We start from the raw sequence: 72,089 nt of genomic DNA, 5'->3' as shown, positions 1-72,089 counted from the left end.
ATAAGTGAGAAAATGACCTGAAAACTGAACTTCTGGAGAATCCGTGCAATTTTACCTAATAGGAAGGTGAAATGGAAAAATGATTAATGTTATTTCAAAAAGTGGAATGTCTGCTTTGATGATAAGAAGAAACTTTTTTAAAGGCTTTATCAATAACAATGGATGAAAATCCTCTGACGATGGCAACCAACTTCAAATAATTGAATTCATTAGAAAACAAAGATTCTGAGAAGCAAACTTTGACGACGAGAAATACATAACAGTAAAAAGAACCTATTTTTTGCTTAGCTTGTAGAGTCATTAGGTTAATTGGAAGCAGAATAAATGAAAAATATGCAACCGCCTTCGCCGGGAATCGAACCACGGACCTCTGGAATACCGGCCCAGCGTGCTACCGTTACACCACGAAGGCACGCTAGGGGAGTGGGAGAAATACCTTATAAGCTGAGTGACATGATTTACCATAAGGAGTCAAAAAAACAGAAATGTTAGAATGAATGTTAGAAAAAAGGAAACACAGAAGGCTTCTGTTGCTCAGCATTGTTGGTTCGAAAATCAAACTTTCAATTTTTCTACAGGCAAAATTATTCAAACAACATCTTCCATTTGTGAACTGGATTTTCTAGAGGCCTTTCACATTCAAAAAAAACTTTCTGTTCTAGTTAAAGGCCCTAATTCCAATCCATCTTTGCCTTCAGCCTTTAAAGAAATTATGTTTTAGTTTTGGTTTCATCAAAAGATGGCGTTAGTAGCTTAATTCCTGTCCAGTCTTACTTATCCTATCTTATCTAATCACTATATCTTATCTCGTTCATTTTCCCTTTTGTAGCTGATGATGATCCTTCGGTAAAACCATCGAAACTAGCCATGTGAAAATTTAAAAATAGAACGCTGATTTTTGTTGTTTGATATCTGAATTGGTGACATAAATAATTCATTAATAGTTTCCGGGTCATAGAAAAGCAAATACTCCTGTAAAAATTTGATGCTAAACTGATCGATATTTAATGGACATTCAAGTCAAAAGAAACTGTGTAAATCGTTTTAGACATTTATCTCTACAACTATGTTAAGTTTAAAACTTATTGAACTGAGTATCAGGCGAGTTATCGCTGCCACCAAACTTACCGTTGATCAGATAACACAAGGACAAGTACAATAACTGATACATTCACTCTGAATTAATTATTTGTAGTGACATAAACTCAGAATACGTAAAACTTTTATTTCTTGTGCAGCTTGCAAGAAACAAACACTTGCAGATGAATGATTAAATGAGGAACACAAAATATGCACAATTTACAACGTTTTAAGACACTGGCTTGAAGAGATAAAATGCTAGCTTAAACTCTCCACTAATGTTTCATTTAAAATATCTCATTTAAGCTTCAGTTACAGATACAAAATTTAGCGAATTCCCTTAGCCTATCTTACGTTACTATGTAATGATTTTAAGTTTTACTGACGCTTATTTTATTTTAAAACTTTGCTATCCTCTCTTTTTTTCCATTTTCGGCCAGAATAAGCGCGAGTAGAATTATTTATGCTAATGAGGTTGCAAACCGTATAGGTATTTAAGATATGGCTTTTAGCCAAGAGAAGAGAGAGACTTCTTGCTTGCTGTCTTAGTACGCGTGTGCTTTTCAGTCAGTTCATGTCTGCCTTTAAGACCAGAACTTAGTTCTCGCTGATATTTAAAGACGTAATGTAGTTTTTTGCATTTCGCTCACTACATACGTAGTGTCAAAAGGCCAATCTTCGCGTTACTAGTCTCTAAAACGCATCTAAGTTCGGTTCTTATTTAGTTTATTTCTTTTTTCTACGTTTTAGACCATAAATGGTGGTCTCTGTATCCTGAAGTGCGAGAACGGCTGTACGCTGTGCGGCATAAAGATGTAAAGTTAACCCTTCTTAGTGATGTTGTTTGTTTTTGTTTGAGTAAGGTTCCTGCTCCCATTCAGGATTAGTAAATGCTTCCAAAGGCAATTAGAAGGAACAGCAGTGCCTCTAATTCATCACTTAAAGTCAACTCATGTCATCACTTACAGACAGTTGGAATCAGATTATATTTCGTTATCTAACAGCCTAATTTCAATAGGCTAGAATTCATTTAAAGAGTTATTATTTGTATAAATACAGACAGAAGTAGATAAAACTTATGAATATTTATTTGGAAGTACCACTTTTAATATCTAGGGAAGGCACATTGTCCAATCTAAGATGCAAAATTAGGTGAAACAACATCCTTAAAGTGAAGTAGATTTTATCTGAAGTTCCTTGAGTTTTATGCGAAATCTCTACTAATCTCTACTAAGTTAATTTTTCCCTAATTTTACGCACTACATGTAGTGTTAAGCAATTAAATAGATTAAGTGTTTATAATAGTGCATTAAACTAAATACGTTTGCAATTTCATTATTGCTGGAATTCCCAGCTTGATATGTGTTGTTTTCCATGAGGTTTAAGAAGAGCATTTCCTCTTCTCTAACCACAGTCTTCGATGCATAAATAGCAAGCGATTTCTTTTCTGTTAATTCTTTCTAAAACTTCTGATAAACAGGCTCCCTCCGTGCGATTAGTAGGAATGGCCTGTATTTTTACTACGTCAAAGTTAATTCTCTGGAAGCTGTGTTCAAGAAGTTAAGTATCTCAGTTACCTTTATTAGAAAAATTTTCTTTTCCTACTCGTATTCCAGATATATTTCATGCACTTTTGAAGACAGTGAGGAATATTTTGAAATCAGTAGGGGTCGAAAATAATCGAACTAACGAAAACTTAATTATAGACTTAAAATAAAGAATACGATTTAACTCTACTGGCAAGTACCGTAGTCGCAGGGCAACACTAAAAGTAGTCTATCTGTAGTATTTCAGATGTTAACGGTTATCAGCTTTCTCTCTTCCATACAAAACCACTCAACGTCATTTTTTATAGTCTATTGATATGTATGTTTCTGGAACGAGAACTAACTGAAAATGAATGGAGGAAAAGGCACAACAAAATAAAAGTATGATGGTAATTTAAACTTAATTGTACTTCACCTTCTATAACACAAGATTTCACTTTTCAAATAATTCAGCTTTTAACCTTCATCTGATAACATTTAGAAAAAATGAACGCTCCCTGAAATCTGAAACACTTTTCTCTTTCATCCCAACAGTCAGCGGAAACTTAATAAAGTTAAACAATTATATTTGCATCGAACTTCGGAAAAACATTTGTTAAAGCTTATGATTCTTTGTTAGCTGGACATGATTGCGTCAGGAAAATTTCATCTGCTACGTGAAGTAAGTTTCTTAATTATTTCTTACTGCAAGTACTGAAGGATGGAAGTGGAATAGGTGGGAATTCATTCGAAGAAAGGTCGTGTACGGAGTTGACGCAAGTGAGGAGGAAGCGCATTTAATAATTTATGTAACCTTCTAGGCTATATGCAAATAATTTAGAAAATAATTAATCGAAAAAGAAAAAAAAAGATAAAACAAAAACACAGGTGATGAACAAAGTCTGCTAAAGTTCCTGTCCCTTTAGTGGGACGTTAACGTCCTCAGAGGGTTTTTCTGTTTGGTGCAGAGTGAAGTTTCTGTGTAACAACCTTGTTCCCTCTCTTGCCCGCAGCTGACCGTTCAAACGAAGTTGCTGTGAAATTAGATAGTGGAAAACCCAGCTACTCGTTACTGGATCTGTTCGGAGAGATAAGAATGCTCTTGATACAACGGACAAAATTTTGCTCTTGACAGAACTGAAAAACACAAGACAGAAAGTTACTCCGTTTTCCCTGAAACTAATTAACTAACTAACTCTATTTCAAGAGCTGTGCTCACTGGTTTTATTTATCAAGATCTCCTGGGTGTGTCGGAATGACATTCTGCATTCTCATTTGCCCCAAAATTTTCATAATGTCTCTCGATTGGCGAGAACACTCTGAGTGTAAGTGGGTATAAGTTTAAAAAAAGGCCTGAGAAAATTTCCATAAGGATTCCTAGGGTCTGGCTCGGTACGCGATTCGGAGTGATCGGTGACAGGTGATGCACAATACACTATATAAACAGATGCCTGGGAATTTTGAACGAAAGACTCCAACACTCCAGTTTTTTAAGGAAGGAAACAATGTTCTCCTTCTGTCCACCATGAAAGGAAACAAAGACTTGATTACGGCACGTGATTACAAGTCACGTTCAGCTTTCCCAAGAACTGCTAAATGGTTATTAGAAAATAGCTTTTCCGAGAATTTCAGGGCCTTCGTTAGAAAATAGCTGAAAGAAGTTACAGTAGCGGTTTTTCCTCCTTTACAAAAGGCTAATTTTAATTCGAGAAGAGCTTTAATTTTAATTATTTTTAGAATTCATTTTGCTTTTTCTGTTAAACTAGTTTAAGCAGAATAAAACTTTAGATACTATTTTAAAACTTTTCTGTTCTGAAAAAAGTTTTTAAAGAAACCATTTACACTGGAAATGCAAACAATTTGTAACACATTAATAATCAATAATTTACGAAGTCTTCCTTTAACTTAATAAAAAAGCATCTTACATTCGGTGCTTCATTTTATTTAAAATACTTGAAATCTTTCAGAATAGAATTTTCAACAAACTGATTTAAGATATTAAGCAAGCTTGTTTTACGGAAGCTTTCTAATGGGTTCTTTCATGACTTATATTTTTTAAATACCTTTCTGTTTTTAAAATTGTGGTAAACACTCAAATTAAAGATCATTAGTCCATGTTTTTAATTTATATAGGCTTAAACGTGAAAAAAAAGAAAATTTATTTTAAAGCTTTAATTGAAACTTTCAATTACTGTTAGAATAAAAATCAACTGAAAAGCTTTTTTCGTAATTTAATTCCTGTAAACTAAGTTAAACAGAAAATATATTATGCTCTTTCTCGACGACTTTCCAGAATAAGAAATAAAGCTAAGTAAAGTTAAAAATATAGGTAGGGTCTTTCGGATCGTAAAAATGGTACAAAAATCCGGAAGTACATTTACAATCCATCTTCAAAGAGAAAGATGAAAGGCTATTCGGATTGAATTAAAAGGTTATGTTTGATGCTTCTGAAATAAAAGGAAGAAAATATAATGTGCGTTTTTTGCCTGATTCTGAAAGAAACAAAGCGTTCTATTTTTCGTGGCTTTCGTTTTTCTTACAGAGGCGACCACAAATGAATGTTCCAAATGTATTTTCCATTACTGCTTTTGTTAATAAATGAAAACGAGTATTGTTCATTGAGCTTTGAATTGTAAGTCTCAGCAAAGTTATAAAATGCTTAGCACGTTAAAACCAAATAAACTAGTTTATTTCGGCATTTTATGGATAAAATGAAAAATTTGTGGAATATAAAGCGCATAAACAAAACTGCTTTCTACTGCATGTATGTAGGGTTGACATTAGTTGAAATAATAAGACAGGAGATTACGATGGTAAAAAACATAACAGCATAGAAATAAAAAGAAGTATCCCCTTTGAGGAATTTTCAGAATAACGCAATGGAATTTAAAGAAAATTATAATTCAGGTATGCTATATGTATTTATTATGGGAAATACAGTGTGATGTTACAGAATCATTAAGTCATTATCAGAGCAGGAAACAGCAATGCTCTAGAAAGATTCGAACGCCGGACTTCCCATTTGCTATCCATACGTGTTTCTAATTACATCAAGTAGGCATAAGCCAAAGAAAGAGAAAATTCCTTATATTCTTCCATGCTTAAAGGGAGACTCCAAATAGGAAACCCTATCGCCAAATCCTTCCATTTACAACACGAAGATACTCAGTAAAGAAGAATTCCTTAAAAAGTGTTTTAAGTAGCGTAATTTTTGACAAATTTATTTAAAAGTATTTTTTCCTAGATCTAATTTCCTTCCCTCTGAGAAGCTTTTAGCAGAGCAACAAACAATATATTAAATTTTCTTTGTACAGAATTTTTTTTAAAAAATTTAAACTTGCATATTTTTGATAAAAGGTGCCAAGTGATGAAAATCGTTCTAGTCTAAAATCCTACTTTAATGAGTCATTCCTTAAACAGGAACTCCCCCTAGTGGCTGAGTGCTTAAGACAACTGAGTACTGGTAGTTCGACCTAGGCGGAACTCTAAGCAAACTGGCTAGCTGCATGGTTGGCTTTCCCCATGTGTAACGTGAATATGAGATTACCATTACAGAGTCTTCCACGAAACCGTCCTTAGCCTTAAGCAGAAGACTCTCTTTGCCACATTCCAATAACCTAATTTTAACCAGGAATCATGAGCCTATGGCGAAGCATTCCAGAGACAGTCATACAATTCTTTTAAATACATACATTGTCATGCATTGTCTCTATCTATGAGTAAGAATATTAACATTTAAATTTTCGTTCTCAAATGATTGTGTAATCTGAATGCATTTGAAAAATGTATTATTGGAATTGGTAATAACTGAAGAGTAAATTCTAAAAAGGCAAGAGACAATCCTTTTTGGAAAATGGTATCGTTTGGGTGTTTGTGCCCAATAAATATCATATGTGAGAAAACAAAATGCGCAAAGTAGAATTCTAATTTTAGTTTGCGACGATCTCTTAACTCTTCAATTTAATTTGGGTATTTCTTCTTCTCGAGGTGCTAAATTCGCCAAGGTGTGCGTTTGCTCGCACACCTCAGCGAATTTATTGGTGTTATCTTGCAGCAATCGGTTAAATTCGCATCGTAACAGTAAAAATGAGTAACCACCAACGTTTAGATGATGGAATGGGGTGGCGAATTGTGGGAGAGGCTAGAGGCAGGCCAATCGCACGTCCAGATATGCAGAGAAATTAATTTAACGCTGAGCATTGTGTGTAATCTATGGAAACAGTTCCAGGATACTCGATACATCGAGAGAAAGCCTGGGCAAGGTCGTCCAGGAACCACAACGGCCAGAAAAGTTCGCTATTTGTGCATTTTAGCGAGGGGTAACAGAGGGGCTAGAGCATCCCAGCTCTCTCGGAACTGTAGGCAGCCACAGGAACCTGTGTAACACGGGTGACTTTTTCCAAAAGACTGAATGAGAGAGGGTTGTTTGCCAGGAGACCGGCTGTTTGCATCCCGCTCACGTCTACGGACAGGAGAGTCCGATTAGCATGGTGCAGGCAGCATAGTGATTGGAGTACGGAACAATGGGCGACCGTTCTTTTCACCGACGAGTCCCACCTACCCTCCAATGTCCTGGTGTGAGGTATAAGGATGAGGTCTTGGAGCCCTATGTTCTCCTTTTCCGGGATGCAGTAGGCCCCGAGTTCATCTTACAGGACGATAACGCGAGGTCACATAGAGCCCTTCTGGTCGACGAATTTCTCGAGAGTGAGGATATTAGCCGGATGGATTGACCAGCCCGGTCTCCAGACCTCAAAACCCTATAGAGCGTGTCTGAGACGCTCTGGGAAGGGCAATTGTAACTCGCAACCCCCTCCGAGAACCATCCAGAAACTGAAAAAGCGTTGCTGAAAGAGTGGGACCAATTGCCACAGGCACTGATAAACTGCCTTATTTCCAGTATGACATCACGCTGCGAGGCCTGTATGGCTGTAAGAGGGGACAATACCCCCCATTAACCCATTTCTTTTGTGCCTTCTGCAACCGCTGTTTCAGACCTTCAGAGTCTCATGAGTGTTACACACGAACATGTGTGTCTATTATAATTGTTGAATGTTTATTTTGTTTGTTTTATATCAAACTATGTTCACGCAAAATTTTATTAAAATCTGTCTAGTAGTTCTGGAGATCAAATGGGAAAACTCTCTTAATTTCTTACGTTAGTGTAGAATTAGTTCTCTAAGACGAACAGTTAAAAACGTAATCGACATAAAATCTATTTTCCTATTTAGATTAAATAATTTTCCAAGGAACTAGATTAAATTTATATACGATAAGCCTCATAATACAATCGGGTTTCTGTTTCATTGCATGATGAATTCTATTAACTTTGTAAAGTCATTAGGAATTTTTTGAAGCAGGACACTGAAAAAATGTGCAAGGCCCTCGCCTGGATTCGAACCTAGAACCTCTGGAATACGCACTGAATGTGCTACTGTTACACCACAAAGGCATGCGGAAAGGAGGAAGAAAATACCTTATATACTTCCCTTTTTAAAGGGGGAGTATGTAAGGTATTTAAAGGGTTGTAGAGTCATTAGGTTAATTGGAAGCAGAAAAGAGGAAAAATATGCAACCGCCTTCGCCGGGAATCAAACCACGGACCTCTGAAATACCGGCTCAGTGTGCAGAACCACTACATCACGAAGGAATGCTAGGGAAATGGGAGAAATACCTTATATACTCCCCTTCTTAAAGGGAGACTAGGGTTTTAGGGAAACTAGTCGCCAAATCCTAGGTGCGGAGAATCATCATCCACAACCCTTTTATTTCGGGCGCTACTTGTAGAGTCATTAGGTTAATTGGAAGCTGAAAAGATGAAAAATATGCAACCGCCTTCGCCGGGCATCGAACCACGGACCTCTGAAATACCGGCTCAGTGTGCAGAACCACTACACCACGAAGGCACGCTACGGAAGTGGGAGAAATACCTTATAGGGTGACTGGGGTTTAGGAGACCCATTCGCCAAATCCTGGTGGTGAAGAATTATCATCCACTACCTTTTTTAGTTCAAGCGCCACTGTAGCGTCATTAGTTTATTTTGAAGTAGGAGACATGAAAAAAGTATAATGCCCTCGCCGAGACTCGAACCTGGACCTCTCGAATGAACGCCGAGGGCACTACGAAGGCATGCAGAAAGGAGAATGAAAATACAACCTTAACTCTGTTAAATAAATCTATTTTGTAAAATGATGCACATGTAGTTCATGTCGTATAACAAAACTCATTAAATGTAATAGCTTTCTCATACTAAAGCTAAATAAGTTATATTAACGCATCATAAAGCTTATTAACTTTCGGTAACATTTATGACACGATGCTAAATATTTTCTTAAAAAATTATCAAAAAATATAAAATCGCCATACGTTTTCTAGCCATATTTTATTTTTTCAGGATGTATATTTGTTGAGGTATTTTCCAAGGTAATTTTTTCAGGACTTTCTTACCAACACCGTGCGCAATTACAGCGCAAATGTTCTTAACGATAACTATTTATGAAATATTATAGATGCCCATTTATCCAAATTTTCAATCACCCTATGTAAACATATTATCTGGGACAAACGGTATCCTACTCTATATAACGAAAACCAGACTAAACAAAACTTAACTATTGGAAAATACATGTTTGGCACGTATTTTACAAAACCATTAAAATCTGATATCATATGTCTTTATGTTTACAAGTTAGACTAGAATACAGCGTATGAGGGCTATCTGCCTGAAAGGAAGGAAGCTTTCGTGGAAGACTTTCTAAGGTAAAAAGGTACGTATTTGAAGTTGCAGGCCCGTTAAATCAACCATACAAACCATCCCGTTAGCCTGGGATTGAACTCTGGTCAAACTCCCAGTATTCAGCGATCTTATCCACCCAGCCTCTGGTGGGTCACATACTTACAAACAACAAACAATATATTTACAAGATGGAATTTGTAAAAATTGATGTAAAAATTTGATTGTAAAAATTCAAGACAGAATAAAAAATAAATGTCATAATAAAAATGAAAATGATTGATAAAAATGTGCAGGAAGATTTTAGATGTAAAGCTTATTTCTGATTTCGAATCCATTTTTATATTCATTTTGAAGTTTCTTAAATAAAAGTTTTTCTGCTAGGGGTATAGTGGCTATGACCTATACATCGGACACTCACTGTTCTACAATACATGCATAAATATAGACAGAGAGAGATAATACATTAATGAAGTATTTGACTAATATAAAATTCAGGTGTTCAAATAGTAAAAAATTATACTGTATGCCTTTATCACTTTACTTATGACGTATAGTATGTTCATGGGAGGAATTTTCTTCTTGATACCGATAACTAAATCGGGCTGCTGAATTACTATATCTTTGAAAGCTTTCGATTTAAATTCCAGAGTTATGTTTTTACTTTGAACAGACTCATTTTAATCTGTCTGTCTCTCTTTTTGTTTGGAAATTACGTCTAGATGTCTACTGCAGACATTTCAGTCTAATTATTCTGAAATTCAACTACGATCTCACATTTAACTACATTTTGCTTTAGGTTTGAGCCGTTTAAAAAAAATTAAATAATTTATTCCAATTTTAAAATTCTGTTTATTAATTTTTCTCGGGAAAATTAATATTCGTCAACTGAAACTAGAACTTTGAATTTAAGTTTTATAAAATCTTTAACCTGCATCCAACACTATGCATAAAAAGTGTTCATTCCTTTTAAACTAACAAAATAGGTTTCAGATATACTAAGAGTAAATCAAATAGCAAATTGCTTTGCTAACATCTTTCAGCTCACAGAATACTTCTCATATAACTATGTAGTGTTTCGTGTTACAGTTGCATTTAACAAAATAGGTTTCAGATATACTAAGAGTAAATCAAATAGCAAATTGCTTTGCTAACATCTTTCAGCTCACAGAATACTTCTCATATAACTATGTAGTGTTTCGTGTTACAGTTGCATTTAACAAAATAGGTTTCAGATATACTAAGAGTAAATCAAATAGCAAACTGCTTTGCTAACATCTTTCAGCTCACAGAATACTTCTCATATAACTATGTAGTGTTTCGTGTTACAGTTGCATTTAACAAAATGTAAAATGTTATTCGGGTCACAACGGGAAATAGGTGTTTACACCTGGAGGAAATCGGTGTTTGACTGTCAATTGGTAATATATGTCTGTATGTATCTAAACGGATTATTGGTCACTTCCAGAGAACGTCCCTACAAGATAATTCACTGTGCGTTAAGAAAAAACAAGAATAAGCTCAAAATGTTTCAAACAGCAAATATTCTTTTAGTAGTAATACTAAATATTCCTGTGAATGTATGTTCCTTTAGGAAGTAAATACTTACTAAATGAAAAAAATCTGATATGGACACCCTTTTTGCTACAATTCATTTAAACTTATATCCTCGAATTAGTATAACTTGAATTACAAATCCTTCAAGGAAAATTTAAAATGGCATCAAATAGGCCAAATTTTAAAATTAAATATTCCGGCCAATTTTTATCCTACGGGAGTTAAACTTCTGAGAATATTTTTTTTTTCATATCGAGTTTAAAACTTTCCTAAGTATAGAAACCGGAAGACCGCAATAAGAGTTAGGTTTCGCTACTTTTCGAATTTTTGTATTTTATTTGGCATTGCCCGAAGATGACTATTTTCATTATTTAAATCATTTCTGTAATTGGAAATATGTGACTATGACCAACGATGCGAAACTAAAGGCTAGGTAATGTGTTTTAAGTCGGGTAAGGGAATGGATATGTATATATATATATACATATATATTTAAAATAACATAATGAAAAATGGCTTTATCACTACTGCTACAAGCTGTTGCTTGACAGACAATTTTCGTTTACCTCTTTACATCCATTCTTAACTTCTCCAGATTCATTTTATTAATTTTTCTCTTTAAAATAAATTCATTTATTGTATTTTGACATTTTTGGAATTGCTTCTTAAACTTCATTGTTGATTTGGAGTATATGTTGAATTCACATTGAAATTCTTAATTTTTGGCTAAAATTTTCACCTTTGATAGTAGTTATTCAATTCATGTTCATTTCATTAATTTGATTATATTTATTTCTCTCTCTCTCTCTCTATATATATATATGCATGTTTAATACTGCCAGTAAAACATACTAGGAATTCCGTGTTGCTATATAGAAAATGTATTATTACCTAAAATGTATTTTTAACGAAAGTTAGAGTACTGTAAATGAAAAATTATTGGAAAGTTAATGGTAGGCTCTCCAGTAACTCTATGTTTTTATATTAAACTAAATTAAAATGGTTTAGCTTAGATTTTGCAATAGGATGTCTCTGAGGTCTACGGTGTCAAGCAAACTAATCAATTGGACTTGACATAGGAGGTAGAAGTGATTTATGCACAACCATAAAGACACGCGTGTTGACTCGTCGCCTGTTGAAGAGCGAAAAGGTTAAGCATGCATTAAAGCAAGTTTTTTAAAGTAAATGATGAAAGCCATTTTGTATATACTGTCTATGGTTTTTTAACATAATGTTTATGTCATTTTGTTCATACTTTCTATGGTTTTTTAACATACTGTCTATGTCATTTTGTACATACTGTGAAAAGTGTTATTTGTGAAATCAAAATATTTTTATATTCAAAAGTATGGAAGGAACAGAGCTTGAGATGCAGCATCTTATAAAATAAAGAGATGTTAATTGTGTAGTGTCAAGTACAAGCCTACTTTTAATTCGAAAACTGTACTCATTGTTTAAATTTTGGTGAAAGCGGCTGTAGGTTTTTATGTTTTATAATGTATTTATCCCGCCTTCCTAGCGGTACTTCGTGGTGTAGTGGTTCTGTGCCCTGGGCCCGCATTCCAGAAGTTCGTGGTTCGATTCCCGGTAAAGGCGGTTGCTAATTTTTCATCTTTCCTGCTTCCAATAAATACCTAATGTCTCTACAGTTTATTAACCTGTTATATCGATTCTATCTTTACTGTCACTGCTACTTTGGTATACTTTCACCAGCATGCAAATTAGTTGATGTACGTAAGAACAGATATCTTGAAGTTAAGAGTGAGTTTCAGCGGCGACCACTGACCTCCGAATTAGTTTCGCCCAGCTTTAGCCTTTAGTAGCCTTATTATGCTCGTGTAATTAAGAGTGTCTGAGACAGATATTACACTAGGAATTTGTCTCGTGAATAGCATAATTTACTTGATTAAGTTTTGCGTTAACGTTTAGGTTGTGTTAAATCTCGCAAGATACGGTGACATTGTTCTGTTGATTACACGAGACACGTTAAGTTGCTAAATTCTAAAAAAGTGATTTATTTTAAACCTTCTTCTGTGTTTGGACTTTTCACCAGATCACTAAGATGGGACGATAATTTGTCTGACTATCTACGCCCAGACATAATTTAACTTTGAAATACCTAGGTACCTTTTTGTATTGCATTCAGTTGCCAGACCGAGCTTTAAAATATGACTCACACATCATGACCGAAATTTATATACTTACGTTAAGGAAATATTCTTCTGCAAAGTTCTGGGCATATTATAATTTAATCGTAAACCATCGAACTAAATATTTTCAGTTGTGAGTCGAGTGAACTCTACATTACTGGCTTATTAATAGTTGGCTAGAGAAAAGATATACTTTTTAAAGGCATTATGAGCAGAAATTTATTGGACGTTTAAGGTTTCCAAAGTTAAAGACGCTGATATGCACCTAAAGTTATTGTAACTGAGAGAGCTATTTTGAGTCGTTTGTGAGAGGAATTAAAAAGAACATAGATTTACAGAGGGAAATGAACGAGTGGTCAAGAACTTATATTTATACAGAGAACAAAATGCTACTCAAAGGAAAATTTCCCGAATAACAGGTATTCAACGATAAAAGAAGTTTAATCCACACTCGAAAACATTTATATCAATGCAGCTGAAAGCAATGTTAGGCAATTTTATTTATGATCTCCAAGGCCTGAAAATGACCCAGTTACTACTTTTATGGAAGTAAATCTCCTTAGATCTGAGGAAGTTCTTTGAAACAACGATTTAAATTTGTAGAAGTCAACGATTGATTTGAACAACGATTTGAATTTGAAACAATGATTTTAGTTGATATTAATAGTTTTATATTTCCTTTCCATTAAATGTTTGTTGATCTACTTTTAAACTACTTTAATGTTTGTTAATCTACTTTTAATCAATATGTCCTTCAAAGGATCGTTTAGCTATTGAGCACATCTGAAATGTGATGGACTACTGTAGAGAGACGGGTTTTGTGTCATTTCAGATTAGAGCAGATCAGCCGAAATGAAAAATTGTCTTACTTGAGCATAAAAGTTTTCCCCCACAGAATAAATTAGACTAAATAAGTGTTAAGTTTCTATCTCTGTTAAGACTTCCCAAATTAACCGCCCGTAGGTTATTTATAGTGTAACGTTTTCTAAGGTCCGAATTTTTCAATTTTGGTACATAGATCTGTCAAACTTAATATTCACAAAAATTAATAGCATTAACTTCTATGGAGAGAATTGCCTATTTTTCTCAGTTTCATCCTATTTTAAATGACATACCTGACCATATAAAATAATTTATGGAGATCTAATTAAGTTTAAAAATTAAATAGTAAAATAGGCTTGAATAGAAACGGCTAAAACTGCAATTCTTTGTAATTTTAATTTAAAAAGAAATTTAAACAATTTATCTTAGTAAAAACTAAAATACTTATATTTATAACTAATTACCTACCTTAGATAAGTATTAAAAGCAGTTAGTTTATTCGTCTAGTTTGACATTTCCGTATTCGATGGGGTATTTAAAAGGGAAAGTAGCATTATGGAAATGTTTCCAAATTTTATTTTCGAAGGAGAGTAATTTCATTTAAACTTAGGGTTACTTAAATTAAAATTCGCAACAGACATTGTAAAAATGATTTCACCGATATGTGTTATGACTTCTAATTAATATTTAAAAATGAAATTCAATAAATAATATAACCATATATATGGCAAATGGCTACATTTTGATCTTTTAGTTCAATCTCATATCTGAGGCTTCAGCGTTAAATACAGAAACTGCAGTAGTATTGATGAATAGTTTGAGCTTCAAAACACACTGTAAACAAGTTTAAACAACGTTTCTCAAACTTAATTATAATATGTGAGATAATTTGGCAGAGTAATCTCAACTCATTTTTCACTGTAATATGATAGAATATGTAAAATGTTATGTACACTAACTTACAATATACTTTTGAATTCTACTTCATTGTTGAGTTATTTCGTGCCTGAAATAGTGCAAAACTAAAAACAAATAGTGCAAAAACATGAAAATTTAATGATTATTTTTTCATTCAAATATGCAACCAAATGGAAGAAACCGGGCATTCGAAGAGCGTTAGGGTGTGGAAAACCTAAAGACTGCAATGTCCTGGACAAAGCTGCTAGGGCTTCGGTTATTTGTATCCGTTCTTTAATAGTTAGAAGGATTTTAGGCTGAAATAACGTTATTCATCCTTTTTGCTGAATTACTACTGGCTGAAATCGGACAGATGTGATCAAATCAAATGACTGCTATTAAAACTTTTTGAGAAAAAATGACTTTTGCTTAGAATCATTACTCACGTATAGAAGCTTCAAAAAATCGTTAAAAAGGGTTGAAATAAGTACTGAAAGCGTGTACAATCGTCCCTTGTATCCGCGAGGTTTACATAACAAATTTTAAAAAGAAGAGAATTAGATTAACATCAAGTGACAATAGAAACACAAGAGATCAACCATGTCAAATAAATACGCTCGTCTTCTTCAAATAATCACAACCGTGAACCTCTGCATGTTCGTCCAAGTACGGTGTAACCAAGTACGGGGGATGTAAATTATGAGTGTACAAACGTATGCGTGTTTTCAGCTCATAAGTTTTCCCCCTCAGATTCGTGCACTTCTTAGTGAACACTCTGCTTTACGGTTTTAAATATATAGGCAGGGGATCGCTCTTATCTGCGATCAGAAATCATTTCTTTCTCATTCTTTGTTTCCTTACCTACATCCATTCGTTACATTTCCCTCCTCGGTCTTCAAGCATTCTTCCTATTTAAAAATAAATAAGACATGGCACTAAGTGCCATGCCACTTTTAACATAGCACTAATAACTTAGTGCCATGTTAAAAGAATTGCTTTGTTGTACAAAGGAATGATTTTTATTTCTGCTACTGTTGAAGTAGCATAGTGTGCTATAAACAGCAGTTAATTTTTTTCTCTTCCTTTTAGATTAAATATCTGTAATCCCTAAAAAACTGAGACCTTTTTTGAGATCTCGTTTTTTTTTTTTTTTTTTTTTTTTTTTTTTTTGTGTGTGTGTGTGTGTGTGTGTGTGTGTGTGTTCAAGGCACACAAAGCCTTTATCTACTTTTGAATAGCTGACGATAAAAGGAATTTGAAGAATGCTCATTTTAACTGATATTTAAAGGATAACTCTTTTCGTATGAAAAATAGAAAAGAACTGAGAGATATTTTAACATTATTTTCGAATTTCGCATTAGCTATTCTTTTGTGTCTTACTTCGGCTAATTTTAACCGAAACTATATAATTGTGTAGAATTCTAATGATTAACACACTGAACGAATTCATACATACTATCTCTGTACTTTGAGTTTTATTTCCAAGTTAATTAGAAATTCACTTTAAAAAAGGATTTAATTTAACATTACTTAAGGGTAATAAATCCGTTTAGAGGTAAACGAATCCGGTTAACAAAACAGTTAAATTAAGATGGTTTTGATAGCGCGATTTTGAAAAACCTTGATAAGTGATTTGTATTCAATTCAGTGATTTATATTTCTTTGTATGTTATATTTATTTATATTTGTGTTTAAAAAAATTATATGTATTGTCCTATATTTTCCTACTTTAAAAATATTACAGAACTATAATAAAATCTCGAACATACACAGACTGGAAAGCTTTTAATATTTCTATTCAGTTACCAATTATTCAATATCTAAAAACAATCGTATTACAAATATTTGCTTCATATTTTCATTCCAGAAGAATAAATATAAATAAAAAGAGCTACTGGTTTTACAAATGCAATTATTATTATTTCCAATAAAACAACATCACACATTTTACGAAATTTATAGTAAGATACACGTACTCCCGAAAACTACTGTAAAAAAGCGATCATCACTCCTACCAAACCATTACATTCACAAAAACGGCGAAAACAAAAATTCAATATCTAACACACAACGTTTTCTGAATTCTCATACTGCATCGAATGCTTTCCAAGAAATGCCCATCAGAGGTCTTCAGCTAGTGAGTTTCACTTCCTTCTGAAGCAAGAAACAGGGTTGAAGTAACATGGATGATATCTGATTTGGCGCTTCCTCAGGGCATTTAGAAGTTCCACATCACTTGGAGGCAGGGATAGCCGGTACTGTCTATCCTTGAGAATGTTCTCCAGGTATTGTTGGTATCCACTAGCCTTCTAAATTGAAACACAATAAGGCATATAAATAAAAATATAACAATAAACATAACAACATAAATCAGGTTGGTTAATTTTTTACATTAATGTATGGATAAGAATAAGTTAAGACTATCTATCTATGGATAAAAATAAATTTATGGATAAATCCAAATCTATGGATAAAAATTAATTTATGGATAAATCCAAATCTATGGATAAAAATTAATTTATGGATAAATCCAAATCTATGGATAAAAATAAGTTAAGACTTCTGTGTATCAGCTATGACTTCGGGATTTTAGAATTCACATTGGTCATCAACATGATAAAAGTAATATGTTTCTAAATAGAAGATAAATAATTCACTTATTAATTTAATTATAGTTATTATATTGACAATGAAATAGTTACAAAATCAAGACCGTATAGTTTATTACATAGATGGCTCTAAGTTATACTTAATTGATTAAGATTATACTTCATTAATTTTAAGAGACATTTAAAGGAGTCATACACGATTGAAATAAATTTACTCTTCCTAAGGTTATAAGTATTAGTGATAGAATATTTGTAAGTAAGAAAAGTATAAGAAATTTAAAGAAGTCATAAACGACTGAAATAAATTTACTCTGTGAGTGAAAGAATATTTATCAGTAAAGTAAGAAAAGTTGCTGTTTCTAAAGTAAAAAACTAACTTTTTTTGTGAATGTAAAACATTTTGAACAGACTACAATACATACAGTGTTTCTGAAAAATACAAATAACATTTTATTTTTTATTTTTTATGCAGCTCAAATACATATGATTCTCATAAATCGGTTATGGTTTTTATTAATTATTTTATAAAAAATTCCTCTATACAACAGTATTTGTTCTAGACCTCAGCACTCGACATTTTTAACAACTTTATTTAGACAGCTTTTTAAACATTAAGCAAAGAGATTTATATTTATCAGATTTTCAGAGCAATAAAAAAATCCCTTAATTTTAATAGTTCGAGAGGTAATTAATTAATATGTTCTCGAGATTTCAGTATTAAAAGTATTTTAGTAGTTGTGAATATTTATTACAAAACATTCTGCATGTAATTTAAGATAGTTTCTGGTGACAATTAATTATATCTTACTGGCTTCAAACTGCACTTGTAGTATTAAACAGAAAATGAGGTAGGCGAATTAAATTTACAAGTTAAATTTTTCTGATTTCGTAAGTTTCTAGAACTTGGTAATTTCGCTTATAGATTTCAAATCAAATCGTATTACTTTATCATATCACTTAACGAATAATTTCTGTGCAAGGCTTGATGTAAGCTGTAACTTGAAAATTTGTAGGAGGAAAACATTACAGAAAAATTTTTTAGATCTAGATTAATATCATACGTTTATGTGACGCCTACAATTATTTTCTAATTTATATATGACAGTAATATATTTCATCATTGTTTAACTTTCGGAAATAATCTAATATCATAAAGAAATGAGTAGCGATAAACTAAGGTAATAGTATCAAAATCTAAAGTCATCATAAACTAAGGGAATATTAGCATCCGTACTTTTAAATGTTTGGCTCATTTCCATAATAGGTACTTTGTTATAATTTACTAAAGCGAAAGCTGTCGTAGAGTTATAAGGTTTTTTTCCCCCACAGGAGATGTGAAAAATGGGCAGTGCTCTCGTCGGGACTCGAACCCTGAACCTCTCGAATACGCGCCAAGTATGCTACCGTTACACCCCGAAGGCATGCAGAAAGGAGGGAGAAAATACCTGATACTGTATATTATTCCGGCATATAAATGTGTTTTTACACATTTGCATTAGTAGAATTGTTTGATATCTTAAAATCCATTAACCTAAAATACATATAATGTTCTTCATAATATGTCCTTATACCTGTTGCTACAAAAAACAAGAAGACGAATTTATTTTAAAATTAAAATGCATTATGCAGTTACTCAGCAAGAAAAAAATATATCTCTGAATTTTCACTTTTCGTAGCTATTTTTCGATTCATTTTAGAATGTCAAACACTGAGATTTTAATGAAGTGGCCTAAATTGCAAACTAATACTAAAATCATCTTTATTCTCTTCGGAAATTAAGAAAAGAATTAGCGAAGGATTAGCGATCTTTGGTCTTCATGACGGAAACTAAATTACAATTATTATATCAGAATATATAATTTTACACAATTATAAATTTTACACTATGAATAAAAGAATCTAAATAAACATTTTAGTATGTTTGCTATCTTATTAATGATCACGAGTTTCCAACTTAAATTCAATAAATCTTTCCATATGATTAAGCCAGAAAATTATCACTTTAAACTTGTTTTCCATTTCTTATAAAAAGTTATCTGTTGTCATTTTAGTTTTATTCACAAAAAAATAATTGTTCACTTTTGTTAACGTTTCAATACACTAGCATTAACTGTATGACTAATTTTGAGTTCTAAACGTAATAATTCATTTTATTAATAAAATGCTAATAAAGTAATTTAAACATTTTTTTTTAATTTTTATCGCTATTTCCAAATTGTAAGGTGTTTCTCTCTCCTTACACTGTACCTTCGAGTGTAAAGGGAGGCTGGAAAGCATGCCCGACTAGTAATCGAAAGGTCCGTTGTTCGAATCCCAGAGAGGGCATCGCACATTTTCTACGTCTTCTGCTTCGAAATAAAATTACTAAGGGTTTTTACAGCGGCGTCTGCATCCACTGGCTCTCTGCTGGAAATCAAATGAGACCGTGGCTCCCAGACTGCTCTGGCTGGAATAGAATGGTTTTTACAGTGGCGTCCACATCCACTGGCTCTCTGCTGGAAATCAAATGAGACCGTGGCTTCCAGACTGCTCTGGATAGAATAACAAGTGGCTACCTTAAATGTCTTTCCTTTGATAATGGCAGAAAAATGCACCCCCCACTTGTAAAAAATGCTGTGACCATCCAGCTTCACCGGATCACATTATGAGATGCATCGGACTTTCTAAGGGGAACTTAACATCCGATTCCTCTATTATTATAGACTTTTTGGCGGTCAACAACCTTCTGGAGCTGATTTGACATATGTCAGATCTATCGAGAATAAGCAAAACAACAATAGTGGCGTTCAAGCTGAGAGGTTGAGGACGATAATTGGTCACGACCAGAATTTGACAATTTAAGTCCCCTCCTCCTCAGTCGTCCTTTAAATGGAAGAGAATGTAATGTTTTCTCCCTAATTTACTCATGCCTTCGTAGAGTAACTGTAAAGCACATCCAACTGGAAATCGAAAGGTCCGGAACTAGGATCTCTGAGGCATATTTTACAAGTGCACATCAGCGTCGCCACTGAGGGAGGGGTTTCGAAAATGGACATATGGGCTTCTATTGAGCTAATTTGTGAGGCTAAATCTTCGTGCATGTGAGCGTATGTTGCTTATGTTTTAATTTGCATTTGTTTCGCAGTTATAAATATATGGCATAATAGTAGAAAATGTCGAAGTACTTTCGTTTTCTGAGTTTAATTAATCGCTGACATTTCACTTTTGCGATTTTTATCATGCATTAATATTTGGATTGAATTTCCCGGCATATTATCTTTACATCAAGAAGATATATTCTTTACATCAAGAAAATGACTCAAGCTATGATTAGTCTCGAGTATTATACACTTACTAACACCTGTGGATTAAGAGAATTCAGGTGTACATATTTATTATTGAGCTGAGAAGGACTAAAAGTGTTACAATGAATATAGTGTTTTCTTCTTTCAGCGTTTGCATTCTTTCGACTTTTAAAGTATAAGATTCAGAATACATATTGGGTATGATCTGATTATATCCATTATTAACACATTAAAGTTATATGTGAATAAACTGAATATATTCGTTGTGAATAAGATAAATTCATTCTGTTTCATGAGTATTTCTTGTTTAGATCGTGCATTTAAGAATAACAATTATTAACTGTGAAATTTAATACAATAAATGTATACGAGTGCAAATTAGTAATCGTTACTTTGAATAAAATTCTGCATTGGCTATTATTATAGAACATCTTTTTCATACAGACGGCAATAAAATGTGCTGACTTCTATTTACGTATATAATTGGTGTAAGTATTTTTCTCATTGCATCATTTTATCTAAAGATAGCATTTGGGCTCAGATATTTATCACATATTTCATCTTATTTACCACGTATTAAGTAATATTTCACATAGATATTTTTAGGAGTATCCAACATGTGTTTGTGTTGATTTCAAATTCTTTCAAACAGGGAGTGCTTCACAATTGCTTATATTTGATCTAACTTCGCAATGAAAATTTTCAGAAGAAATCGGCAATGCTTTAATTATTTTGTACAGAAAATTCTAAGGCAAAATATTTTCAACCATCTTGCCTAAATCTTTAAGCACGCGAAAGGTCATGTTGACATGACAGAAATATTACTGGATGCTCATTGGTCCAACCTAAAGCCCCTCTCTACACAGATGTGCACTTGTGAAATATGTATCCCCGAGAGGGTATTGCGCATTTTTTACGTCTCCTGTTGAAAAGTAAAAGGCTACATAGTCTTTACAAAATATATTAAGTAAACGCTTAAAGTGCTAGTTTTTAGTCAAACTTTATTGTTGATGCAAAACTGTTCCGATATACTCAGATGCCAGTTCGCTAAACGCATGAAGACTAATAGAAAAGAAATGCTTAAACTTGTAAAAATAATTTGTATAGAAACATTAGCCTAAGAATAAAATATTAAAAGAAAGAAGACAGAACAGAAGCTGAAATTCGACAGCGAATTTGAAAATTATAACTTTTAATTTTGCTAATTTTCATAAATGAGAATTTTAACAATACGAACACTAAAAATGTACATTTTGAACATATCAAGCAACATTCTGGTTATTTAAAAATAGAAAAAGAAAGAAAGCAAAATAAATAGATGCACTTTACGCACAGCTTACTTAAATTATCATATTTCTATTTATTTTATGAATGACTACATAATTTGAGAACGTTCCACGACTCTCTTCACTTCTAACTACTTATTAAAGAAAGATCTAATTCGGTATTCGTTTGGTAAGATTATCCTTTTCAAAATTAACTGTACATCATTTCGAGGGAACATGACGGCAGAGTTTAACAGCCATAAAGAATCATTCATTTTGTAATTTGAGTAAATACAAAGCGAAAACTGGAACTCTCGATCTACATACGTATATACATAATGAATAAACTAAACGGCTATGTTGATTCCATATTCCCATTCTCGAAGTGAATCTTGATCTATTATTAGTTGAATTTTATAGTAAATTCATCTCTTCCGGGTTTGCAAGAAAAAGAGAGATCTTACTGTGCCAGTCCTCAACTCCTTTTAAAACATCTAGGCCTGTATAATTTTAAAGAATATGAATCTCATTAAAACTTTGGAAGGAAGGAATCCTGTGATGGAAATTAAAACTTTCATATTTAAACTTTTAATAACTCTTCAAACTTAATTATTCATTAGTATCTCGCGTAATTCCTTCATTTCCCACGAACCGAAAATAAAAGAAAGTTCTTTAAATTGATTTATCAAACATCGCCTCGAAGGGGTGTTGTACTACTGGCAAATTCTAATCTATAATCATTCAAACCGAAGCGTTCGACAAAATCAAACTTAGAGCATACGAAGTTTACATAGGGATGACTTACCAAGGTTGAAAGTATATTTAATTAAATCTGGGGCCTACAGGGAGGTGGAGAAATGGCGTCGTATATTATTTCATAACTCTGTTATGTTCGCTTTACAAACATACCAACTAAATGAGTCTGCTGTTTTAGCGAATATTTGATTGCCCACACTGGGGTTGTCATTCACAGCTTCAATCATTTTCTTGTGTTTGTTGATCAACAAACTTGCTCCTCCAATTGCTGCATGTGTGGGAGAGATCCTATAGTAAATTTGAAAGAAAAATAACTCTTGTTGTCAGAAAAGTTTGAGAACTATTAGTTTAATCAAAAGACTGTGGACTACCATGCTGAAAGTTTTTAATTTGTTTGATGCAATTGATGTGGGCCACGTCGGCGAATTATTTTTCCTCTTTCAAAGCAAATGCGTATTTGCCCTTTTGTAATGCAAGAAAACAATTAAACTAAAATATATTTCTTGCTTTATAAATGCTAAACGCAGTAATATTTTCTTAATTATCAACATTTTATACGGTATCCAGAAAGGCCATTAATCATTTTCTCTATTTCTTTTTTTTTTTTTTTTTTTTTCCCAAAAAATTAGCAATTTGGCTAAAAATCGCAACGCTTCTTTTGATTACGATTTTCTTAACATTCCGTGTGGTTCCTACGAAACATTTTAAGATGGTGTTGGTGTATTTAATTATGGCAAAGCACACGAGGGCTATCTGCCTAAAGGGAGGGATGCCTTTCGTGGAGGACTTTCTAAGGGAAACTGGCTCGTATACACGTTACACATGGGGAAAACCACGAAAACGCCCATGCAGCCAGCCCGTTCGCGGGATTCGAACCTCAGACCGAACTACCAGTGTTCAGCGTCTTTACCGCTCGGCCGCTGGTGGGCCATTTTAAGATGGATATATGCTTTAAGATAAAAATTACAAGAAAATTGCATGGATAAAATTTGACGATTACATTTTTCTACTTGAATTTCTGCTCCATATAAATTTGAAAGCATTCCATTTAACTATATTTTCTAATCAAATAGCATATTTTAAACATTAATAGACGCAAATGTTAGTTCCTGAATATAAAGTTACGAATTTTGTATTTAGTTACGCATTTTTAGTAGAATTCTAATTAAAATTGTTTTATTTCCTCGTGCAATGTAGCGCGTGACAAATTTTAAGGCAAAGTTATGCCGAAAAAGTAAAAATACTGCAGCACGTACATTTAACATTAAATAAAAGTTTATCTCAGTAATTTATATTTAATTTGACTAAATGTAATTGACTACTATGTTAGCTGTAACCATAATTCCTCTTGTTCTTTTCCAGAAATCACTAGAAGCAAAGAAATTACTAGAAATTTCTCGCGACCGATTAAAATGCTATGAAAAGCCAGAGAGAGAACATCTCAGCGTACTTGCTTAGTTACTATTTTTGCGATATGTTTTAGTTCCGCGCGAACTGAACTAGCTTTCTCTTTTCTTTTTGAACTGCGTTGTTTATCTTAACGTTTTTAGTAGTTTAAAGTATAGTTACTGGCTGTATTGCGTTCTTTGCTTTCTACTGATTATTAGTGCCTGATATTGTGAACACTTGTAAGAATATCGCTGAGGAAAATTCCAGCTTTGTCATATTTCTTGTGATAAGAATAAATTTTATTACCTTTTAATCGGACTTCTGCGTTCAATCTATTACGAACCCGTACGCATGCAACAGTATCTTAAACTTGCACTTTTATGCTTTTAAGTTATGGATCTTTTTCTAAACTGTAAACCAGGGCGATAAAATTTGTCTGCTGAGAAATGAATTCAACCTAAAAAATTCAACAAAAATTGACAAATGATGAATTTAAGGGTGAAATGTCCTAGAGACTTTCAGATCTGCTGAAAAAATATTTTAAAATGTCTTTCGAAAACAAAGGAATATAACTTTGATCTAAGAAAACTGCTTTAAAGCTTTTTCAATAGATACAAATTTTGTCACTATGTTTGAGAAGAAACACGATTGTTAATTATTAATATTGCTTACAATAATATGTTCATTTGCTCAGAAGTCTAATAAGTGTTTATTAAACAAGCAGGAAAAAAATTTCAGAGCAAGAAATAATATTTAATTATATTTCATAATATATATATAATTTACAGTAAAATATTTTGAATTATTTTCCTTTTGTTTCAGTTTACATTGGAGAGTCATTAAGTAATTTTTTGAAGCAGAAGAGATGAAAAATGAGCAATGCCCTCGCCGGGACTCGAACCACGGACCTCTCGACTTCGAGTCGAGCATGCTGACCACTAAACCAACAAGCCGGTACAAATACCTTCTATACTCCCCCTTTTAAATGGAGAGTGGAGTTTTAGGCGATCCACTCGCCAAATCCTGGTGATGAAGAATCATCATTCACCACATTTTAGTTCGGGCGCCACTGTAGAGACATTCGGTTATTTCGAAGTAGGAGATATGAAAAATGAGCAATGCCTTCGCCGAAACTCGAACCACGGACCTCTCAAGTACGCGCCGCGCGTTTTGACCACTACACCACGAAGGCATGCCAAGAAGGCGGGAGAAATAACTTATAATATAATAGCAACTAATTTCCTCATTAAATTAAATTCTTAATTTTGTGGTCAGTTTAATTACTGTAAAATGCTTTTTCGAGGTATATTTTCTGTATACTATTTTTATAGGCCTTTCAACTTTTAATTAAGTTTACTCACATCTTTTTCGTATAGGATATGCTTTAATCTACATACGGTCTGTTAAACCTATAGATTTATTATGCCATGAGTTAATGATTATGGTCTAAATAATTTTAGAAAATAATAAACTGGAAAGTATAAAAATTATCGAATATAAAAAAGGAAGCTTTAATTACAGATAGAATAAAATCAATGTATTATCTGGTATTATAAAACTGCATAAAAGAAAAGATAATAGGATCAAGTTTTAACCAAATAACATTTGATGCTTTTAAATTAATCAGTTTTAAGTGCCTATAAAGACTGGAGTATAAGGTTTCAGCATAAAGCATCTACAGAGTTCCGTGCTAAAATTCTGAAATGGAAAGGATAATCTGTACTAATTATAACCTAAAGACTAACAAAACTGCTTTCACATGTCATGAAAGAGCAGAAACTAAAAATAATGAATAATGTAGCCTTCACTCCCAAAGTTCACTTATTTCTCTATAAATAAAACTTTCGTTTAAAGAAATGCATCCGTATATATTGAACAACTACCTCGGAAAGATTGCTACCTGAGTTGGTTCATTTATACCATGTGACAGGGTACACAAACCTTATTCAAACAGGGCTTGTGAGTCCGCTTTCCTTGAGAATGATATAGCGTATAAGTCTGAGGGATAATTTGATCAGAATAAAAATGCCTTGCAAACATGTTACTCATGTCATGAGGATATTGACTACTTTCCCCCGAAAAGAAAATTAGTTTCTCCGCAAAACTTATTAAAGACCTGAAACTGATATAAAAAAATTTTAAATATGAAGGATGATAGGAAGGTACAGAGATTCATTTACAAACTAAGAGGTCGCGGCAAGTTTTCTTCTGGATGCATGAGCAAAAGCGAATTTAAAATTTACATTGCGCTAAGTCACATGATTACAGCATCATTGATTTAAAAAAAAATTTTTTGCTTTAAACAAATTAGTATTGAGTAAAGAGCCAATAACAGTAGTACTACAAAATGAATGCTTCATCAAATTCCTAGGGGCCCACCAGCGGCGGTAAAGTCGCTGAACACTGGTAGTTTGGTCCGAGGTTCGAATCCCGCGAACGGGCTGGCTGCATGGGTGTTTTCGTGGTTTTCCCCATGTGTAACGTGTATACGAGCCAGTTTCCCTTAGAAGGCATCCCTCCCTTAGGCAGATAGCCTTAGTGTGCTTTGCCATAATTAAATTAAATACACACACACACACACACATCAAATTCCTAGAATTTCATCAACTTTGTATAAATATTCGAGTACCGAGTTAAAATAAATAGTACAATGCTCAACGAATTCGAGATTTTTACATTCGGTTAAAACATTTTAGTACGCTTACAGAGATTGTTAGGCCTTTTTCAGAGAAGAAAACAAAAAAATCGACACCACCATCTCCGGGAATTAAACCATGAGTTTTTCAACTGCAGTTCTAGTCGACTAGATGCACAACAGCGCGTAAGAGGGGGAAATGGTATAATTCTTTACAAGACCAGCCGTACTTTTTTTAAATCACAAAGCAAACAAAAACATTAATTCAGCAGTTTAATTCAGGCTTTAATCATTATCCCTTTTATCCGAACTACAGTGACTTATGCTTGAGAATACAATTTAAAATAACACTATGAAAAGTTCGATTATAGTAAATGCTCAAACAAAGTCACAATACACTTATTCAGAAGAATAGGTAAGCACCAATTACTAACAAATGCTTGTGGCGTAATGCAAATAGCAATATTAAGAAAATGAAATTATAAGAATGCTTACCTTCCTTATTTATTTACCTTCTATTAAAACATTTCACAAAAAGACGAATTTAAAATTACAGGCTCCGATTTTATTTACACAACGAGTGTATTTCTTGTGTAAAATATAAATTTTCCGAAAGCACATTTATCACGGAAGAACATTGCCCTTTAATGGATAACAGAAACTAGTAAGAGTAATTTGAAATACAACGTATACCTTCTTATCCTTCTTCGTCAGAAGAAATAAATTATAGCAAAATTGCTGAAAAAATATTTTACCACTCGCCATCTTTAATTACGTGCATATTATTAGAACGTTGTTGCAGTAATTACCGAAATTTAAAACTGAGAATGCTTGTTTACAAAAAAGGAAGAAAAATGATAGATTTTTCCCCTTACAAATACGAGTAAGAAGGATTAGCAACGACGCTAAAATAACCTCATTAGATGTCAAACTGCAGGTAATTATCTTTCCTTCATCATCATTAGTTAGTCTTAAATTGCAATCCAAAGCCAGAAAGTTATACATTTCAAACCATTCTTAACATTTTATTGGTAAAAATTGTTATCTTATTGACAGTGAGATTTAATAAGGAAATGGTACATTACTAAAAACTCAAAGCTTTTTACTTTCCTTCTTAAAATCGTTTCTTTTTTAAAGAGTTTTCAGATGATTTTTACATTTAATTGGTTGAAATATTTTTACCAATAACTTCAGAGATTAACACTGGCTTCTCTTTTAAATAACTAAAATCTTCGTTCGGGAAATATTTCTCATTTTAAACAAATGTATTGCTATTTGTACGAGCAAACCTCATTTATTACACGTGAAAATTACACGTCCCGATATTAGACATAATTTAGAAGATATTTTTCTCTCATGAAAATTTGAATGCATATTTTAAAGCAAAACTGCTAAATAAAGAACAAAAATCTGTATTGTCAACTGAGTTTAAAACATAAATAAGTAACTGTACAGAAATAGAGAGGCATATAAACTGACTACCAATAAGTATTTGGACACCTATGATAGAAAAGAAAAACTAACATTATTCAAAATCAATAGTTGGTAGAGCCTCCACGAGAGGTAATTACAGCGTAGACCCTCCGGGGCATACTTTCCACAAGTCTTTGTATGACAGCTAGTGGTATTTTCTTCCACTCGGCTTGGAGAAGACATAGAAGTTCCTTCACCGATTTTGCACGGGTAGTGCACCCCTAAATTCGGCGATGCAAATCGTCTCAGAGGTTCTCGATAGGGTTCAGGTCTGGACTCTGGGCAGGCCAGTCCATTCGATGAACTCCATTGGCACCATACCAAGCCTTGGTTAACGTCGAAACATGACAACTGGCATTATCGTCCTGAAAGTAACAGGGGTCCAACCTCTAAAACTGCCACAACGTAGGAGGCACATTGTCATCCAAAATAGTGCAGTAGGCATCGGAGTTGAGGTTACCATGAATGGGGAGCAAGGGTCCCAACCCATACCAGGAGAAACACCCCCAGACCATAATTCCACCTCCGCCGAACTTAACTGTTGGCCCATTGCATTCTGGCAAGAGACATTCTCCAGGTAGACACCAGACCCAGACCCTGCCATCCGAAAGGTAAAAGGTGAACCTTGATTCATCACTCCAAAGAACCCATTTCCACTGATCTACGGTCCAATTTCGATGTGCTTTGCACCACATTAACCGAGCAGCGCGGTTGGACTTTGTGATCAAAGGCTTATGGATGTGCTTCTTTACGGATGGTATTCATTGAAACAATACTCCCGGATGCCTGTTGAAACTCCTCGCGGATGAGGGCCAGCAGTTGGGAGCGGTTCTTCCGAATTTCTCTGGACAGCACTCGTCGATCTCTATCTCCCAGTTTCGTTGGTCTGCCGACTCTGGGCACATTCCGACAATCACCGCTCACCTTCCACTTCTTAATCACATAGGCCGCTGTCGATTTTGGGTACTTCAGATGGCTAGATATGTCCCTTAAGGATCGGCCACATTTGTGATACCCGATAATTATAACTTTCTCGAAATCAGAGAGCTCCGAACTGCGAGGCATCCTGCATGCAACTAAAGCCGATGCTGTTTCCTACACGATATATACCGGCAGAGTCCGTGACGTACCTTAGGACCGCAGATATCGTCATTTGCATAGGTGTCCAAATACTTATTGGTAGTCAGTGTATTTATGCATACAAAAGCTTAACAACTATCCTTCTACTAAATACATAAATACACTTTATGTTTTTGTGAAAGCACCTTTATTGATCGTATCAAAATTCTTTTGTAGCAATTAAGAAACGTCTACCAGCTTTAAGAATTAGTTTACATTTTAATGACTTTCTTGTACAAACTGATCATATAGAAAGAAGCGAAAATATTTCTTTAATATGCTGATTATTTTTTCTTCAAATGTCTTTACTCAGCTGCAATAATAAATTATATTTATATTCGCTTTTATGATATCAGGAATCAATGCCAACATTCTAGTTATTTTGAATACGTTGCCCTTGCTTCTTCTACCTTATTTGCACGTTTAGGCTCGAAAAAGTACAAATAAAGAAGATCAGCGTCTTTTTTACTGCCATTTCCCTTTGCCATTTGTTGGCCTACTACAGTACTACGGTAACGACATTGTTCTATATTTGTCTTACTAAGAAGCATTAGAAACCTTGTGGCAAATAACAAAAGTAGACCAACTTTTAACTAATGGCTTTGCACAATATGCATAATACCTGCCAGGGTATGATCTCTGTACGAGTAATTAATATCACTTTGCCTGCGACAAAATGACCACTGCACATATGGGGTGATCGATGATTTTGACCATTACTTCTCTAACTGTCCAGGAACTTTCTTCTTCGCAAGCCTGCTGCAGGTAACTCATATGAATAAGCAAATAACATCTGTAAAAATCAAACATTCATAGCAATGAAAATATCTAAATAAAGCCTGGATAAATTCCTCCAGTGCAGAAGTTTTTACCATACTGCCAGCGTTGCATTTGTGCTCACCTTCTTAATCCGTAATTATGTTCTCTTATGTTTTCATTTGCATTTTGTAAATAATTCACTTTTTCACTTATTCTTGATCTTTGAATCGTTTTAAAGTAAATAAATCCCCTAGCGGCGCTTAAATAGCTAATACGCTTTACTGGATCAGCTGGACGGACCTACTCACAATTTGAATTAGCTCCAAAGTAAAAGACAGTGCTGAAAACAATTGTTCTGATACTACTATTAATAAATGAAAGGAACCTTTCTCAAACTTAAATGTTTCTAATAGCAGTAAATGATATGATTTGCCGCTGAATTTAACGCTATTTAATAATTTACAGAACATTGGTTCTCCAAATACCCACCGCAGGAAGAAGATAAATACTTTTTTCCTTTCAACTTACTTGTAGCTAAATATTTTACATAATCATTTCCATTATTCTGTAAGAAATCAGGTTTAGTTACGACTTTAAATTCAAAGATCTTTCTATCAAATATGTTACAAGGCTAGTTACAGTGATGCATTTAAATAACTACCTACATTAATATATTGCAGTTCTTTTTGGTCTTTGCTTTCCGTTAGATAGCAAAACGTAATAAATTTCACATAAAGCGTAAATCAAATTCTTTACGCCTTAGCGTTCTCATCTGATACTAATGAAAGAATAAAGTACAGAGCGGCAATTAATTTCCCTTAATTTGCATGTTTTTCGCAGCCTGGCTTTGGTAACTTTGATGAGGAGAAAATCATTAGATAAAAAAGTAAGATAACAAAGTTTTAAATTATAATAAAGCTAAAAAAGGGAATAAAAGGATGAAAGGGTACAAATGTTTGTCATAGCATTTACAGCAGTGAAAAGTCCTGCTTTGTGTTCTCAACTATATATTTTTTAAAGCAGAATTTGCTCACGGGAAGTGCTGTACTGCTACACTAACGTAGAAGACAGTCAATATTGAACTTCAGATCGGTTTAAAAACTCTTGCTAGTTCTGTATATTCAAAAACTACGATATCAGTTTAAATTAATTTTTGAATTTCTATATGGTCCTCCATAAAAATCCTTAGAGGGAAGTTAGACAGCCAAAAGATAAATTTCTGACGAAATTTAGCAAAATTCTAAAATTTCAGAAGTGACAAAACAACGCTACATCGCCAAATATAATTAAATTTCCAAATGTTTAATCATCGATTTACATTGATTAGGCAGCTATCTGTTTATTACTGAGTGATTATAATTCAGCAGAATCATTTTTTGTACTTTTTTGGCTATAGCATACATAATGATGCAGTTCATAGTATTCTAATTGATGCAGTTCTTTCACACTGTTTCATCGGAAACACTTCCTTAAAGTTTCACAAAATTTGCACATTAAATTGGCTACTTATTGGTTATCAAATTAGTTATTTATTAGTCATGTATATATGTCTACATAAAAGCAAATTGCAACTATAGTTTATAAGGTATTTCTCCCGCCTTCTTAGCGTGCCTTCATGGCGTAGTGGTCTGCATGCTGGGCGCGTATTCCAGAGGTCTGGGGTTCCTATTCCCGGCGAAGGCGTTTCTCATTTTTCATCTTTCCTGATTCCAAAAATCCTAATGTCTCTACAAGTTGATTTCCTTTTAGTAAGCAGACTGCAGCATTTTATAATTCTCTAACTAGTACATTTACTCAATGCGGTCTATGTAGCTGATGTAAAATCTAGTACTGTTTTAATCATTTCTTCTGTGTACCTCATCCGTGCTATACAAAGTGATTAGAAAATATCTAGAAAAATGTAGAAGGGAGTGAAATAAGTAAATTTCGTAACAGTATATGGAGAAATGCCGCTTTGATATGATACAAAGTGTTGTTGAATGGGAGATAAAAGCATTCTGCTAGCGTGAATGTTCATTCCTTATATGAACTTCAAGCAGTATACATCGCTCACGAACGCGGAGCAGGCCGACATGCATTTTATCTATAGGACTGTGATTAAAACGGAACAGCTACTCACAGGAATTACAAAGAACGATTCCCGAATCTACGAGAGCTGCTCTGTTTTCTTCAGCAGCCCCATACATAAAATACATGCCGACTCGCCACAATACACATCGCCCAAATTTCGCACGAGGAATGATGATTTACACCAGCAGAATGCTATAACTAACGTTTCAGCGGCGTCCTATGCCATTTCAGTGTGCTATTTTCTCTCACACATTCGATTACGAAATCTGCTTCATTTTTGCCAAATATTTTTGAATCACTCTCTCTCTATATATATTTAATCTATAATCAAGTTACTGGTGAGAAACCAAACGTGTTTGTATGTGAGTGTCATTTTCTTTTAATCAATTAAACTGCAATAAGTAGTATTTTTCTAAAATTATATGATGTCCAGAACTTTACTGAATTATTGAGTTCGTGTAGACCCCTTCACGAGCCGTTATAAAAGTGTGAATAAACTCTAACTGAAAACATATAATGTTGCTGACCACAGTTAATGAATAAAAATAAACGAATGAGACTCATAAATGAATACAGCATGCAAATTATCATTCTGCATGTATTTATTCTTTGATTGTTTTATAATTTTGTTCTAATAAACCATCATTTGGGGATTTGCGAAATACCACCTGGAAGTTCTGGTAAACCGAAAAATAGTATCAAACCACAAATATAATTATATTTTACACATTTTCTCTCTCTAATTTTAAAGAGTAGAAAATGTGTCTATTAAATAATTGACTTTGTTTATACATACACAAAGCTTTCTTTTATATAGTAGTAAGTGTGAAGAAAATGTTACGCTTTATTAAAATGACTACTTCTAACACTGAATGCAGAAATTTGAAACTGGGAAAGAAAACCTGCAGTTCAAAGACTCATATTCAATTTCCGAGCAAGAAAGTGTCTTAACATCCGTCAGGGCAAATGGTGTTGTTGTTGATGCGACTTAATCTCACTTTTCTGACAGTAACATCAAAACAAGCTCACGATATCATTGTGGCAAGATTTACGAGATTGCGTCTTTCGTTGGCAAGAGCCTTGAACAGCATACAAGTGGCAGTACGACTTTACTCAGTTCGGCCCCTAGTTTTGATGGAGAGCACCCCGGGGGATCCGAGGGTCTCCTACCCCTTTCCTTTACCACTAACCTCTCGAGAAGACATTTTACTCGCCGCATATTTAGAGTGCCTCCTTGTATCAAAGACACTATTCACTTACAAACATCGATGCCTTCTCCGGGATTTGAACCTGGGACTTTCGGTACTGTCAGCCTCGCTAATCACTATCCCGGTTAGGAAACGTCAGAACAAATAAATGTATATTGATGGTCTAAAACACTAGCACTTAATTTTCGTTAATTAATCCTTGAACTCAAAATTTCTACATACATTTTACATACAACAGTTAATTCTTAGTGGTTACAGTATTCGACATAAAACGAAAACATACTTGCACGTGAAGTGAAAAATGTACGCTAGTCGAATTCCTAACCTTTATTCTATTAAATTTAGTGTCGAGGAACCTAGTGAACTGCTAAGCGAATAATCGCTTAAGTCCGAGAACAGAAACGTAAACTCAAGAAGGGTTAATTACCCTTTATTTGCTCAAAAAAAAATTAACAGTCTGCCCCTTTCTCAGGGCGTACAGCAAAGCCTCCACTTGGGCTCAAACTCAAAATTTAAGAAATAAGAACTAACTAATGACTAATTAAAGAGATTTAGCTGAAGCTAGCACAATTCTAAACTAGTTGTTCCGTAATATTAATTTAGCAGCGAATTTTGTAGAGACATTAGGTAACTGTTTTTGGAAGAAGGAAAGATGAAAAATGAGGAATGCCTTCGCCGGGAACCGAACCACGGACCTCTGCAATACGCGCCCAGCGTGCAGACCACCACACCACGAAGGCACGGTAGGAAGGCGGGAGAAATACCTTATATACTTCCCCTTTTAAAGGAGACTGGGCTTTTTAGGGGACCCAATCACCCAATCCTGGGTGTGGAGAATCATCATCCAACACCCTTTTAGTTCGGGAGCCACTGTAGAGACATTAAGATTTTTTGGAGGCTGGAAAGATGAAAAAATGAGCAACGTTTTCGCCGGGAATCGAACTAAGGACCTCTGGAATACGCGCCCAGCGTGGAGACCACCACACCACGAAGGCATGTTAAGAAGGCGGGAGAAATACCTTATATACTCCCCCTTTTATAGGGCGACTGGAGTTATAGGGGACCCAATCGCCAAATCCTGGGTGTGGAGAATCATCGTCTACCACCCTTTTAGTTCGGGCGCCACTGTAGAGACATAAGGTATTTTTGGCAGCAGGCAAGATGAAAAATGAGCAAAGCCTTCGACGGAAATCGAACCTTGGACCTCTGGAATACGCGCCCAGCGTGCAGACCACTGCACCACGAAGGCGGGAGAAATACCTTTTTCCACTTTATTCCACATATGCCAAATAGCACTCATGTCAGAGGACTAAGCTCGACACAGAAACAGTATCTTGGAATCATATTCTTTAAATAAATTTTATATCAATCGGGAGCGTTGACAAGGTGTATTGTGTTGTTGAATGTGGCCATCTACAGCATGGGAAAATTCCGGTTATAAGCCACTATATAATGTGCAAAGACGTTAAGTAAGCTGTGATGTAGAGAGCTGTTCCCAGACATATCAAAGTACCTACTGTACTGCAGTAAAATATTATACAGACCAAAATTCCGTGGCTTTTTTTAGCTTCAAGAGTTATCATTTGGCATGATGGATCTATGAATTCGTTCTGTCTGCTCCGTACTCTGACCCTATCACGGGCATGATGAAGTAGAAAAAGAGAGTTATTGGAATAACCAGGTTTTTTTTCCTCATGGCATAAAGGGAACACAGAGAAACTGATATCTTTATCAATGATAGCATAGACATCCTTGACGATCTCCTCCTATCAAAAAGCCTTCCATTATAAAGTCAATCGTGTTGTGCATTTGGATATGCTTTGAGATTCACTTATTGTAGTCAGCTACGATAAGACGATTTGTGCCATCCACCTTTCACCTCTTTCGTTTACCAAACTTTACCGACCAAAATGGTCCTTACTGTCTGAAGGGGTTTTGCTCAACTCTCACTCTCTGAACATCCAAATTACTATTGCATAAGAAATGCTTAGAATATTAGTTCTTTCAAAGATGTTGGATCCGAGTCTTTTTTAATTCAAGATCGTGCCTCTTTTAAGGTCACTCGAATCTTTTCTCATGCCTATTTTCACACTAAACGCATTGACAACTAAGCCTTCTCGAGATAAGCGTGGCTTGTGTAAACAATTCCTGGCTATTACTCCACTGTACTTCACAGGCACACTAGGTGTCTTTCTAATATTTTGGTTAGTCGGTGTTAACCAAGAAGAGACATTATAATGAGCTCTTTACATTTATAATGAGCAAATTTTTAAGGATGTGTTAAAGCAAGTTTAAAGGCTTCTGGTGGCAGCCATTACGGAATTTTCCTGCGGGTCTTAGTCATATGCTGAACTTCATTATGTGATTGAATCGAAGAGTGACTCGAATCGAGAGTTGAAGTTTTCAATGTGACTTTTCTCGAAAACACGTGAAATTGAATTGCATTTGGAAAGTAAATAAACTAACATTTAGTAGCGTAATTTTTATAGTCTTTATTTTCAATAAGAAGGATTATTAATTTGATTAGCAGAATGATTTCATCTGCCTTTTACAACCATAAACAAGTGTCACTCACTTGAATATGTGCTTCTCTAAATTCTCGGTATTCTTTGCTTGTAATTCTACTTGAGCTTTTGCTGAAATTAATTGACTGAAGTCTTTTGAACTCGAAGATTCATTTGATTTATTATCTATTCAACCTATTAATATTATTGTTTTAATGCATTCGACATAAAGAAGATATCGACAATTAGGGCCACAGAAAAATCTGATAAGGACTGAACATATTGTAAAGCTGCCATCATTTACGCAAGATACGCTTGCCATATTTATTATAAAAATTCCAATATTCTATAGAACTATCGTTGCTGAGTATATAGGAGCCATAATCGATAATCGATCTGAACTCCTGCAGTGAAATGCGTTAAGTTCTGATTCCCTTCCTAGGAGGTAAAACGTTGCAATATAGTACTGAAAAACTCGTGAATTTTGATAAAGAGAAACAATGCTACTGGCAACTTTAAAAAGAAGCTTGCTGAATTTGATGCATACATAGCCCTGAATTAAAAAGTACAGTGTTTTTTTTTCTTTTGAATGGAGGGCACAGGACAGAGGCGTTGGCCACTACTAAAGCTGGAATGCCAAACCCCAAAAACGATCATGTAAAAGAAATAAATTGATGGCTCTGTATTAAAAAACTGCCATTAAACAGGACATATCTCACTTAGATCTTTTGTATCCAGAGAGATAATCTTATGCTCTATTTCTAGTGCAAGGAAGTAAATTATACTCATAATTCCAGTGCAGTAAATATCCTAACTCCTGCTTTGTATGATACTCTAATAGAGTCAGAAATAGGTTTTCAAGTCTAAAAATTTGAAAAGGATCTAGAAATATCGATACCGTAACAGTAATTACGAGGACATTTCTACAGAAATCGAATTCGAATCTTTCATTTTGTTCGAAACGTCGAGTGTTTTGTTAGTTAAAAAAAACTAAACCTTACCTACATCACTAAGTTCTAGAAGACCAAAATGTCTTGTCGTGATGGCCAAGGACTGATGTTTGAATTTTAACTTCTAAATAAGTGCAAAAGCATTTATTTTCCTTTTCAATGTTAATAAATTCCACTTTATTCTTATAGCCTTTTCGTCAAATATGAAAGAAACTTTGAGCTTTGCTCAAAATACACACTACGAAGACCGTCACTGAAACTGGATCACTGAATCGATTCTGATCTAAAAGCTTTTGAATTACAGGTAATCTACAAGTGGACATTGCCAAATTTTATTTCTGTCGGGAATGTAATAGTAGAAAAGGTCAAACTGAATTATAAAATATATTTGTAGGGGAAAATACTGCCCAGTACAGAGAGTTAAATGTAATAAGCGAAACTTAATGACTAAAGAAATATTGTTTACCTTCGCTTCGTAAAAGATGAGTCGTCTTTTAAATTGTAAATCTATGAATATAGAAGTAGGTAGATTCTCTTACTTAGAATGAATGTTTGAGCAGTTAAAAAAAGATTTTTACTAGACAACAAAATAGATAACTTTCAGAAAACTTATGCTGTAGCCTAGCTTAAACGAAGTAGAGACGCATTTCAAAACAGTTGCAATAATGTTTGGGGAAGTGAGAAATCTGAAATCTAGAAGAATTGTGTGGAGGATTTGATTTCGTCCTAAGGAACCTTAGATTAAAGTAATTTGCTCAAGTTGCAATTCCATCACTGAAATTTGTATATTTACTAAACGTTTGGGAATAATTAAAATTTAATATAATAATTAAAAATAATTTAAATTAGCACAAGAAAGTTTTTTCTTAATATTGTCCATGTAGTTAAGATGTACAGTGGATAATGTGACCCAAATATAATATATGACATCTGTTGTGCTTTTATATTAGAGACTTAAGTTGGTGCCTACAAAGAAAAACACTCATTAAGATAAAGGTATGATTTGTTATAATTTGAATTAAATAAAATGCAGCTAATTAGGATTCATTAAATCACCATATTTGAAAAGCTTAGTACAATAAAAAATTGTATGAGCATTTATTTTAACTACGTATTTAACTTCTTACGATTTCTTGGTTTCTTTAACTTTCCATGCGATAGTGATTGCATTTAAATGTCAAATTTGGATTTCGTTATGTGAAATATATAAGATTCGCCCATATTATGAAAAAGAGGAAAAATTCATTTCTAAATATTCTACCATTTTGTACTAGGTGGCAAAGGGCCGAACAAGAACCTCGCGGAGGCCGCAGGTTCCCCACCTATGAGTTAGACTATAATAAACAAGTTGAAATACTATATCATGCACTCTAAGAGCTTAATACTATTATTTATCTAGTTATTCAATTTCACCATCTGAGTTTTATTAACTGATTAACCTGAATCATGAAAGTGAGAGCATTTTAACACATTTTCAGTATATTGCCATGCGTATAATTATTTGATATATTTTTAATTATTCATATAACTAATTTTTGCCTTCCTGAGCAATACCTATTGCGAATAAAATGACGTTTTTATACTTAACAAAACCTCAATTTGAGATTTTCATGCCATCGGCTGTCAGCGCAATGATATGAATTTCTAAAAATATGACTATTAGATTGAAAACCGTTGAGTAATAAGCATAATTTTGCAAAAAATCTTTTTAAAGGCAGAAGCAAGATTCACAGATTATGTAACAGCTATTTATTATTAACTAAAACGCTTGCGTGTTCACTGTGTTTTACGCCTTTTTGTTAGGAATTTTGATGAAAAAAACGGTGGCATATTGCCTAATGTATAAAACAAAAACCCAATTCTGCTTTAAAATGCTTTTAAAATCTATTTAAATTAGGTTACATCTTGATGACGCTAAATTTAAAAATGACTTCAACTGATTAGAAAACTAAATATGCGAACTACCTTATTAGATTCCACTACTAATTTCTTAACCGACTGCGTTCTGCTTCAAAATAAATGTTAACAGTTGATTTTTCTTTTAGTTTATAAATAAATATTTTAGTAATTAATTGAGGGTTATACTAGCATTGCACTAAGACTAATACATCTAAATAATTTTGTACGTCTTACTGGGTTTTAAACTAGAGTTCTTTGTTCTTTGTTACGCGATTTAAAGCGTTTTATATTACTTATCAGATGCCACGATATGCAGCTGGAAACAATATATGTTCATCAAACAAGAATGAAATAAAACAATCTATTACAACAATTAATTAATCAAATATATAGAAAAATTAAAAGCAATAATGTGTTAATAATAGCATCAATATATCAAATACAACACTATATACCTTAATCTTCATTCGATCTTCTCTGGGCCCACCTGCGGCCGAGCGGTAAAGTCGCTGAACACTGGTGGTTCGGTCCGAGGTTCGAATCACGCGGACGGGCTGGCTGCATGGGTGTTTTCGTGGTTTTCCCCATTTGTAACGTGTATGCGAGTTAGTTTCCCTTAGAAAGTCCTCCACGAAGGCATCCCTTCCCTTAGGCAGATAGCCCTAGTGTGCTTTGCCATAATAAAATACGCCAACACCGATCTTCTCTGAAATTGGTTGAATATTTTTACAGGTATTTTACCTTTGCTTTACCTCAATTCTGCTTGCATGACATTTAAAATGTTTGTCACATTAGACTGCAGAGATTAAAGTTCTTCTCAGAATGAATTTATACCTTTAAATTACTTAAGTTCACACATACTGTGAAAACTGAAATTTTTAAAATAAAGATGCACTTTTGAATAAGTAACTATATTAGTTTAAGGTTTTGGTAATGATGCCCCGACTGCTAAGATTATTAGGCGTATACTATTCTAAGATTTGCTTAGAATCTCATAGTTTTCATAAAAGTATAATAAACAAAATTAAAGAATTAAAGAAAAGCTTTTCAATTAAAAATATGTTTAGAAATAACTGTTTGATAGGCAGACATGCTATCTATTTTACAACTATTATTAGTATTACTATTTTTTAAATTTTGATAAACTTCTAATTATCCAACAAAGAATTAAAATATGAATATTAAATTTTCAGGGCATCAGAATTAAAAAATGTTTCCTATAAATAAGTTTCAAGACTTTGTAAATTAAATTTTGAGTCTGAATACTTACGTCACAGTGTATGAACTTATTCACATACTTGAAAACAGCAATATTGAGTCATATTCATTACTACTAATTAAAATAATGAATATTTCAAGCACAACAGTTTTTACAAATACGAACATCAGTTAAAACTCATCAATTTATTGGATTGAAATTTAATTTGTAATTAATGATTACCTTAAATTATTTATTTATGTATGATAGAGTTCTTTGTGACTGATCTCGCTGTAACCGAACTTCCGCATCTGTTCTCGCTGTAACCGTGACTTTGGTTAGCGACCGAAGTTCATTAACCGAACTCGTCTTTAGCCAGCTCTAATCATGAATTTCTCTTTTCGCAAATCTAATTTCGTTGCAAAGGAAAAAAAACAGTTTACGCTACTCAGAAACAAAACTCGTCAAGAAAATGAAATAGTTGCTAATAACAATTTTGTCTGTTTTTAAACTCAGTCTGCAGTTAGAATTGTTATCTGTGTCTTTTGCATCGTGGTCACTTCGTGTGCATAGTTTCACCTTCTTTAACTGTCACTCCTTCTTTTAATTTTCACTGATATGAAATTGATGAAACCAATAAAAATGGAAACGGAATAATTAACATACGTTAATTACGGAATAAATACATACGTTAATTATTGAAATGAAGAATGAGATACATTGAAATGCCAAAACATTTATCAGCCTTTCATACTATCTCTATAAAGAATATTATAGTAGTTTTTCTTGAAGAAAAACTTTAATTAAAAATTAATGAAAATTACTAATTACATTAAGTAGATAAATCTACATTTAATAAATATTTATATCCATTATATTTAATGACTTTTCAACTGGTTTACAATAGGAAACGTTATATTATATTCTTTCGCGGATTAAATGACTATTCGATTATCTAGCCGAAAATCTCCTACAGACCCGATAACAGGAAGTACACCGTATTTTCCCTAAGGCACATTTCATAGAATTAAACTTTTTGATGCATGCTGAAATTTAAATTTTATATACATGTCATATGCATTTCAAAATTTTAAAAGTACTTAACTGAATTTGCTGCGACTTATGGAGGGAGTCAGTGAAAGGTGGGAGTCACATTACTTTGAAAGCATATTTAATATTTTCTATAAAAGCATATTTAATAATAATACTAAGCATATTGATAATTTCAATGTGATTTTGCTAAAAAATAGAATGTTAAAGAACAAAACATACACTTTAAAAGGTATTTGAGATGATAATCACCATATTATTTGCTTTTAAATTTACTCAAATACATTCAAAGTCAAAACACTAGTTGCTAACTAATATATTTTAAGCACAGATGCTCAAGATAATACTGAACAGATTATTGTAATATTTGATTTATACAGGCTGCAGTTTCTAACTAAACGTAGCATTTAAGATTTTACTTTTATTTAGTGTAAATGCTACGTGATGAAAATATAAGTTATAATGTGATGAAAATATTTTTATTTATCTAAACTATGAACTGAATTTTAGTATGAGTTTTGTATATAATTTTATGTCACTATATCATAACTTTATTTTTTAATCTGAGCTTTATTTTTTACCTACGGAATCATCAAAAAATTCGGTAATTTTAGATAAAATAAAATAATCCCGTTTTTGATTTATTTAAAATATGAACTGAGGTTTAGCGTGAATTATATATGGTGTTGTTAATTTTATGTCATTTAATGTATAATTAGAGTTTTATTTTTTACTTACCGAATCATCAAAATATTCTCTGGCGGCATGACTTGCTCCTTGAGCTTCCAGTTTGCCAAAATTCGAGAGAAGGAGCAAGCCAATAGTTAAGAGAAGACTCAACAAGTTGATGGGAAGCATGTCTTGTGTAGAGAAATCGGCAGAGAAAACTTCTGGAAAGCTGGAGCTCACGCTGGCTTCGAAACTCGGTCTCTTAGGAGCTGACGATGCTGAAATCTGCGCGGACAAACTTTTATGCGCTTCACCAAAGGGGAGCGAACAGACCTTTATATAACACATTTGTTTCAACATTGGGCGGTGATGACGTCATTCTTGTAGCCGCGCCCCTCGCCATGTTTGGAAGATAAAAGGGGGAAAAAAGTAAATTATTTCGCTTGTTAAACTTCAAGATAAGTGTTTCCGGATTAAAAAGCAGGAAGGATTAAACTACTGAGAAACGATGTATTTTAAAGACCAATTAATCTTTCGTTATTTTAATTAAAATGATTTAATATTGTGATTTATTTTTTGAATTTTTTTCCCTGAAATAAGCCTAGATAAGAATATGCAGAATAATTGCAACGCTGATGAAATGATATAATATTTTTTTTCTCGGCGCATCAGAAAAAACATATGTAATTATCTCACTTCCATGTAGTATTATTTTTTTTATATTCCCACCAAAAAAAATAGAAGAATAATCCCACTAAGTTAATATTGATTTTATTTAAATGTTAAAAATAGATGCCAGTGTTAAGATGTTATAACTATTTAAAATTTTTAGGAAATAGACACCGCGTAAAAACAAATTTCTTACCAGTTATTCTTTACTCTATACACAGGACTCAACGTTTTGACGAAGGTAAATTCCCATTTTTCAGGGATATCAATTTAAACACAAGAAACCAAGTACACAAAATGAACCTAGCACTTATCAATTAAATAATAGGGTAACACAGAAAAAACAGTTTTGCAGGAAAAGATAAGAGGTGATAGTGTAAGCATTTATGTAGCATAATGAGGGTTAATATGAAGGAATATACAAAAACAATTTGATAGCATTGCGATGAATTAAAAGTAAATCCCTTGAAAAAAAATTAATCGTATGACGAACTTGAAATCACCATCATCTAAAATACAAATTTAAATTGCATATAAGATAATTACAACCAAATCCCTATATATTACGGAGTATGATCAGCAACAAACTTATTAAAATGTTCCCTTGATATTTCATCAATTTTCCAGTCTCATGCCCTAAGTGCATGCCCTAAGAATTACGCACTACGAAACTATTAAATTAAAAACTAAAGGCAACAGAAGAGCGAGCACATAATCTAAGCAAAATTTTAGGTACTGTAAAAATATCATGGTTTTGGAAACAATGTAACAAAAACTTCTTAAATCTATTTTCTTAATCATATATCAATATTAAATTGAATTAAATTCATTAAATTATTTTCCATATTAAATTAAAATATTTTAGATGAGGAAGTTCAGAATTTCTCTTTATACGTTCGGATTATTTTTGTAAATACATATAGAAGATGAAAATAAATAACATACAGAAATAGAATATAATTTCTTTTCTGTATGTTACTTATATTCATCTTGTAAACATGAAGTGCTTTGTTTTCATATTATATAGGTCAAAATTGTGTTTTATTTATAAAACAAAATTGTGTTTTATTTAGGCCTGCATCTTTATTTCCTTAATCTATTTATTGGATAGTTAATTTTCGTAAATGAAAGTTTCTAAGTTCATTACGACAAAAATTACGATATGATTCTTCATCTACCGACAAAGATGAAAAAACGTTCTACATTAGAACTGCTTAGGGTTTATGGGATGGACTAAGCTTTGGAAATACAAAGCATCTAAATCATGAAAAGGATGGATTTTTGTTATCTTTTAAATGTAATAAGAGCTGAATTATTTCCCCTAAACTGTCTACCATTATCTGAGTCACTGAATGCCACAGTTACTTTATCTTAGGGCCTTATTTTTATATTAATTTATAAAATAAATCTTTATTATTTTTGTTTATAAACGACGCATAAATCGATGCAAACGAATGGATGCTCCTTATTATACTAGTATTATTAAATTTAATCCAACATCGCAGTCATTATTCAAAATCAAAGTAAAAAAAAATTAATTTTATTGTGTAATTGAATTCTGAACCTCAATAATTTATTAAGTTGTTCATTTGGTTTAAAATTACTCAGATGTGCTACTGTAAGTGTATTTCTTACTCAACATAATATCTTACTACGTTACAGACATTTTCCCACCATTTTCAGCCTGTGTGTTGTGACTGACCTCACTTCTCTGAACTAATCAAATCAAGCTGATGAATTCTTTCGTGGCAAGGAGTACAAGATTGCGTCTGTTGTTGGCAAGGAGCCTTGAGCACCATACAGGTAACATCACGACATTCCTCAGTTCCGCCCTAATTTTGAAGGAGAGCACCCCGGGAGATAGATCATAGGGTCTCCCAGCCCTCTTCTTCTAACACCAGTCTCTCTAAAAAAAATTTCACTTCGCGGTATATTTTGAATGCTCCTATACCGCATAGACATTATACACTTTCAAACATCCATGTTATCTCCGGTATTCGAACCCGGACCCATCGGTAGAGCAGTCAGCGTTATTAACCACTTTCCTTCTGAGCGGCAGTGTTCAGCCTTAGCCTTCTGGGCATAAGTGAAAATATATTCTGAGCAATATATGTATACTACAGAAATGCATTAAAAAGAATTTTGTTTTGAAGTTCCTAATAATATAATACTGTCATATATATTCCTAATTTATTTAACACATCATAGTAGTTCTGCTCATTATTTGAGCTTATTTTGAAAATGTGATTGTTCTGCTGCTACTCTGTGGCATAATTAGGCTATGTAAATGTGACCCTAATTCCAGGATTTAGTTCAGGTTAACAGAAAATTATTGAAAAACTATTCCCATTGAAAATATTTATACATAAAATTCTACCATTTTGTTTTTATTCTCTGATTAGAGTGAAAAATAATTTTCCCCTCCTTTTGGGATTTAGATTGAAACAGAATTAATATTTGATCTTCGCTAATCTAAAAGTGGGAATAAAATTTCTCACATAGCTGCAAGAATTTATTGCGTGCATTATTATAGGTCGCTATTTATATATTCCCATTTATTTGTGAATATTTGTGTCAGAGAAATGGCAATAATGTTTATCTTTTTTCTTCTTCTCTCTACATCTGCATTAAGTACGTAGATAGGGTTATTTGTGCTATTTTCTAACAATACGAATTTCTTGGTACTAAACGTTACTATGTTATTGGTACTATGTTATTTTATAACATTTTGTTTTCCAATTAACTTTATTTTATGGCACTTTGTTCTCCCACATGTTCGATTATTCTGTCTCATAAACTCAATTTCCCTTTACCTGCAATCAATCAAATTTTGCACTGACGCATTTGCTTTCTTACTCATATATGCTGTTCCTTTTCTACAACATATTCAAGCAAATTGTGGTTAGAAAAGAATCGTATAACTTCCTGGTGTATAACAAATATTTTTATATTTGCAATATTGGACTGTTTTGCTAACAAATACAATATTTTTCAATTTTTGTTAAACAGAATGATTTTTTTCATTGCTATACTCATTTTGTCGTCTCCACCTACAACCCTTTTTTAAATTTAAAACTGTTACGTTGCCCTGAAGAAAGCTTACAGTTCTAATCAAAGCAAATACTTAACCTAAACCGAAAACTTACAGTATATCATTAATTTAAAAATACAACCTGTTTTTCCTCAAAATAGTATAATACAGTGTATAGTTGCATAAACATGATAAAAAAATTTTGAATAATGAACGTAAGTGAACATGAAGCGAAAATATGTTTATCTACTTATATTGATATATGATTATTATTTTCTCATATATCAATGCGAAAATAATAATCTAGTTACTAAGAATAGAAAAATAATTGAACTCTATGGGATATTTTCTTTTAAAGATAAAATGAGGATACCAATAATTCATAACTAGATCAACCAAAACGTTAGCTGTAAAAAATGATATTTACAGCATAGCCAAATTCCTACTTTTTATCAAATATAGTAGATAATATAGTGAGAAACGCTAAGTGGACTGTGTAATTTTTCATAGTAAAATTTCAAGTCTTCAAGGTGTAAATTTGCTCATTCGGGCCAATTTTGCTTCAAGCAAGCTAAAATTATGATGTTAATTAATATTCAAGTAAAGTGGAAATATTCTGAAGAAGAAACAAAGCCGACGTTGCATTACATTCTTAGCGCGCATAACTTTCACAGGGTAGTGTCTACTGAGATTACATCTCGCAAGTTAAAGTACCTCTTATTTTGCGATTTCTCATGCGCACAATTTTCAGAATTGGATTATATTTGAATTATCTCATTTGGTATTTTAAGTTTCAAGAAAACTCTAATAATACATACAGTTTGATATCTGTATAGCCTTGAAGCATAAATTTCCAGAAATATCCGTGTTCTGAATATATCAATAATAACCTATTACTCAAAAGCTTTATTTTTATTTTGTCATGTGTTAATCTATGTTTATCACGAACATGAAATGTTTTGCTTACATTTTTAACTGTCGCGATGAACCTTAAATGTTTAGTGTGACAGTAAATTTCTTTAGCTGACCTTATTAAACATGTTAGGTTCCATTCTATTTCGGTAATAAATAGCGTGTTATCCACTACCGGGAACATTGTATAAAAGTACGGTGAGCAGCAATTTGAGTACTGGAGATTCTGCTTAACAGATTTTGGCTCTCCCTGTAAATATTTCGTTAACGTAGCTTTCTCTGTTGATTACTTTACTCAAAGATGAGCATTATGGCAAAACAAACGAGAGCTATCGCAGACTAGGTTCCCGAATGGAATTGTTCAAACCCGAAGAATTTTTTCTGCCATATACAGATAGTCTTGGAAAACATTTTACTGATATTAACTCCTTGTGACAAGAGCAAATAAATCACACCGGCTGTTATAAAAGCAATTTGCCTTTCTTCACACAAACTTCCTACTTACATTCGAAATATTTTTCTGCGTTTTCCAGGGTTGCTCGTTTCCAGTACTTTTTCTTATGATGTATAATTTTTTTATATGGAAACTAGAACATTTTCGAATTTTAGGTAATATTATGTTCCTTAAAAACACCGATAGCTTCTATTTCATTATTTGGTAAATCTCAGAAATCCACGAAGAAAATAAAAAATACGAAACTACACTCATGTCTACATTTATTTTTACATACCCAAAAATAATGGTATTTCGTGAAGTATCCGTCGATGTAATCCCTTTTTACATGGAAATGTGTGAAAGACATGCCTAATTAGCATTACCCAATCAAAAGTGATTAAAGGTTTTTGATATGAAAATCAAGGCGTTACGTCATCTGACGGTGAATGAAGTACTTTGCGCAAAATGAAAATCCGAATGAATTTCTGCAATTCAACATTTGACTTTAATGCATAAGGAATCGAAACTATTTGCTATGGTTCCGAAGAATATTCCAATTTGGAAGTATGAAAGTGGCAAATCATTGGCCATTTAGAAGCAGGAAAGACAATCATGTAAGCAATGAGACGTGTGAATATTTCAAGGCAGACAGTCTCTACGCTACAAAAACAATTGAGACTCCGGAACTGTTGTAAAAAAACTTGAACAAGGTCGTAAACGAATAATAAAGCTTCTCAAGATCGATATCTGGCAACAACAGGAAGTCTACTTCTCGACATTTAAGTTCACAACTTACAGTCACCACTGGAACTGTTGTATCACAGCAAACTGCATACAAAAGTCTTAATGAAGCAAACCTTTATGTCAAAACGCCAAGGGTATGTGTTTCACTGTCTTCACAGCATCAGAGAGATCGCTTTAATTAATGCGAAGAACATCAGATTTGGAGTGAAAAGCAGTTGTCTCGTGGTCTCTTTACTAATGAGTCGAGCTTCATTTTATTTTAAACAGGTTTACATCTCAAGGATTCAGGGGCGCGAAATCTTCCTTCACAAATTATAAAAGGAGACCGGAAATGAATATGTGATGGTATAGGAAAGAATAATGATCAATAGACGTACGCCCCTGTACGTTTTTAACAGCAGATCTGTGACCGGCTAGAGGTATCGGGATGAGGTCATAGATTTTTCAGAGGTGCATATGGATATGGCTTGCATATGCATTTGGACGATAATGCTTGTTCACATCGATCAAACCTCATTTCTTGAAAGTGAAGTCATTGAATATCAGGGCTAAAAAAGTGTTCTGATATTATCCCGAAAGAGAACTTATTGAATTGACTTGTAAACGCAGCTGCATGGAGACATCCTTCTCCTAGAAATGTAAATGATCTGAAGACCGCATTGCAGAAGAAGTGGAACTTAATTCCAAAAACTACGGTTAACGACCAGAGTTTTTGGACAACAGATTAATGTGGGTCTGTTGAGGAATTTAAATAACTATATATTGATTGTAATTCTGTGCTGAGGTACTCCAGGCAGATGTAAACTTTTATTTCGACAAGATTGTAAATATATTATAATGTACACGCGAAAACAAATCGGAACCATCAAAGAAACTCATGTCATGTTACGCTGTTACAGCTGACCGAGAAAACTTCGTGCTACTATTGAACAAGTTATAACACTCTTTGAATGTGTGATTAACTCAAATGGAATGCACATTGAACAAATGCTGTGATTAAATGAAGTTTTGTGTTTTCTTGTTCTTCATGCGTCCACTTCTCATCTGGTGGTTGAAATTTGAACTACTGTTTTTTATTATTATTATTATTGTAGATTTCTTTTCTCTGTGGTTTATATAACATATAAATCAAGTTTCAGCAAAATATGCCTACAGCGAGCTCTACATAGGTCTAAATTGGGTAATTTAAATTATAACCACGGCATATTAGCAGAATAAATTTGTTAGTAAATGCTGAAAATCCAGAATTTACTAATGCTGGATTTTCTCAGCTTTAAGTGATCATTCATTAAATTGCAAGAAATAAAATAAATCTCAGCTTCTTTTGCATTAAACAATTACTGCAAAAGTAAGACAAGGTATTTAGCAATGCTCAGATATAAAATATACTGAATTATCAGACTAAAAGTGCATAATGTCTCAAAAGAAGTTTTTGTTTGTTTTGCGATTATTATACGATCTCGTAAATTTAAATTTCATGCTGTCTCAAAAATAAACATGAATTTATCAAAATCAGCACGAAGAGGCTAGGGCTTTGCCGCCTCCTTAAATTGATTATTTTAGTTTTAGAAATTCAAAAACATTTTCTATAAGAATTCAGAAAACAGATTAGCTACTGTATCAGCTAGAATATCTCCATTGAGGCTGCAATAGGCTCTACTCCAAAAAGGCAGATTTTCATAAAACCCAAGAAACAGAATAGATTGCAACTAATTTAGCCACATGAGATAAATTGGCGGAAGCTTTTTTTAACTTTCCTGTACAGATAACGTTTGCCAGAAAATTTAATAAATAGCTTTCTAACCGTAAAGTAAACAATTTTTGTTGTTAACGTATTCCAGTAACAACGACAATATACGTATACTGATTATTTCCTCAACAGACTAGCAGATATTAAAGAAATAAGTTATTAAGAAGACTGGTGTTTTATCTTGCGTTTTACAAACTCCACGCACCACTATAGGCGCGCATGTCTCTGCTACAGCGTCAAGGGAAGTTGTAACGATCATCACTTGTGCTGACAGTCCCTGATGCTACACTGCCCGTGCTGACATTTGTTGACCTGCACATGGGTCAAGTCTCTGACTCGGGTACGTGACATGGCTGTACGATCCCGAAAAGCCCAGAAGACAACATGTTAGTCTTATCGGGCATTAATGACCCGGGACCAGTAAGTTGCATGGCGTTCAGTGTTGCCCATCGATCCCGTAATCGTCTGAGAGTCATGAAATTCCGAACAACCCGAGCAGCAGTGTGGCGAAATGATAAACCACAGTTCCGATAAACCACGATCCTGGCGCTGTAAAATTCCTACAAGTACTGGCAGGGGCTTCTCCTTCTTCCACGAGGGATATCACGACCCTTAAACAAACAAGAAAAGCTTAAATGCAATTTTATTGAAATACCCGTTATACACTTTTCCCATTTATACAGAATGCAGATAGCGTTACTCATACCTGCTTTGTGTGCATGCTCTGAAATACTAATCATTTGTATAGCTCAGCATATAGTACTTTTCATGCAAAATTCACGTTCGTAGCATGACGCCTTCATAGTGTAGCACTTTTAATGACCAGCAATGTACTCGTATATTGGTTCCTACAAGAGGAAAGATTGTATCAGATCTCTGGAAAGAGGTCTTTCTAAAATTAATATTAATTTAAAGCTGAAATTTGCCTAATTTTAGAGAGGAAAAAGACTAATTAATAAATGCTGTTTAATTAAGCTAAATAGGTATAACCCTAAAATTCGGGAAACATGAATCGCTTGTTACTTAACGACGGCAAAATACTTCAACGCTATTTGCCTAATATTGGATGCCTTTGAAGAAGACTTTCTAACGTAAACTGACTCTTATTTACATTACACATAATTAAGCACGAAACTCCTGTGGAACCAGTTCTTTCAACTTCCAGAAATCTGAAGACGAAGAGAAATAAAAGAGTCTCTCTCTTTTAATTAGTCAGCCACTAGGAAATCAAAACTAAAAACACGGAAGTTTTTGGAGTTTCAGAATCTACTTAAGATAAATCATGACATTAACTCTTCTAAGCGAAAATGCCTATACAGTATAAAACCAGCCGATATCAAAAGCACATTATCTAAAGGAGTAAAGGAAATTTATATTGCTGCAAACGCAAGCATGTGCATTTGAAAGAGTTTCTTCATTAATTTCTAGTTAGCAGCTTTTTTCCCCACAAGAGATTCATTCAACCTAACCAGAATTGTAACGACAAAATGAAACTGCGTTTTAAGTATTTTACAAATATATAAGTTCTTTATTCTCATCGTCATAGAAATGAGGAAGCCACAGTTATTTTTAAACGCACTTTAAGAATCTTATTAATTAGACTGATTAATCTTTATTTTTTATCAGGATAATTTCCAAGAATATCACATCTTACGTAATCCTTTTTATCTTTCATTTTTCTACAGAATTAACTGACCATGGATGCTTCCTTTTCGTTAACAATGGTATTATTAAAATATTTTTTCACGGGAAAAGTAATAACACCGATATTTTACGACAATAGTTTTTTTAAGGCTAAGATTAAAATTGTTCAGATGGTAAGGTAGGAAGTATCTTAAAATTTTTCCCTTTTTTGTTCTTTATTTCTATGATTAAAAAAAATAATGAATCTTTAACACTAATCTAATGGGTTATCAACCTTCGGGAAAAAAACATCTAAAAATCTCTCCTCGGCATTTTTTCTCACACAAATGTTGCAGCGATTTTCTTAGCTTATTTAAAAAATACTGAACAATTAATCTATTGAAAGAACTGCATCCATATTATGCTTAACAGATTTCGTATAATTTATTATTCCTGCTAGACTTATTTTCTGTAGATAAAAATAGCTCCTCAATCAAATTAAGATGCATATTGCTCAAATGCACTTTCCGCAATTAAAACTCCTTTTTCTTCAGATTTTAATCCCTCATAAGGATTGGCTAAGTTAACCATGTGTAATTAAACTTCAAATTAGGCATCGCATTCATAGAAGCCCTTAAGAGACTTACCAAATGAGATTAAGTAGGCAAAATCTGGATACCTAAAATATTAAGTAACATCAGACAGGGAAATAATTTGAATTGTTCTTGAATTTATCCCTCAAATTTTGCGAAATTGTTTTCTGTACAAATTACTCTGTTTCATCGTTTATTGGTACTGCTCCAGGTAGTTAAAATAAACAGCTTATGAAACCCAAAATCTTCGAATGATCACTGTAAGTTCTGAAAGTTTAATTTGTTAACGAAACAGAGTAAATAACTTTTACGAGCGACTGAACAAATGTTCAACTTTAACTGAAGTCTTAGCATTTAGTATTATTCGTTCAACTAAAACAATAGCAAAAAGGTAATCTTACAATGTCTGAAGCCCAAAACGCAGATCTCATATGGCTCAAAGATCAAATAATTTCGAAATTAAAATCGGAAAAAAGTTATAGTACTGAGCTCATAATTTTACGACGCTTTAAAAATTAGTTTTTTATTCCAGCTTGCAAGTGTATAAAATACTTGTTCCACAGAACAAGCTCCGTTCATAACAGCAGCTTGTTCTGAGTTTCAGAGGCATAGCTAGCGCTCATACAAGAGAGTGAAAGGTGCATCAGATGGAGTAAATGGCTCACGTCAGCAGATAACGTTTACAAGTTCTTAATTTCAGATTTAACCTTAAGTATTATATACACCACATAGACATGATCTTGAACAGAGTCGAATTCAGAATCTTCGAATTACTGGATTGATGTGTTGACCTTTGAATCATGAAAACGCATCGGAAATATGATTCCCTACCTTTTCCTTACCTAACGACCGGACGACCCCCAGGCGATAGATCTGCGGTGCACATATTAATCCACTGATTTAGTTAGCTGGAGTAACGAAACTAGTTTGAGGCTGAGACGCAGTTGGTATATTAGCAGTGTTCTGCCCGGAGTCGAAATCTGAACCTTAAAACAATCGGATCGATGAGCTTAAAGAGAGATTTTTATTTTACAACAGCATCTCAAAAGAATACCTTTAACACTTTTTATAATTGCTTTTTTTTCTTTTTATTCATGAAATTAAATTAAACCATTGATTCATCCATTGACTCCCATTCTCATTTTTCCAATTTACTTTGCATTTAGGAAATCTGGGACAATGAACTTGTGTTCTCATCATCGAGAAATGAAATAATACTTTGTTTGCTTTAAATAAGTTTTGTGGTGCATAAATACTATAAAATAAGTACTGAAATCACATAGGCAGTTAAACAGTTATGAGAAGCAGATTAGCAGGAACTTAGGATAAACGAAACCGGTCAGGCCCAAAAAATTAAAAGATAAAAGCATTGTGCACTTTATCTATTCTTCGAGAAATTAGAAAATACATCATGGCGCTCACCGCCCATAATAAGCGAATAAACAATTGTCATGATACTATGATTAACATGAGTAATGGACTTCTAGACGACTCACAAAACCAAATTATTGAAGTAAATATTCCTACTGTAAGATACTTTTTTCCTCACCGCCCAAACGGTATAGTGGTTATGGGAGCCTGACTGCGATATAGAGAATCCCGGAGAATTCACGGATGTAAAAATTGTCTGTCCCTTCATAGGAGACAAAGGTGGCCCACCTATTAAGTGCCTCCATAATAAAGAGACCACCCCATCTGGAGTGGCCGATGCCGACATAGGCAAATGCCGCCATTGGGAAAAAATATTTTCTTCCCCTCTACCACATGACATCGTGCTGTAATTGAAAACATGCACAGGTGGCAGTCAGACGGCCCTGAGTTCGAATTTCGGCTAGGAATTGGACATTTGTTTGACAAACATGACTCTACAGAGGGCCTTGAACAAAAGTGTGGTGGACGATAATTCGTCACCACACGAAATTGGTGACTTGATCTACGCCTCCCCAGTTTCTAGGTGGGAGAGAGTGAATAAGGTATCCCTCTCTCGTTAACGCTTGCCTTCGTGATGTAATTCGAAGCACGTTCAGCTGACAGTTCTGAGGTCTGGAATTCCAGTTCCGGAGAAAGCAATGCACACTTTTCATGTTTCCTTGGACGAAACTAATGTCTCTACGCCATAACGAAGAAATTCCAAGCAATGCATATGCTGTTTCGAGAATATTCAGATCTGTAAAACAGAAAATTATCTCAAATTTTATAATGAGAAGAAGGCAAGCAACAAAAATAGAAACCAAAATATAGCGACGTATAAAAAGGAAAAGAAGTCAAATCGAAAAAATCAACAACAAGGATAAGAAACGAGCGAGTACTATGACCTTATATTTTGGATTGTTTGGATGAGGTTTGTAAATGATTCCGGTAACGATTGTTCTGCAAGTAACGCAGAAAAATGATGCAAAATTTATATATTTATCACGATTAAAATATTCTCCTTTCGCTGCTATCTCATTCATGTATGTATTATGAATATTTTAAACTGCAAAGCGGCCCACCAGCGGCCGAGCGGTAAAATCGCTAAACACTGGTAGTTCGATATGAGGTTCGAATCCCGCGAACGGGCTGGATGCATGAGCGTTTTGTGGTTTTCCCCATGTGTAACGTGTATACGAGCCAGTTTCCCTTAGAAAGTCCTCCACAAAGGCATCCCTCCCCCTTAGGCAGAAAGCCCTAGTGTGCTTTGCCGTATTCTCAATACACACACACACACACCAACACCTAAACTGCAAAGCTGTGAGCGTCTTAACAAATAAAGAAAACTAAATAATAAAATGGCAAAATCTCTCCCTGGCAGTCCAGTGGCTAAGATTTTGCTCTCCCCCCCCCATAAAAAATTAAAGAAAAGAAATGTGTTTTAAATATCATTTCGATCTGTCTGACAGTTAAGAAAATGATTTTGAAAGAGACATTAAAACTTTCTATGAAGTGAATTAACATTGAGTAGAAGGAGAAGAATAATTCAAGCGACTTGAAGGAATCAAAAACCTTTCGTCAGTTTTAAATAACGACCATCATTTAAGAATCACAGTTGTGAAAGAAGAAAATTTAAAATTATTGTGAAAAGTGTCATATAAAGTAAATCAAGACAAATACAGTTTAGTTAATTTAAATAAATTATGTATCGATATTTTTTTAAGCTATTTACATTCAAAATCCAGTCGATTTTCTGCAACTCATAGTATCCGAATGTAAGTAGTTTGAGTACCGTAAATTTCCTACGCATGGTTTGGCTTGGTTTATTTAATTATGGCAAAGCACACTAGGGCTAACTGCCTTAGGGGTTGGATGCCTTCTTGGAAGACTTTCTAAGGGAAACTGGCTCATATACACGTTACACATGGGGAAAACCACGAAAACGCCCATGCAGCTAGCCCGTTCGCGTGATTCGAACTTCGGACCGAACTACCAGTGTTCAGCGACTTTACCGCTCGGCCGCCGGTGGGCTTCCTAGGCATGAAATCAAGAGCATTTTCATAAGACTGAAATGAATTAGAGAAATAGAAATTTTCTGTTACTTTCTCTTACTTTATTATCTTTTTTTTTTTTTTTTTTTTTTTTTTTTCATGAATGGAATGAAATGTTATTGGAAGTCACATATTGCATAGTGTGAAGCAATATTTCGACCTGAGTTCGAATCCAGGCGAACGGGCTGGTTGCATCGACGTTTTCATGGTTTTCCTCATGTCTAACGTATATAAGAGCTAGTTTCTTTTAGAAAGTCCCCCACTAAGGCATCCCTTCCCTTAGGCAGATTGCCCTAGTGTGCTTTGTCATAATCAACTAAACCAAACCTCAAGTAATATTTCTTTCTATTTCAATAACAGAAATATTAAATGAAAATATTGACGGAATAGTGACAAAAAGCAATATTTAAAACTTGTAATTTTTTTACTTCAGAAAAACGTATATTCGCTAATTTAAAGCGTATATTATAAAAACGTGGGACGTCAAGCAATTAAGTTTTGCTTTATCCCCCTCCCCAAAGGAAAACATCAAAATTCGCATTTCTAATAAAAAATGCAATTTTCTTTAAAGCACTTTTTAAAGGATCACAAAAGCAAGATTGCAGATGCTTGTCGGGATATTTAACTGCCCCAGAAAGCCATGAGAGCTAATATTATTTCGCATTAAAAATTCTATAAAGAAGGTTTTTGTTATTTGCTCAGTGGTTTGAGGATAATATCTAACTTCAGGTTATTGACAAAGAAATGCATCATTCCAAGAAATGGTTCGCCTTAAAGAATGTTTCAAGTTAAAAAAATTCGACTTATTTAGAAACAATTCGATATAGTTTATTGAATTTGTAGAAAGATTGTTTTTTTTTTTTTTTTTCGTCACGAATTCAACAGCTATCATACTTATTAGCATGCATTGTTAAATCCAGCCACGCAGAAAATCCACTGTCTGTCATACCACATCCGAAAATTGAAGCAACAGATTAAAAACGATTTACTAATTGACTAATATATAATAAGTATCGCAATACAAAAATAGTTAAAACAGCGGGTATAATCACTAAGTATGGTAGCATAAGCATACTTAGTAGTACTGAAAAGTAAAATAATGCATTAGATGTGAGCATTATGCATTATCTTAACATATATAGAGCCACACACTACATTAATATACGTTAGGGCAAGTTTAAAATACACCTAGTTTACGAACTATATTTCTCATAACGATACAATAGGGAAGGGCAGTAAGTAAGCACAATGATATTACATTCCATTTTTCGGTTATAATATATTATCGGAAGTACATTTGCTCTCGTATAGTTATATAACGCTTTATTCTCATAATATAATTGGTAAAATATGTACTTGTAATCAGGTAAAGCATTAGTTGTTAAACTGTTCTAATGTTATTAATTAAGATGCGCTTTGATGATAAGCTTTATTTCATAAAAAGAAAGTCTAAAAATAGAAAGCAATTAATTTTCGTTATAGCATAAATTTAATTAATTTTATGTGAATAAATGTTTATTTGAACTTTTTAATTAAAAGCGCCTAACCGTTGCATTTAAGCTTCTCAAAAGCCCTAGAAGATCATGCAAGTTATCGAAGACAGAATTAAAAAATCAGCTTTCTTTACTCATTTATGTAGCAGAGTTTTAATGCTCACTAATCCCTAAAAACAATTTATTTGCCAGTTATTAACACATTTCGTGAATGTTGAAAGATTGTAATTTTCTCTTTAGACTGGAATCATATTTTTTGCTATTGTAATAAGTTTAGAAGTAAATATTTATAATATAATAAATGTTTTAATTTTTTTTAATTCGAGTCTCCTTATATTGAGAGGAACGTGTCGTTGATCGTTTCCTAACCGAATATCTACGTAGTTAAAAGCATTAGACGCACTAGACCTTAACAACACCCTATTTTAAAATCTATACCTAATATTAGAGACTTAAATTTCATTAACCTTTATAAGTGTTGATCGGGGAGCCTAAATTTAAACCAACTCCTTCCGATATGATAGCTTTTACCTTTCATTTACAATAGACTACCAAGAACATATTTTACTCTTATAATGAATTATTTTGTAACATATATATTCATGCATTAAAGATATGAAACTTCATTAACATATTACAATTCAAACAATTACTCTGCTTGGATTTAAATTTGCATTGAAACATACTGTAATTGTTATTATTTGAATTAACATTCGCTCCAAAGTTTTCTACTCATTATAGATTTTTGGCTTGACGTAACATAATCATGTTTAAGACCCAAACATGAAATCCTTAAACTAAAATGAGTACATTACAAAAAATGCTTCTGCAGTGTATTTAACATAGATATCCTCACTTGAGGTAAAAATTAAAGTATACTAACAACTTCGTACACATACATAAAACAAGCTAATTTTTGAGTGAAATGAAGTAAATTTTCACTTGCCTTTTAATTGTCTCGGGGAAATCAAACATGTGCTTCTCCAGGAACTCCTTCCAAAGACGGGTAGGTAACGGTCTTATGTATCCTTCGCCATCTCTGATGCTGGTAACTGTTCCTGATAGTATGGCAGCCTCTTTCGCTTCTGGAATCGGTCCTATATTCTCGTCGACTACCTTTGGCTTTGGGAATATTCAGGTGGAACTAGTCGCAGCCTTGGAAGGTTTCTTTTCCATAAGTTGTCCGCACCCTCTAGTCCTTCGTTCAGCTGTGCTTTTTGATGGTTCTTTGACTTTCCATCATATTGGATCATCATCTTCATCATCATCTCTTCCGAAAAGCATATTTGTAACTCAGATTTCGCCTTGACTGGCCAGTCATGTCTCATTCAGTAAAAGTTACCTGTCAGTTACCACCGGGACTTTTTCTTTTCGCCATCCTTAACCCTGCTGTTGTTTCTTACTCGGTGGTCACAAATCTCAAGGATCCTTGAACTTATCCTTCAACCTTTCACGTATTTCTTGTTCTTTCTTTCTTCTTGCGCCTCCATTCTCTGTAACTTTTCTTTTTGGTGCTTACTCCAATCTAGGCTTTTTCTCTTTTGTCAGAGGTTTCATAAAATTTTTAACTGATACAGAATCGCTATCAGGGATTCACCATTATTTTCTCTTAAATGCAAAATTGATTCCCTGATTCTCTCCCTTATAAAAGGGCCTTCAAATTTATTACAAAATTTCCCCGCCTTTCTTTCTGGTGCACAATGTTCAAAGAGAATGCTTTATTTTTAAAACTTTATTTCCTAACTTAAAATCAAACTCACGCCTTTTTTTAAGATAGTGCAATTTTTATTTTGAAAAGGGTCATATCTGAACACCCATTGCTTCATCTACTAATTCCGAGTATCTGCCAACTGAAATTTTTCCGTTCTTTATTGCAACAAAAATGAGTTCATTGACGAGCGTTATCAACTTTCTGTCTTCAGCCGATGTTTTACCAGTCGTGTATGGTTTCAAGTGTTAAATTGAAGAAGCTCACGCCGGGAAATAATGTTATGAATCTTACTTCACGGCACCCATGTTATGAAGAGAAAGTTTCGACACCAAGGTTAAATAGCTTTACTTCAGGGTACCAATGTTACATAGATTACCGTGAGAATTCAATCCAAAAAAAATTTCTTATCTGGTAAAGACATCTTGACCAATGTTATATCTTAAATTCCTATTTTGTTAAATGTTAAATATGAAACTACTTGCCGTTAAAGGGAGTGATCGTATAGTGAAACGTGTACAGCATTTTTGCGTTGTGAAAAAAATGCATTCCGGGACCGCGCCGTGAGAGGATCGAAAACATAAAACATATACAAGATATAAAGGAAAAGTTCATATTAAATATATAAAGAAAACATACTGTAAGAGGTTCCAGATTAAATATCAGTTTATTCAATTACAACACAATAAGAAAAATCTTAACCTCATCTGAGAGTCTGTTCATTTAAATTCATAAAAAAAAACTTAAGGTTTGTCTGGTGATTTAAAAGAAAGGGAAGGGAAACAATTTATGGCCTGAGAGTTAAATTTTAGATTCGACGTTGTTTTTACTGCTAAGGACGTTTTTGAAAAAACTTGCCTAAAGTTCCAACACACCAAAAAAAATAATACTTATCTTGAGTGGACATCTTGAAGTGGAGGAGAGCTCATATCTTAGCTCTATCCTTACGTCACTTGGCAAATCCGCAAGACAGAGACTCGAACGGCACGACAATAAATTACATCAGCTATACCGTCAAATCTTACGCCTGCTACTGGTTTCCATAGAAGAAAATTATTCTCACTGGAAGCAAGAGAACAGCTTACACCGCACGGCTGTCTGCCTAGACTCTCAGCTCCACCAAGGAAAACGTAGACAATTAAGCTAGGCATTTTAGAGAACGGCTAACGCAGGCTTCCAGTTGTCTAAGGTGACATAATTCCTTCTGTTTTCAAGTCGGAGTTCAGAGGACATCGTCCTGACTTTTGCCGATACAGATAGAGACCCAAGTCTCTGTTAATTTTTTCGTTATTCGCTCAACAGTTTTTTTTTCTTCGCATTTTTGAGAAAACCCGCGGCCGGGGAGCATAATTGCCGCTCCCCGCCGGAAGCACTGCTCGATGCCGACTAAATCTTTTCCTTTCTCCGGTCAAGAGTAAGTGTGTCTCGCCTCTTAACCAAACGCGGCCGGGGGGCATATTTGCCGCTCCCCGCCGGAAAACACCTCTCGGAGTCACTTACATTTTGTCCAGCAAGCCCAAAAATCAGCGAGTCAGTCCGAGAGTCAGCCAAAAGTAAGTGTGTCCAACTCAAATTTCCTTCTTCTCCTTCACCAAACGGGCTCCCACTATGGCTTCACTTATCGCCTCCTTAATTATGGCAAAATCTTCGTTTTCAACTCCAGAATGCGGAAATAAGGGTGATCGCGCATGCGCGCCCTTCTTCACTTAGCCAACAACCGGACCCTCAATCGCCAAAAACCTGAATGACTTACATTGAAAGACAAGTAGCAACCTTTGACCTTTCCGTCACGTACTTTCCTCTCTTAAGGTCAACTAACAATGAAAATTCTTTCTCGAACATTCTAAAGCGCGCGAAATCATGACTTGGCGAAAATTGCCTCCCTTTCCCTGCTTCTTTCACAATGAATAAAAGTTTGTACAAGATTTACAAATAGAGGAAAATAAATAATACTCTTTTAAACTAAATAATATTCCCAGAAGCATCTGTCTTTCCCCAAAAATTAAAGCCTTAAATTAAATAATTCAGAATCAAAATAAAATTTAAATTTCCATAAATCATAAAATCATTCACCTAATTTTTATAACGCTATCCGGTAATTTCTCTACATAACACAAGGATCTTAGTGCATAGGCTATTCCATTAACACAGATATCCCAGAGTTGGTAGTAATTTCTTAAATAGCTGCGGATAAATTTAAGTAAATTCTATTCCAGCGCTATACGATATTCGACTGGGGTCGATAAGGAACCATTTTAAAATGATTTATGTCAAGACCCAAACACATTTCTTCAAATATTTTACCATTGTTTTCATTATCTGAGATTATTTTTATTGAAACCCCATATTATAATATAAATTTATTTAAAAAAGAATTTGCAACAGTTTTCGCAGACGCCTTTTTGAGAGGAGTTATTTCTACCCACTTCACAAAATGATCAACAGTCACGAACAAGTATCTATTTTTTTTCACTACGTGGGTAAGAAGCAAACTGATCAATTAGTGCGGTTTCGTTAGAGAATTTAGATTTTATGCTATTGGACCCCTTATAATTACTGTCGTTAATTAACTGGCAAGTGTTAGAGGACTTGAAATATTTAGTAATAAATCTTTACAGCTGTGGAAAAGAAACAGCTTCTCTTACTCTCTGGACTGTTTTTCTTATTTCAAGATTGCCTGATGATGAATCATGCAATTCATGCTTAAATCTGGGGGGAGGAACTCCTCGTAAATTCATTGCTCTTATTTATTCCTTTAGAATGGAACAGATGGTTATCAATGATTTCATAGTTAACAACCCTCTTCCTAATTCCCTTTAAGTCGTGATGTTCAAAGTGATCGGGAGCTTTCAATAAGCATAGATGTTTATAAATTCAGGATTTGTATGCAGTTACAAAATGATTATTTCTCATGAATCTAAAATTACTGAAGTCCTGATGGAACATTTTACTACTTTCTCCTCATCATCTAGCTTAATCATTGACAGGACATCCACCATAGCAGTTCCTTTCCTCGGAGTATGTTTAATTTTTAAATTGTATTTCGTAATCTAGGATCCCACCTCATGAGTTTGGTTGCCAAATTCTTCCCCGAATAAAGACGTACGATGTCCTCATGGTCTGTACATACTAAACTTGGCTAAAATGAGGTTTGTTAATTGCACGGGGCTCTTCTACCTAACTGCGGTATATACTAGAAGACATAAAGTATGAATATTACTTGAAAAAAATGGAAATGAAGAAAAAAATTATACTTTATGTACAAACAGCAAATCCTTCGTTTATCAGTTACTATGTAACACTCGTAGACTGCCTATTACTGAGTAATAATGAATATCCTTCTTTTTATATAGTCTACAAATATGCAATTCTTGGAGTCAGTAGTTTGTATTAGCGAAAGAAAATACAGAACAAACCAAGAAGAGGTGTGGATTTTAGAGTACTATTAGTAACAACGATTATAGTGGATTTTAGAATACTACTAAAACGTTATCTGTCATACGCCTTATATTAGATTAGTCAAAATATTTCGAAAAATATCCATGATCAGAAACAAAACTGATTAAAACATCTATCTGAAATGCCTTTCATGTTAAAATTTTGACAGATACTTGAGTGTGCTTCATCCCATTTATTCTGCTATTCAGTCATTTCATGAAATTTTTTTCACTGCTTTAATCGGAATTTCCATGAAGAACTCATTATTGGTTGCATAAGTTTTATTCCGATTATATCAGCCATTTCTCTGCTATGTTGCGAATAATTTTTAAATGGCCTCCGTACGGCCGCATTAAGGTATGTTGATAATGTATCTCAAATCTTGCTTGAGCAGTATTACAAGTAAAAGACATCTACATTTATTAAAAAAAGATATAAATGAAATTTAGTAAATAAGGTACATAATTAGGCTCATGAATCTTGAGTTTCATTTCGTCAACATAAGTTTCCAACCACATTTGAGTAACAACTAAAATTTCATTTAAAAGATGTCACTTCAACGATCATGGCTAAATAGTTCAGCTTGTAAAAGGGTGTAGAGACATTAGGTATTTTTTTAAAACAGGCAAGATAAAAATTAGCAATGTCTTCGCCGGGAATCGAAACACGGACCTCTCAATTTCGCGCTGAGCATGCAAACCACCACACCACGAAGGCATGCCAAGAAGGCGGGAGAAATACCTTATATACTACCCCTTTTAAAGGGCGACTGCGGTTTTTAGGGGACCCAATCGCCAATTCCTAGGTAGGGAGAATCATCATCTATCGGGAATAGAACCGCTGACCTCTGGAATACCGGCCCAGCGTGCAGACCACCACACCACGAAGGGATGTCAAAGAAGGCGGGAGAAATACCTTATATACTCCCCATTTTAAAGGACGACTAGGGTTTTAAGGGATCCAATCGCCAAATCCTGGGTGTGGAGAATCATTATCCAACACCCTTTTTAGTTCGGGCGCCACTGTAGAGACATTAGGTATTTTTGGAAGCAGGCAAGATGATAAATTAGCAACGCTTTCGCCGGGAATAGAACCTCGGACCTCTCGATTACGCGCTGAGCATGCAGACAACTACACCACGAAGGCTCGCTAAGAAGGCGGGAGAAATACCTTATGTACTCCCCCTCTTAAAGGGTGACTGGGGTTTTAATCGCCAAATCCTGGGTGAGGAGAATCATCATCGACAACCCTTTTAGTTCGGGTACCACTGTAGAGATATTAGATATTTTTTGGAAGCATTTGTATTCAGAATCATTTGTATTCAGAATCATGCAGAGAATTGAATAGTTAGTTTTGAGAGAGCGCAGTATAAAATTCCGGCAGATATTGCAATGGTGGGGCATTCAGTGAAGTCACGAGTTGGTATTGGTGATCCAAATATCTCTGGAATTGCAACAATAGCTCTCGACTAGGAACGCTTCTATTAGGGGTCAATAAAATTCATCTTTGTCAAAGATTTGAGCTAAAACGTTTAATGATTCCTTAAGTTATAATTCAAAATCTTCGAATGGGGAAAACGAACCGAATTTTAGAAATTTTTTAAGCTTCGCAGGACCTGCGGATACGATTGTACTATCCTCGGGAAAAGCAAAATTATAACTGCCAATACTGTTTGTCTGTAATTAATCGATCAAATAATTTAACGCTAGGTTTCATTTCAGTATGTCGGCCTTCGTATTAATTGCGTGGGAAAATATAATTATTTACTCTTTAATGCAAAGTTCTTTAAAATTTGGCAGCTTTTATTTTTTATGCCCTGAAATAGAATTTTCTCTACAGCGTAGGCGGTCCCATATAATTTATTTCATTCTTTTCAAGAGCGTGCTTAAAATGAATTAAAAATGAAAAAAACACTGGGTAATTAGTGCTTTATTTTTCACTGAAATAAAAGAGTTTTGTTACTTTATTATACTTTTAAAGATTGTTACTTCTTCTCTCGTTTTCAGTTACTTCTGCTAAAACCAGTCAACAATTTTTAATATCTAGGGAAGGGGAAAGAAGAGAAAATGCTTGCCTTTTCTGGTTCAGAAAAGAGTGTAGAGTTATTAGGATTTTTGGAAGCCGGAGAGATGAAAAATTAGCAACCGCCTTCGCCGAGAATCGAACCACGGACCTCTGAAATACCGGCTCAGTGTGCTGACCACTACACCACGAAGGCACGCTAGGAAAGCGGGAGAAATACCTCATAAGAGTATTCATTTGCACCATATTATATCTTACAAATTGTATACCGCCAGAACCTTTATTCTTGAATATGAATTATTTATTTATACTTACAGTGGTACCTCAGTATACTTACATTAATGCGTTCCAGATTCTTGGATGTATATCAAACTGGATGTATACCCAACTAACTTTACCAAATTAACACATTTTATAAAAAATTTACCCTGTTACTAATATAACACTCTTAAATTCTAAAAGTCGCTGTTGAATACAAGTGGGTGAAATCTATACTGTATATAAATAAAACACTCTTCATGACCGTGTACATAAATGTTTTTCTGCTATTTCAGCATAAATTTTCCGCATGCTATAAAATCTTACATATTTGTTTTATAATCGATTTCACCCGCTTTGCAACATTAGACGAATCAGTAGCATATTTAATAGACACCATTTTGTTGCTTATGACTATTATATCATACAAAGTACATTAATGCTTTTTATCAAGTACAGGCTTTAAGATTATATCCATTTCCCTTCGAATTGTAGTGGAAGTCCCTAATAAGCCAAACGGCATTTTAAGGAAGACATAAACCGCTGATTTGGTCACAAATACAATTTTGGAAACGTTTGGCGATTTAACACACATCTAAAATCATCCAGACGTGAGATCTATTAGATTATAGATTTTATAAATTTAGTTTTCTTCTGTAGTCGGCAGCTAATCGCCAGGCCTGAAGTCGGTGGCAGGAATATTTTTCCTTTTCTGCATACAACTACAGAGTTAGCGTAAGAACTACTTGTAGGGATTATAATTTTATTTTAAAACGTGCTCGATTTGCCTTTCTATGGCCTCTTCTTTTACTTTATCGAGCGGTACGGTTTTACTCTACATTAGCATGTTATTTCCCGTTTTAATCGAGTAACATCATATGTATTAATCCTGGTGAGTCCTCAAATAAATCTGAAAAATGTCTTACCAATCTCTCCAACTTTATTATTTTCTACCTACTGTAGTTCTTTCAAGCCAAAGACTAGTAGCTCTACCTCTTTCACATACCCCGCGAACGGGCTGGCTGCATGGGCGTTTTCGTGGTTTTCCGAATGTGTAACGTGTATACGAGCCAGTTTCCCTTAGAAAGTCCTCCACGAAGGCATCCCTCCCTTTAGGCAGATAGCCCTCGTGTCCTTTGCCATAATTGAATAATAATCCCTTTTTCACATACAACTATATGGTATCCTCCTGAAAGTTAATTTGCACTTCAGCTGATTATAAGAAATCTAACCCGAAAATTACGTTTTTCCGTAAATGTTTCACCATAAAAAATCGCTTTAACTCACACATTTACAATGCTTTCCCTTTGCTGTTATTACCTTAATTCACCCCATATCAAATAATCTAAAGTTTTGTTAACACATTGTTTCTGCCAAAAAGCTACTTTGCACCTTTGTGTCCAATAAAGCGTCTGAAGGTACGCCATTCAAAACAATCTGAATATCTGGGAGTGACGGATCTTCATTTAGGGCCATATTTAATTGGACGTGAGACGCCTGTTTCTTCACATGGGATGACTGACCTCTTTAACCCACAGCCCCTCTAACTAGTTTAAAAGTTTCTGCCTATCATCAATCACTTTCTTTTTTGAGATTTATCTTGTCAATCGCCATTAGAGGACGAAAATTTCTGCCCACTTCCAAACCTTTTCCTGCTGTCAAATCTACCACATCTTTCGGATAAAGATTTCCAAAAATTTTCTTTAACTATTTCCTCGTATTTCCGCCTGCTCATATTTACTGACACATGCGAACTTCCAAATTTCACCCCTAACTCAAAAATCAGTTCTAGCGTACTAGAGTTTCTTATCTCTAGAAAATCTTGAATATGCGGAAATAACCTGGGTAATATTATCTCAACAGGCAAGTAGCTGGGGGAGGTATCTTGGGGGCACGAGTTCCCCCCCCCCTTGAAGTAGCGGAATAAAATAAAAAATATACAGAAATTTTCAAAAATTCCGATGCATAAAATTAAAAAAATTATCTTCAACAGTTTTTAAACTTTGTCATAAATCAGAGAAATGTTTTTTCCGTTTTGGTACAGTTTGGGCTGGTTAGCAAGGATTCATGTAAAGCTCAACGACTTCATTCTTAGTTGTAACACTGACATGAAAACTAAGAGCAAACAATGCGTAAATCCTGTGCGGTCAGAAAATTCTAACTTGGGAAAGGAAGGGTAAATTATTTTAAAGGTCCCCGACGCCTAGGGTTTAGAAAATATGCTGTCTTTCAGAATTATTAGGTGTCTCAAAATTCTCTCGTTCCTCCTCGTTATCTATATTAGGTTAGGTTAGATTATTTCAATATAGTATAGGTATTTCTCCCGCCTTCTTAGCGTGCCTTCGTGGTGTAGTGGTTCGATTTCTGGCGAAGGCGTTGTCCATTTTTCATCTCGCCTGCTTCCAAAAATACCTAATGCCCCTACAGTGGCGCCCGAACTAAAAGGGTAGTGGATGATGATTCTCCTCCCCCAGGGTTTGGCGATTGGATCCCCTAAAAACCCCAATCTCATTTCAAAAGTGGGAGTATATAAGGTATTTCCCCCGCCTTCTTAGCATGCCTTCGTAGTGTAGTGGTCTGCACGATGGGCGCGTATTCCAGAGTTCCGTGGTTCGATTCCCGGAGAGTGCGTTGCTCATTTTTCATCTTTCCTGCTTCCAATTAACCTAATGTCTCTACAACTTGACAGCTGCCTTTTTTATGAATATGAATAATTTAGATATGACGCTTTATATAATGTATTATATAATAATTAAAGAAAAGAGAACAAACGATAAAAGACCTATGTGGTCAATATAAATTATACAATTAGGTATATAAATTATACAATTAATAAATAATGCATAATTTATTTATACGGTTTGGTTTGGTTTAATTCAGTACGTCAAAGTCTCGAGGGTTATCTGCCTAAGGGAAGGGATGCCCTCGAGGAGGACTTTCTAAGGGAAACTGGCTCGCATACACATTACTCTTGGGGAAAACCACGAAAACGCCCATGCAGCCAGCCCGTTCAAGGGATTCGACCTCGGAGCGAACTACAAGTGTTCAGCGACTTTACCGCTCGGCCGCTGGTGAGCCAATTTATTTATATGATATTAATGTAATTTATTTATGTAATTTATTTATATGGTATTAATTTAGATATGAGTAATCACTTCCAATTACGTTTTCTCACATTTGTATTGAACATTATAAAACGATTTAAGAAGATCATAACTACTTGAAAAAAATGTGAACTAAGTTGTTATTTGTATCGAAGTCAAGATCTTAGCAAACCTGTATGGTAATAAAAACTCAGTTTTTTGTGATAAAAATAAAATATAAAATAAAGATAAGGTGTAATTAAAAACGTAAATTTAATTCAGCATTCTTTCGTTTGAAAAAACATTAATCAAATGTGCGATTATCCATAATTGCAATTTTGCGACAGTTTTGTAGCATAACTGAAATTTTTGGCAGAGAAATAACGAGGTTCTGCATGCTCTGAAGTAACAGAAATTAGTAATATGTTGCAAGCTAAAATAACAAGTTTAAATTTTTTTTAGAATTATAGCTTTTAAAATTTATTTGACTTTCCTTCGGTGTTTTTAATTAAACGCTTAATTTCTATATATTCTTAAACTATTAAGTGCAAGTAAAACTTATATGGTATTAAAACGTTATTATTTGGTTATGTGGTAGTAAAATCATAAAATGTGTTTACAAAAACATGTCCTCAGAATAACTATTCGAACAAATAGAAGAATATTAATTTAAAGAATGTACACTTAATGGAAACACTTATAAAAAAAGATATTAATTCCACATCTGTAATGGCATTAAAACATAGAATTAAAAAATTTTAATTAAATAAATTAAATTAAAATTTAATTTTTAATTTAATCCATTTATCAGGACTTCTATTTCTCCTTATCTGCTTGGCGAACATAAAGTGTCCTGAATGGGAACAGTGAGCTTACTGGAAGATATGTTCTGTGAAATTGTAAATTAGATGACTGTGATGAGAAGGGTTTAACTACCCTTTATTCTCCACGATATTACAGGCGCTCCCGCACTTCGGGATACAAAGACCAACCACTTGTGGTCTGAACGTAAAAATATAAGAACTACTAACTAACTAAAATAAGAGCTAACTTTGAATACTTTATACAGATTATAGTGTTGCGAGGCCCCAACTTGTCACCAACAGTGGTAGTGACTACTATGAACTGTAAACTACACAAACTCGTAAGAAGGGTTTAAATCCCTTTTTATTCCACTTTAGAAATAACAGCTGCGTTCACTTGACGCTCACAAACTACGCCGACCCGGCGGTTTAACAAAACAGAAATGTGAAACTAAAAATAAATGACAGGATGAATAAATAACGAGATCACTACCTACGAGGCTCTAAAATCGTAACTAACTTAACCGCGTTCTAAGATACAGCTGAGATTCAGCAAGCTTACTGATTAAGCAGTTGAAGATTCAATGAACTGCCGAAATAGGCACACAGGCCTAAACGCGCGGTTCTTAAATTTCTACCTAGCAACCTTCACGCTCGCGATTCGAGAAACACATACAAACTCGTTTCCCTTCTATTTAAACTCAACTTACTTCTGCTAAAATTTGAATATACTGCGCGTTCTACTACAATTTACATACTCTGGCATTGACAATTCTAGGGGAAAGTAAGGCTTGACAGGAAAGATAGCTTAAACTTAAAATAAATGTTAGTTAAAATAAATATAAACCTTACAAGATGACTAACACTAAGGTTTGCCTTTTAGTTTATTACGTATGTAGAGCGCAAACTGCGGAAAACTACAACACGTTTTAAATATCGAGAGGACTAAACCTCTGGTCTTAAAAACGGACAGCAACTGATTGAAAGCTCGCGTGGAATACAGTGGCAAGGAGGCTCACTGTCACATGTTTTTCGCGAAAAGCCACAACTTAAATACTTAAGCGTTAGCAAGTACAATTTGCATAAACACTTTAACACGTTTATTCTGGCCAGAAGTGGAAAATAAGAGAGGACAGTAAAGTTATAAAACGAAATAAACTTAAGATCTTTACAAATTCACTTCAATTTAGAATTTTAGAAAATTTTAATTTTTTTCAAAGCTTTATGCAAAATCAGGTAAATTAGCATGTTTTGAAAAAATTATGTTTTAACAAATTTGCATCCCCCTTCCAAAATTCAGAACTAGCTACGCCCCTTCTCAATAACTTCTGCTCTTCCCCCCCCATATAACTACTTTACCCCAAGGACTTTTCTTAGAATACAATCAGTTAGTCACTCTTCCTCCTTAGTCTGGTATTTGTAGCATAAAGTTCCGGTTAAAATTTGGCCTTTAGTCACAAGAGATGCTCCCAAAAGTGCCGTTTTAAATACATCAAACTTACATTTCTCGCTCTCTGATTCGCCTAGCAAATGTTTTCTAATTCACTTGTACCAGTTCTATGCTTGACTTCGCAGCGCAGCGTTTGGTATGACCATTTTTTTCGCTTGTTCAACCGGATATAGTAAATGTGTTTCTAAACTAAACTAAACTCAGTGGCGTAACAGCCCTAATGGGCCAAGGCCTGCAGTGCCCGAAATCTGCTTTCTTGACCGTGGGCCCCCGGGGTGCGTATGCATATGCTCTGAACAAGTGGTCAGCTTGTCGCAAGACCCGCAGTGTTTAGTCCCCAAGCGAACTTGGTACTCATTTTACCGACCCAAGTGATGGAAATCAAGGGATGAAAGGCTGAGTCGACCTTTCCAATGTGTTTCTAAGCTTTCAAAAAATGTCAGGGCCGAAATTCTACCATCGAAATCACTCGATGATTTCATCGAAGAACCCAAAGTACCCACTGTAAAGCCGATGCCTTCCAAGACTACGGCTAGTGCCGTAGGAATTCTGATTCTTGGGCCAGACTAATCCCTTGCTTTATTGCGTGATTTGAAAGAACGCCTGCCCTAAACTCCAACAAAATCGGTCACATGTCGAGCCGTATCAACGTTCGAAGTGGAAACAAATACAGCGTCAGTTATGTCCAAATACGAGTGCTTTTCTGAAAAATTTATGGTAACCATCTATACTACAGAGCTACCGAACGTTAAAGTTATATTACTTAACAGCCGGTTATTACTGAATTATCAAACTGAAAGAATAGGCTGCTGTTTCACACAAAGTAATCAAATACACCAGCGATTCTCAACCGATGGTACGCAAGAAAAAAATAAAATGGAAAAATGGTACGCAAAAGAATCAGAGTATTCTTAACAATTAAATTTAAAAAATCTCCTCTGAAGAAAGAGAACAATTGATATAAATTTTCTCCGATCGAACTCTAACTGAAGATTTCAAAAATAACACACTTGTTAACTTTCGGCTGCACGGAAAAAAAGAACTTAGACGCGTTTCAAATAAAGCTATAAAATTTTTATTCCCTTTTTGCCCAACCTATTTGTGTGAACAAGGATTTTCTTCCTTGTTATATTTGAAAAGTAAATGCAGAACAAATTTAAAAGTGGATAAAATAAGTCTACTAATAATATTTAAAGCTAAGTAAAATAAGTCTAGACATAAAGAAATTGACAGCCTCAAATTTCACACTAAACTTTAGAACTATTCACAATAAAATTCTACACAGAATTAACTAATTCTCACATTAAAATTCACATTAAGTTTTAGAAATTTTTTATAACTTAAATTTTGATAATTAAAATGGTAACCAATTTTTAATCTAATATTTTACGTGCATATTCAATACAAATAGCCAATAGTTTGTGCAAATGGCAAAACACCTTTTTTAATATTTCTATTGAGAAGTTGAAAGACAGTCATTGTAAAATATGGTGGTGGTAATTTTTTAATTTTTGTTTAGATGGTATGCTTTAGTCAAAAGGTTGAGAACCGCTGAAATAGACAGTTCTGTTAGTAATGCTTTATCTTTGTATTCATTTCTGACTCACCGTAAGTTTGACAATCAGATCTAGTCACTCTGCATGCTAGCAAAGAAAGTTAGATCTTACTCTTCTTTTTAATTTGCATTAAATTATTTGCACATTTCACTTTTTACTTTTCACAGTACATACTAACTTTGCTATGTTTTACACTTTTAAAAATGTTTCCTCTCATTCATACTTCACTTTTAAAAAATATCCTATTAAATTAATATTTTCTTACGATTTCCTGAGAAATATCGAATTGAAATATGTACATATACTTGTGTGCCAAATTAAAAGAATTTTCAAATTATGTCTAATTTTATGAAAATTATTGAACCAAGAGTCTAATTACGGAGAAGAATTATACAAATATTCGGAGTTGAATACGGAAGCATACACACCCTTATCTGCGGATCTGTGATTGTGGAGGTGATACAAGCGCACAAGAGGTTTTCGGAGATCTGTTTGCTCGTAAACTTTTATGACATCCGCCTTGTTTCTCGGAATAGTTAAGTAAATTTTACAAAGTATCATGTAAAATGAGTAGCCGAGAAATTATGGATGACAGATACTGAGATGGAGAATTGTCGTTGAATTGGAGACAGACCAATCACAGCGCAGGTGGCTCCAGAGCTAAATGTAATGCCCACTTTTTTCTGCAGTTTAAGGAAAACGTTTCAGGACATTGGATCCCTATCAAGAAGACCTGGACAAGGTCTACTAAGATACATAACGACGAATTGAGGATCTTTATTTGGCACTTTCAAAGCTGCGACCCAGAACTGCTACAGCTTCACAGCTCTCACGTGAGCAGTATGCTGCCACTAGAACCCGAGTTTCATGGTCTACAGTTGCCTGAAGGTTTTATGACATAGGGCTGTATCGAAGATGCCCCTCTGTTTGCGTCCCCCTCACTGAAGCACACAAGCTAGCGCGTTTAGCATAGCGCAGAGAACATGCGCCTTGGACCATATTTCACTGAAACGCCGTGCATTTTACAGATGAGTCGAAATTCTGCCTGGACACTGATTCTTGACGTATCTGTATATGGAGGGAACATGATGTCATACCTCCCTTCATCAGAGAAAAGGATCATTACGGTGGTGCAGGTGTAATGGTTTGGAAAGGCATTGTGCTGGAAAGCCGCACACTGAACGAACGAAATAACGAAAGGCTGGTTGATTATTTAAGGCAAAGCATATGAAGACATCTGCAAAGCTGAAGATACTTTCGAGAAGGACGTTCAAGAGAAATTTGACTCATATTCGCATTACATATGAGAAAAAGTTCGAAAAGCCCCTGCAGCCACTCTTTACATCAGAATTTGAATCTGGGTCAAGCTGCCAGGTTTCAGGGCTCTTATCCAATCGACCACTGGCGGGGGCCACGAAGCTACAGTTTTATGACAAATGCATGATGAGTCATTTGC

General features: G+C 34.1%; 1 long non-coding RNA gene across 1 annotated transcript; it reads right to left on the bottom strand.

Annotated features, from left to right (window-relative positions):
* Window positions 1–16,532: 16,532 nt before the first annotated feature.
* LOC118202762 (uncharacterized) lies at window positions 16,533–41,926 on the bottom strand. Its single transcript, XR_015038808.1, has 2 exons — window positions 41,673–41,926; window positions 16,533–17,075 (listed from the first exon to the last, which is right to left on the bottom strand). It is a non-coding gene; the product is annotated as an uncharacterized LOC118202762 (long non-coding RNA).
* Between the last annotated feature and the right edge of the window lie 30,163 nt (window positions 41,927–72,089).

The sequence above is a fragment of the Stegodyphus dumicola genome, chromosome X1 (genome assembly GCF_044657685.1).
Source record: "Stegodyphus dumicola isolate Sdum_Otavi_A_Nest chromosome X1, ASM4465768v1".
In the NCBI taxonomy this organism is placed as follows: domain Eukaryota; kingdom Metazoa; phylum Arthropoda; class Arachnida; order Araneae; family Eresidae; genus Stegodyphus; species Stegodyphus dumicola.
Note: the sequence above shows the minus strand (reverse complement) of the source record. Positions and strands in the feature narration are given on the sequence as shown.